This window comes from Citrus sinensis, chromosome 6, assembly GCF_022201045.2.
Source record: "Citrus sinensis cultivar Valencia sweet orange chromosome 6, DVS_A1.0, whole genome shotgun sequence".
Classification (NCBI taxonomy): domain Eukaryota; kingdom Viridiplantae; phylum Streptophyta; class Magnoliopsida; order Sapindales; family Rutaceae; genus Citrus; species Citrus sinensis.
The window spans coordinates 15,245,635-15,308,170 of NC_068561.1; the positions used below are offsets into that span (position 1 = coordinate 15,245,635).

The 62,536-nt window shown below is 36.1% G+C and overlaps 6 protein-coding genes and 1 pseudogene across 7 annotated transcripts; 5 read left to right on the plus strand and 2 right to left on the minus strand.

The window, feature by feature from the left end:
• Positions 1–7,472: 7,472 nt before the first annotated feature.
• On the plus strand, positions 7,473–9,572 carry LOC127903113 (uncharacterized). The gene is made up of 4 exons (XM_052443779.1): positions 7,473–7,671; positions 7,828–8,512; positions 8,730–8,835; positions 8,931–9,572. The coding sequence occupies exons 1-4, from the start codon at positions 7,473–7,475 to the stop codon at positions 9,570–9,572; spliced, it is 1,632 nt and encodes a 543-aa protein (XP_052299739.1).
• Positions 9,573–19,043: 9,471 nt separating this feature from the next.
• LOC127903114 (LRR receptor-like serine/threonine-protein kinase EFR) lies at positions 19,044–22,083 on the plus strand. The gene has a single exon (XM_052443780.1). The coding sequence runs from the start codon at positions 19,044–19,046 to the stop codon at positions 20,181–20,183; it is 1,140 nt and encodes a 379-aa protein (XP_052299740.1). The 3' UTR covers positions 20,184–22,083.
• Positions 22,084–24,242: 2,159 nt separating this feature from the next.
• Positions 24,243–28,007, plus strand: LOC127902997 (putative receptor-like protein kinase At3g47110). Its single transcript, XM_052443399.1, has 3 exons — positions 24,243–27,228; positions 27,312–27,745; positions 27,866–28,007. The coding sequence occupies exons 1-2, from the start codon at positions 25,695–25,697 to the stop codon at positions 27,710–27,712; spliced, it is 1,935 nt and encodes a 644-aa protein (XP_052299359.1). The 5' UTR covers positions 24,243–25,694; the 3' UTR covers positions 27,713–27,745; positions 27,866–28,007.
• LOC127902995 (LRR receptor-like serine/threonine-protein kinase EFR) lies at positions 27,777–30,967 on the minus strand. Its single transcript, XM_052443396.1, has 2 exons — positions 28,575–30,967; positions 27,777–28,305 (listed from the first exon to the last, which is right to left on the minus strand). Exons 1-2 carry the CDS (start codon positions 30,898–30,900, stop codon positions 27,926–27,928), a joined length of 2,706 nt encoding a protein of 901 aa, XP_052299356.1. The 5' UTR covers positions 30,901–30,967; the 3' UTR covers positions 27,777–27,925.
• A 15,047-nt stretch (positions 30,968–46,014) lies between these two features.
• On the plus strand, positions 46,015–49,587 carry LOC127902994 (probable LRR receptor-like serine/threonine-protein kinase At3g47570). Of its 2 annotated transcripts, XM_052443395.1 has the most exons (3): positions 46,015–48,753; positions 48,901–48,990; positions 49,087–49,587. In XM_052443395.1, the coding sequence occupies exons 1-3, from the start codon at positions 46,098–46,100 to the stop codon at positions 49,323–49,325; spliced, it is 2,985 nt and encodes a 994-aa protein (XP_052299355.1). In that variant the 5' UTR covers positions 46,015–46,097; the 3' UTR covers positions 49,326–49,587. The 2 variants fall into 2 exon arrangements, with proteins under 2 accessions (XP_052299355.1, XP_052299354.1); XM_052443394.1 differs by having other exon boundaries at positions 46,016–48,753; positions 48,901–49,587.
• Positions 49,588–52,333: 2,746 nt separating this feature from the next.
• LOC127903115 (probable LRR receptor-like serine/threonine-protein kinase At3g47570) lies at positions 52,334–53,553 on the minus strand (annotated as a pseudogene).
• A 4,380-nt stretch (positions 53,554–57,933) lies between these two features.
• On the plus strand, positions 57,934–60,646 carry LOC102616304 (putative receptor protein kinase ZmPK1). The gene has a single exon (XM_052443056.1). The coding sequence runs from the start codon at positions 58,071–58,073 to the stop codon at positions 60,486–60,488; it is 2,418 nt and encodes an 805-aa protein (XP_052299016.1). The 5' UTR covers positions 57,934–58,070; the 3' UTR covers positions 60,489–60,646.
• Positions 60,647–62,536: the final 1,890 nt, after the last annotated feature.

Consider the following 62,536-nt stretch of genomic DNA (forward strand, 5'->3'; position numbering starts at 1 on the left):
TACACAAGAACAAGACATGGGAACTTGTACCACTACCACAAGGAAGAAAAGCCATTAGAAACAAATGAGTCTACAAGATCAAACGTGATAACAATGACCAAGTGGAGCGGTATCGTGCAAGATTGGTGGTGAAATGATATGCTCAGAAAGGAGGTATTGAATTCAACGAGATATTTTCTCCGATAGTTCGACTCACGACAGTCAGAATAGTCTTGGCGATGTGTGCTACATTTGACCTACATTTAGAGCAGTTAGATGTGAAAACTACATTTTTTTATGGAGAACTTGAAGAAGAAATATATATGCTCCAACCAGAAGGTTTTAATGAAAATAGGAAAGAGAACTTAGTTTGCAGGTTGAACAAATCTTTATACTATCTCAAACAGGCGGCGATGTGTTAGTATAAGAGATTTGATTCCTTCATCATGAGCCTTGAATACAACAGACTCAGTTCAGACCATTGTGCATATTACAAGATGTTTGAAGATAATGATTTCATTATTTTACTGTTGTACGTGGATGACATATTGGTAGCATGCTCCAACAAAGATCGAGTCCAAGAATTGAAGACACAATTGGCTAGGGAGTTTGAAATGAAGAATTTGGGATCAGTAAACAAGATTTTAGGGATGGAAATTCACTGTGACAGAAATAATAGGAAGATTTGGCTTTCTCAGAAGAACTACTTAAAGAAAATTTTGCGACGCTTCATCATGCACAATTGTAAACCAATTTCTACCCCACTTCCTGTTAATTTCAAGTTATCCTCAAGTATGTGTCCTAGCAATGAAGTAGAGAGGAAGGAGATGTCTCGAGTACCGTATGCATGAGCAGCTGGAAGTTTGATGTTCGCTATGATTTGTACAAGACCAGACATTGCACAAGCAGTAGGAGCGATCAGTCGATACATGGCGAATCTTGGTGGAGAACATTGGAAAACTGTAAAGAGGATTCTAAGATATATCAGAGGGACTTTCGATGTTGCATTATGTTATGGAGGATCAGAATTTACTATCAGGGGCTATGTGAATTCAGATTTTGTAGGAGACATTGATAAAAGAAAATTCATTATTAGCTATGTGTTTACACTTGCCGGAGCAACTGTAAGCTAGGTTTCAAAACTGCAACCTGTTGTAGCCTTATCTACAATAGAAGCAGAGTACATGGCAGCTACACAAGCTTGCAAGGAACTTATTTACATACAAAGGTTATTGGAGGAACTCGGGCACAAACAACAGAAAATTCATGTGTTTTGTGACAGTCAGAGTGCCTTGCATATTGCAAGGAATCCAGTCTTTCATTATAGGACAAAGTACATAGGGGTACAATATCACTTCGTTCGTGAAGTAATGGAAGATGGAAGTGTGGATTTGTAGAAAATCCATACCAAGGAGAACCTAGCAGATGTTTTGACCAAGCCGATCAATACTAACAAGTTTATCTGGAGTAGATCCTCTTATGGCCTAACAAAAACGTAGGCAACATGACAACGGCGAAGCAGAAAGGATGGTGTGGAGATATGATTGGCTCGCAATCAAATCTCCAAGTGGGAAAATGAAAAAATATAGTATGCGGACACCACCCTTCTAGAAAGTGGGATCCTCTATTTTAAAGAAGGTAGTGCTTTCGTCTTTGACTGGAACAAAAGAAAAAAAATGGAAAAAGAAAGAAAAAATAGAAACGGGCCAAAAAGGGTAAAAAAAAAATAATAAAAATAATATATAATTGATTAATAGTGCCAAAACTTTGCTTAATAATGCCAAAACTTTCTCTATAAATAGAAACGAAGAGAATGAGCAAATTCATTCCATTGAGAGAGAAGCAATTTAGCATTTTAGAGAGAGTTTAAAGAGCTTAAAATTATAAGCTCTTATTATAGTGATTTGAGAGTTTTGGTGTATTGGGTTTTGGGTAGTGAGCTAAAATATTACAATACTTGTAACTGCTTTTCACTAGTAAAATATTTTCCTTCTGTCTTCGCCCATGGATGTAAGCTAAAAACCGAACCACGTAATTTTTTGTATCATTTTTTGTGTTTGTTCTTTATTTTCTTCCAATTTCATTTTAGCTGTAGCCCTATTTCACCCACTAATTTCCCAACAAAAAGTATCATTTTATAGAATTAAGAATACAAAGACAAAGGTGCATAAAGATTTTAAACTTATCTAGAATTATTTCAAGCTTTCAAGTTCTCAAATTAAGATTTTATGCACAATGTAACTTGAATAATGAACATATCATGCAATCTAACCCGCACAATAGAGTGCGATGAGAGGACTACACAAAATAAATATCTAAAAAGCTTTTCTTTAGAAGTCTTTAAATTCATTCGGAATAAGTTGCTGCTTGCATGTGTGTCATACCCAGCTTAGTTCAGATGCTCTAAGTCTTATGGAAAGCGTAGTGGATCATATTTTTGGTGGTATCTGTCGAAAACTCAGTTTTAATCTTTGATATCATTTCTTTTTCCGGAATAGATTGAGGTAGGTAAGTGTTGGGAAAATATGCTCTTAAAAAGCATATGTGTTTATTTAATTGTAATAAAAATTTTTTCTGATTAATAAAATAAATGAGGTATTTTATTCAAATATCTTAATTGCATTAATATTTGTATTAAAGTCCATTTAATCATATTATATGTATTTATGTGATCACCATGTGGATTCACAGAAGACATAAATACAAGTTATCTTATGATTAAATAAATTTAGTTCGCAGTTGATAAATAAAGTTGGGCACTTTATTTAGGTATAGATTGTAATAAATTCATTGAATGATTTGTCTTAATCATGTATGAATTTATTGATGTAGTATGACTACATTGAACATGATCACATATGAGATTTAATTAGCTTTGTAATAACTGTTAGACTTATTAAATCTCATAGGCGTTGATTTTACTGTAATCTTAATCGTGAGTTAATTATGATTTCATGATTGTAATTGTTATTCCATTTGAGTTACCAATGGGCATGACACATCCTTGTGGTCAAGATTACCCAGTATCTTGGTGGGAGCAATTATGAGTATTGGAGTTATGGATTAATAATATAGAATTTGTACAACACATCTCTTGATGGGTTTTCGGCACTTGATCATAGAATTCTCTGGCCGAAGTGTGTCAACATATTTAGTATGTTGAAAATGATCATTACAGAAAACCAGTAAGGATCAAGGAATAAGATGTTATTAAATTGATTGGACAGTTGAGATATTAATTTAATTAACGATGTGGTACAAATGATTGTGCAGTAAAGAAATCAATGTGGCTTGGGACAAATTATTATTCGAGCATACAATTATGGAAGTCAGTTCCAATCTTTTAGTGGAGTAGATTTTGAATAAAATAATTGGGCTAGTTTAATTACAGGCCTAATTATTGTAGCCACTATTGTATGTTCCCAAATGATCCCCGCGTTAGCTCATTTAATTGATTGCACCACTACTAGACTAATAAGTAAGATAACTAGCTATTTGGGTCAAAAACCTAAATATATCATTTAGTGGGAGGCTCCATTTAATTAACTTTTGTGTAAGGGGTCTTATGTTATTTTACAAGGTGGGTCCCCTATTGAAAAAGCAAATCACGTGGGTTTTGTTTTTTGATTATTTGAAGCCTAGGGTTTTCACTAAAGGGTGATATAAAAGGGTTATTTTTCTCTAAAGAAAAAAATAGCAGCCACTTTATACAGATCAGAGAAAAAGATTTTTCTCTCTATTGTTGAGAAAAAAATTTTCTCGTGCTAGTTGCTTTGGTAGTGATAAAGGCGCCCACACATCAAGTGCAAATCGAACCTGAGTCATAACCTGGAAGATCATTGGTGACAGTTCGTGATCTAACAAGCGTGGTGGTGACGGATCGTGATCTAACAGGAGTGGTGGTGGCGGATCATGATCTAGGAGCCTAAATCACTTCAACGGAAAAAGCCAAATCGAATTTTCAAGATACGATTTCTAGATTACAAATTCTTATATATTATATAAGAGCGATCTTCAAAAGATTTTATAAAAAAATTTAAAAACCTAATTTTTCCCCAATAGTAAGCACCTAGAATACCCAGCTTGTGATTCTTGCAATTTTTGAAGCAAGGATTAAATATTTGCCATAAACAGGCTGCTTGGCTATGGATGGAAGTCCAAGCAGAGAGAATATACTAGATTGAGGAGTTCCAGGGAGAACCCTGGTACACCTGATACAGAAGATTGTCCTGGTGTTAACGCTCAAGGGCTGGAGGATATGTCCTCTAAGATCAAGAGGTAATTTCACTACTAGAAAAATGGGCTTTACTGACACTTCGTTACTGACACTTTGCAAAAAGTGTCAGTACTTATGTACATATGCACCATTTTCCGCTTTTGACAAATAGGAATCAAAGATTAATGATACTAGGGTGTCAGTAAACTAAACATCAAAAATCACTAACACTAAAGTATCAATGATAAAAAAAATTCATAAAAATTTTGTTTTAGCTCCAACTCGAACTTGGGAGCTCTAAGATTTAAAGCTTTAATGTTTGGAGCACAGACCATCAAATCTCGATGAGTCAAAGTCATAATAATATTTAAATTATTAAAAAATGAAAATATAAATAACAATAACATAAAACACACTTGTTCTCCCCATCTAGACTATATCGACTGTCTCTATCTTGCTTTCATCGTTCACTTTCGCTTTCGTTTTTCTCTTCTCGATCTCTTCTGTTTTTCACTATCCATTTACAAATTAAATTCAATTAATTTAGATAGATAATGAAAACCTAAAACTCTGATTCGTTTTTCCATTTTCCCCAAATTGAAACACAAACCAAAACCCTAATCGCTTGTTATCGAAGGGGTTTTTCTCCAACTTAACCATCCAGTGCCTATACTAGGCAAGCAAGTAAAAGCCATCGACAAGGGGTGAAGTGGCACCATCGGTTCGGTATTCAGGTAATCTCATTCTCCCTGACAAGTTAAGTCCAGAGAAAGAACTGTAGAGGAGGTTGTCAGCTGGTAATGGCGGAATGTTTTATTTTTTTGTGCAATTTAATTATTGGGTTTGTTTTAATTTGGCTTATGAATAATATTTTTGAATTTTTATTTTTGGGTTGTTTCAGATATTCAGAAATTGAACAGTCGTGCAACCCTGGTGGGTTTTGTTTTCCAAATATATTTTTATTTATTTATTTATTCGCAACTTGAAATTTTTGTTCTTATTTTTCTATATCTTCACTCACATGCAGTCCAAAAATACAGGCATTTTAAGTGGTGCATTACTTAAACTCAAAACACTTGCTGCTGCGACTCTGTTTTTTCTGCCACATTTGAGGTCGGTTTCAAACTTTTGTGCATGTGATTTACTGTCATTGTTATTTAAAACTAAGAATGTGCATTTTTTTTAGTTTCTGAAATAAACTGTTAGCTCCGTTTCTTAACTTTGAGCAATAAGTTAGTTGATTTTGAATGTACTAAAATATGAAATTTGATTTTAGCTTTTGCCTTTGTGATTAGGAGATGATTGTTTGGGTGTTATATTGGCTGAATGACTGTGTATTTAGTGGTTACAAACTATTTACATCTCTGTTTCATGTAAAGAGAGGCAAATTTTGTTATATAATCCTACTTGTTTATTTATTCTGTTTTGGTTGGACGATTTGTAATAGAGACAATGACTATGATATGAATTAATTAAGTTCGTGGTTGTGAGTATTTTGAGATTGTATAAAGTTGATGATTTGTGTTTGATTCAATAAAGAAATGCTTGTTTTAAAGTAGTTCTGCATGTTGTATTTGAAGTTAAAAAATGATTTATAGAATCTTAAAAAATGGCTTGCAAAGTGGTATGAAGACATTATTTATTTGAACTCTTAACTTTTGTTAGTTACTTGACTTATGAATTAGTTCGACTACTTAAAAAGCCATTAGCACCCATCTTACCTATTAATCTCCTATTTAAGTTTCAAAACTTATTTTGTTTCAATTTCAGGATTTTGTCTAAATTATTATTATAATTAATGATTTATAGGGCTATTAATGATTTTCCAGAATTATAAGTTTATTATTACAACTATAATCATAATAACATTGAACTTTAAATTAATCATGCAATTTAATTAAACTTAAACTAACATTACATATGTGAACAAGTAAAATATTTGAAATGGACAGAAGTTGGATAACTTGTGATAGATAGTCTGTAGAGTATCGTTCTGGAGTTGCTGATTTCTTAGATTTTGCCTTTTTGAATGCTGAAAATCGAATGTCAATTAGATGTCCTTGCACCTTTTGTTGTAACATGGAGTTTCATACTCCTCAACAAGTGAAGGATCATTTATTTGAAAAAGGTTTTCTCCCAAGATATATTGTTTGGACTTGGCATGGTGAGACTGACTCTAAATCTACATTTACAAATTGTGAAGACCATTCACATAGTCAAAGATTTAGATGTCATGATTACAGTAATATAATTGACATGGTCGAAGATGCTTACGAGCATTGTGATAGAGATCCTAGTTCTTTTAAGGATATGCTTGAAGATGCTGAAAAGCCTTTGTACCCGGGTGCAAAACATTCAAAGTTATCTAGTTTAATGAGACTTTACAATGTGAAAGGGAACTATGGGTGGTCCGATAAAAGGTTTTCTGCTTTGTTAGAAGTCCTTGCTGATATTTTGCCAAATAATAATACTCTACCTATGTCAATGTACGAGGTTAAGAAAACAATGAAAGTGCTAGGCTTAGAGTATGAAAAAATACATGCATGTCCAAATGACTGCATTTTGTATAGGAATGAATTTGCTGATCTTGCTGAATGCCCAAATTGTGGAGCATCTAGGTATAAAAAAAAAAAAAGATAGCTCAACAAAATTTAGGAAAGGGGTTCCTAAAAAGGTATTATGGTATTTTCCACCTATTCCTAGGTTGAAAAGATTGTTTCAATCACCACAAACAGCTCAAAATTTAACATGGCATGCTAATAAAAGAATTAGAGATGGCAAACTTCGCCACCCAGCAGACTCACCAGCCTGGCAACTAATTGACAATAAGTGGCCAAAATTTGCACAAGAACCTAGAAATCTCCGTTTAGCTCTCTCAACTGATGGGGTTAACCCACATAGTACACTTAGCACTACTTATAGTTGTTGACCTGTTATATTAATAACATATAATCTTCCTCCATGGTTGTGTATGAAGAGAAAGTTTTTGATGTTGTCACTTTTGATATCTGGCCTTAAACAACCTGGAAATGATCTAGATGTATACCTAGCACCTTTGATTGAGGACTTAAAAACTCTATGGGATGTTGGTATTGATGTTTATGATTCTTATAGAAAAGAAACCTTTAATTTACAGGCTGTCTTGATGTGGACAATTAGTGACTTTCCAGCATACGGAAACCTCTCTAGTTGTACTGTTAAGGGCTATTATGCTTGACCAATTTGTGGGATAGACACTTGTGCGTGTTGGCTGCCACATAGTAGGAAAATGTCATATATGGGCCATCGCCGCTTTCTACCACTCGATCACCTATTTCGGAAACTGAAAAAGGTTTTTAATGGGAAGCAAGAGTGGAATGAGCCTCCTAAAACTTTGTATGGTGAGGAAATCTTTAATATGGTGGAAGATATAGATATTAAGTTCGGGAAAAAGAAGGCCAAAAAGCGAAAACATGATGGCGGTGGTGGTGGTGGTGGTGATGAGAACATAATTGAAAAATTGTACAAAAAAAAGTCAATCTTTTTTTAGTTAGATTATTGGAAGCATTTATTAATTCGCTATCAATTAGATGTGATGCACATTGAAAAAAATGTGTGCGAAAACATATATGGCACATTACTTCATCAACCAGGCAAAACAAAAGATGGGATTAATGCTAGAAAAGATCTTGAGTCTTTGAAGATCAGGAGAAAACTAGTTCCTGATGAAACAAACAAAAAAAACAAAGTCCTACCTCCAGCTCCTTATACTTTGAGTAAAAAAGAAAAAAAACAGTTTTGTGAAACCTTGCTGAGTGTGAAAGTCCCTGATGGGTATTCTTCCAATGTCCAAAACCTTGTTTCAATAGATGATTGTCGGCTTCAAGGCCTTAAGTCCCATGACTGTCATACTTTGATGCAACAATTTCTACCACTAGCCATTCGAAACTGTTTGCCTATAAATGTGAGAACGACCATAATCAGGATGTGCTTCTTTTTTAATACATTGTGCTGTAAAGTGGTAGATCCTAATACTCTTGACCAATTGCAAGAGGAACTTGTAATCACTTTATGCTTACTGCAGCAGTACTTCCCACCTAGCTTTTTTGACATAATGATCCATTTAACAGTCCACTTAGTTGAACAAGTTAGGTTATGTGGGCCTGTTTATCTTCGATGGATGTATCCTTTTGAGAGACAAATGAAAACTCTCAAGGATTATGTTCGTAATCGCTACCACCCTGAGGGTTGTATTGTAGAAAGTTATATTGCAGAAGAAGCACTTGCATTTTGTGCTGAATACCTCTCAAAATTGCGATGTTATTGGGCTGCCTACTGGTTGTCCAATTGATTTATCTATCGAAAAGCCTTTGGGAGGTGCAAACATAAAGGTGGTTGATGATCCTTTGTTGGCACAAGCACACCGGTGTGTTCTAATGAACACCCCTGAAATCCAAATATATATCGAGTAAGTTGTTAATTTTTCAAAAAAATATTACTATTGTATTATTAGATTAATATACTAGTTTTTAAATCTTAATATGTTTCATTGTAGGGAGCATATGCATTATTTGGCATCAAGAAACCCTTATAAGGCAAAAACAAATATGTGGTTGCAAAATGAACACATACGAACATTTTCTGGTTGGTTACAAGCAAATGTTAGAATTACTTAACTAAATACAATATAGGATATAAACTTAACAAGATTTTTCTACATGTTACTAATTACTGTACTTGTTAAATTAATTTATAGGTGGCACATGATAAAGCAAATAATGTGCCGATTGACGAAATAGTGTGCTGGTTAGCAAACAAACCACGCTCAAGCGTGGTGACCTTCTCTGGCTACGAGATAAATGGCTTCAATTTTACAACGAGGGACCGAGACTGTAATCGTGTGACCCAAAATAGTGGTGTTAGGGTTGTTGCTAACACTCTACAGATTTCAAGCTCAAAAGATAAAAGTCATCATTTTGGAGACATGACGTTTTATGGAGTCATTGATGAGATTTGGCAGCTTGATTATCTAATGGTTAAAAAAACACTTTTCAAGTGTGATTGGGTAGATGATAGAGGGGTTTGCACTGACAATTTAGGTTTCACTGTAGTTGATTTAAATCGGATTGGCTATAAATCTGATTGCTTTATTCTGGCTTGTCATGCAAAGCAAGTATTTTATGTAAAGGACCAGCTAGAGAATAATAAATCAATAGTTTGTTCAGTGACCGACAAAGCTTATAAGTTAAATGGGGAAAGATGTGAAGACGTGGATGTATTTTCTCCATTATCTAACAAACTTCCAGTATGTGAGTTGGATGAGAAAGATGATGAAGGAATTTATGACAGAAAAGATTGTGATGCTATTCCAATAGCTATTGATTTAGAAAATCAGTGAATGCATTATTGTAGTTAGTTTCCAGCACCAATTTTCAAAGTTTTCCAGTAAGTGATTTATTTACTTCATTATATGCTATTGCTCTTGTATTAACTTATTAATCTAAATGATATACTTATTTATTTTAATCATTTTCAGGATTGTAGGAGATGGCTGACGATGTTGAGTTCACTCTTCCGGAGCTCGACGGAAGACCAAGGAGAAGAAAACAAAAAAAAAAGGTTTGCAAAAACAAGAAGTTAGTCATGAAGCTGCAATTGAGTACAATTCTTATGGTGTTCCGGTTGGAAAGGGAAGAAATGATCTTAGGAGTTACATTGGAGTCATTGTACGTGAAACAATTTCAATTTTACTTGATGATTGGAGGCGTGTGCCACTGGAGATGAAGAAAACTTTGTGGGTTCATTTTCAGGTTTTGTTTTCTTGTTTCATAGTATGTTTAAAGATTTTATATAACTTCCAGATTTTTTTAAAGTTGTTGCTAATCCATGTTATTGGTTGATAGAAAAAATTCAAATTGAGCTTGAAATGCAAAAGCCAAGTATTAAAGTGGATGGGGGTTGCATCAAGAAACTTTCGTTGTGAACTGGCAACTGAATTCGTTCTACCTAACAAGGACGATCGAAAGTCACTAAGGTTGCCTCCTATTGAATATCCAAGCATTAAAAAAGAAGATTGGAAACTTTTTGTTGACAAAGTTTTGTCTGAACAATTTCAGGTGTGTTGTTTGTTAATATTACCTGATTTAATTGTTGGTAGTTACTAATAATCAGTGGTAACTTTTTGTTCTTCATATAAACTGTTTGTGCAGGAAAAAAGTAAGAAGGCAAAAGACAAAAGAGCAAAGAATGTCTACAACCATCGCTTGGGTAGCACAGGATATGGTGGCATGTTGTATAGAAAAGTAAGTGTGGTAATATAGAGTAATTACAGTAACATAAGTAATCTAATGCGTATAATATAATAGAATCAATTATTTATGTTTTATGTCACCTTGTAACAGAAAAAGGAGAATGGAGTTTCTGAGCGGGAGATTGATCGCAGTGAAGCTTGGTTAATGGCACGAGCAGACCGAGATGGCAAATATGCTTCTGATGTGACGCCAATTGCTGAGAAAATAGTAAGTCACTTGTATACTTAATTCTTATGAATTTTCTTTATAATATGTGTGTGTGGGGGTAGATATTAACGTACATATATACTGCTTTTTGTAATAATTGTATGGCAACATTTACAATTGATAGAAACTCAGTAAGATTTCATCAAAACTTATTTCTTCGCATATTAAAAGGTTAAAACTTGTTTGAGGTGTTGTCTTGTAATATTTTCTGTAGTTTCAATTTGAACTGTATATGGATTTGCTCTTTGTTAAAGATTCAAGAAGGATATTAGTTTAGTTTAGCTGATGTCTTGTACTCGTAATTGCGGATTTACAATATTTTTTTTCGTAGAATGAGCTGAAGAGTCATGTTGAACAAGGAACATTTCAATCACAAGGGTCACATGACATTCTAGGTGAAGCTCTTCAGAAGCAGCCAAATGGTAGTAGGGTGCAAGGAGTGGGGCAATTCGTCACCCCATCTATGTACTTTCATGTCCCTGATGCCACTGAGTTAGCAAGAGAAAGAAAGATGTATCAAGAGAGTTTCCAATTCATGTCTGCTCAATTAGAACGCATGAATGCAAGGTTAAATGCGTACAGCAATACTGAAGTTGGAAGTTCTAACTTTCCTAAGCCCAAAACTTCCACTGGTGTTCAGATTGACAATGATCAACTATCCCCTGAAACTCTTGGAAAAAGAAAGGTATATGGCCTGTTACATGTCATTATTTTATTTCCATTTGTATATGCATGTATTACTACTAATGGTATGTATTTTGATTATTGCAAAGGCTGATTTCCCATCGGGTAAGTCGACTCTAAAATCTGTGAAGAGTAAAATCAAGGACAGTCCCACCACAATTTCCCAAGCAACTCCTCAACAAACCCCCGAAAAAGTAGACTGTGAAATTACTTCAAAGCCCACACCGAGAAGATCTCCTCGACTAACTCCTAAAGTACTAGATAGGCAGTTCTCCTGTCATGACAAAGTACCCAACAAAGAACCACCAGTCATCAGACCAGCAGAAGTAGCCAAAAAAGAACCCAGAGTCATCATACCAGCAGAAGTAGCCAAAAAAGAACCCTGAGTCATCAGACCAGCAGAAATAGCCAAAAAAGAACCCCGAGTCATCAGACCAGCAGCAAAAGACCTCAATGTATGTGTGAAGAATACACGGGCAGCAGCACGATCAAGAAAGAATGACAGGAGTGAATATATGAACATGTTTACCATGTTCATCGAGAATTCTTTACCTCGATTGATCAGGATTCGACATGACACAGCAACCTTTGGTGAAATTTGGGAAACACACTTGGACAAAATGATTTGTGCTGAAATCATCGAGTTTAAAGAGGTCTCAAACTGCATCATTAACATATGGATCAAGTACGGTAAATCATAACTTATGTTTTAGTAAACTTGACCCTATTATTTTGTTTCCTATATTCAAACTTACTTCGTTATATATATTTGTTTCCTCTTAGACACCTGTATGAGGAGATGGAGAGCAATGGAAGTACTAAACCAGTTCAGTTTGGGCTTTTTGAGAAGCTATATCCAAGGGTCAGTTTCAAAGACAGGACTCAATACATTTCAAAACTGTTAGGCTTGGCAGAATTGGGACAAGTCATTGTATTCCCGTATAACCCTGGGTATAACCTTTTTCATTTGCTAGTAATATTCTTTAATTTGTAGATTAATCACTTTTACTTGTAATTCATGTGTGAGAACAATTTTTACTTTGTTTAGTGCCCACTGGGTGTTATTGGCAATTGATATGGTGAGACGTACAACCTATTACCTTGATCCTTTGGAAGGTAGTCCTGATGAAGAGCTAATGCAGATTGTCAATCAGTTAAGTTTGTTATTTGTATCTTTGATCATGTTATTTTATTTTATGTTTTATGCTAATTATTTGCTAACGTTAGCTATGTCTCTTAATTGTAGGGGGATTCGAATACATCAGAGTTTAAATTCTGATACAAAGGCCAATGTTCAATGGATACCTGTCAAGGTAAAAATCAGACAAACCTAACTAATTATTGTTAACGTACAGTAAAAAATTAATGTAATTTTGATCTTGTAGTGTCCGAGGCAGCGGAGCAGCTTTGAATGTGGTTACTATGTGATGAAATACATGCAAGATATCATCACAAATGTGAACGTTCTGAAAAATAATGTAAGTATTGAAAATGATTTTTACAATACTGTATCATATTGTTTTAATTTATTGTGAAATGAATAAGCTCAAACACCTGTGTGCTTCTTTACAGTTATCTTTTTATTGCGTATTGTATGCATTTTATAAACTGTGAGGGTACTTATAATGGTGACTATGTTGCATACTGTTGAATAGATTATATGAATATCCATATAGACATGAATTAGGATTTGGGATATACACAATGTACTGCATATCCCAACACAAAACAATTGTTTGGGTTGCAAAGTAGTTGTTAGTGGGGATGTGCTATGGTGTCGTTGCTTGTACTTTACTTTGATGAGGATAAGTTGTCATCCTAATTAAGGTTTTGTATCTACATCCATATTTGTATTAAATCGCGTACTGTTGGGGTTCACAAGTTGCTTCAGCTATCAAATATTATTGTTGTTGGGGTTCACAAGTTGTTTTTTTTTTTGGAATTACCATGATCAGGATGTTCAGTATTTACCTATATAATTTTGGATAAAACAGTAACATTGTTGGAGTTTATTTGTTGGCTTTAATTGTTAACACACAAATGTATTTAAATGAATGATAATTAAGTAGTTTAGTCAAGGATTTTCGGTGAATAACTTGTTGTTTTAAAATTAAAGTTCAAGGGAGTTGAGGAATACACTGTCAAGGACCTCTCGCGACTTCGTGATCAGTGGGCTACATACGTTGCCAAGTTAATTACAGCCTACAATCGCGAGATAACATACAAGTAATTTATGATTATTTTTCCTTAAAACAAATCTGTGATTTATTTTTTGTGGTGTGCTAATTGATTTTATATACTTGTAGGTGGAAAAAAAATGAAGGCATATGCGGACTCCAAAATCAGTGACTCCAAAATCAGTGACATTGTTATCTGTTTTTTCTTCTTGGCTAAATTTTCCGAAATTAATTTAGTACTTTATCGTGTATACTACTTGTTCAAAGCTTAATTTTGTACTTGAACATGTTTTTTACCCCCAAACAATGATGTATTTGAACTATTTTAATTTAACTGATGTATTTGAAATGTGTATTATGTGAATTGCATTACAAGATTTGGTATGTTTAATATATTTTGGGTTTATTTTAATTGTAAAATAAACATGAATAATGTCATTAAAAAAAATAAAACACAACCGGTATAGCACCGTTAATACTGACACTAATTATTTAAATGACGATAAGAATTTTTGATGTTATTGAGTCAGTGGATTCCTGATACTGTAGTCACATAAATCAGTGACATGTAAATAGTATCATTAAATGCTAACGCGATTGAGTCACTATCCTTGTGACTCTCTAGTGACACAAAATACTGACATAAAAATAGTACCAACTGATACTAACATCATAGTATCACTATGGTGGTGATACTATAGTGACACAAAATACTGATGCAAAAATCACTGACACCAAAGATTAGTGTCAGTGTGTTCTGGCTTGAGCATTACTGACACAATTAACAAGTGTCAGCAAAAGTAATTACTGACACTAAATTGGTGTCAGTAAAGCCCATTTTTCTATTAGTGTTTCCGGGGAATTTGAGCCTGCTAAGAAATTTGTGAAGGTCATTGAACCTGGTATTGCCTTATTTATTTTACTATTTTAAATAGATTGAAAACTATCTTGTTCTCTTATTAGCATTGCACCATGATTAATAATAGCCTGTAACAAATATTCTTTTTTAAGCCAGTAGCGACTGAGGATCTTCATAATAGTAAATTATATGTCATTATCTTTTCTGAGGTCTCATGCAGACGAAAATACTTAAGTCATAAACAAAGAGGATGATAGATTGTTAATGCACAGCTGATGCAAGATCAGATTCAATTGGACTCCAGGATGATTGATAGATGAACAATCAATCAAGAGCCATCTCAAACTAATAAGATTAAACAAAGAAACGAGATCAACCACAACAATGAAAGAAAACCAGAAAATATGAACACTCAAGAACATAGCACAAACACAAGAAATGATGATCAAGAAGAGAGGCTTACACTTTCTTTATTAGAGAATTTAACTCAAATTTACAGAGATGTTACATGGTACAAAACAAGCTAAGACTTTTCCGTAAATCTTAGTATTCGACAAGATACAAGGCCTTAAATACTACCTAATACTCAGGTTACAAAACCCAAAAATGCCAAACTTAAGCTAACCATTCTCTTCTCCCGCTAAAACGTACAAGTCAGATATTAAGCAAATAATATATCCCTTAGATTTTACAAATGAACCTTGAGAGTTCACAAATTCATCATTTACCCCCCAAAAAAATAGAATGTTAAATTAAAAAAAAATTATCTTTATTATTGGAGGGTCCTATTATTTGTGTATGATAGCGGTTTAAGGATCAGTTAGGCTCCGAATCTACATTGATATTTGTTTACGCTTAATTTTACTTAGATTTGATTTACACTTAGTTTGGGTGCTTTAGCAAGTGTCACCGAATTTGGTTAAAACTCGATTTCAGCAAATAAATTTATATTTTACGGGTAATTGGGCTAAATAAATAATTTTTTTCGAGATGTGCTATGGTTCTTATGATTTGTAGTGAGTTGAGGGAAGGTAGCCTAGTTGCTTTGCATTAGAAACTGAATGAAACAATGTTTGGATCTTGAAATCATGAAGTAACCTATAAAATAGAGATAATAGAGGTTAGAGGTGAGGTCAATGGTGGTTGATGACCATACTTTAATGTTCAAGTCAGTTTTTTTGGTGATTTAACTGATGTTAAGAGTTTAAGAACCTTAGAACCTCAACAACGACAAATATTAAAAGGTTGAAGATGAAGTTTGAGAGAGCAAGAGGGAGATGTCGGATCTCGTTAAAAATTGAACCTGTTAAGCTTAACAGGAGTGTGTTTGACAGTCCTTTTCATCATTTTAAGCACCTTGACAAATTTTTATTGATTTTTCCCTCCTCACATAGGAATATCCTCGTCACTTCTCTTGAATGGCAATTGTTGGCGCGATCAGCAAGCTCTAAGGCCAAGCTGCAAGTGGCGTTTGTTATTTGGATCTTTGTCATGTTGTGCGTATTGCTTGGATAGATTGGTTCGCTCGGTGAGGCGGCTTTAAGATGGCTGACGTGTCTCTATTTAGTTGCATACCCTTTTAAATGAGTGGTGGAGTGATAAATTATGAATTCTTCCTCCAATTGCGCTCCATCCGTCAAGTGCTTGGTTCCATGGTGATTGCTCTACGACTGAAAGTCATAATCAAAGAGAAACATCAATTGCAAGTGGAAATGGGTTACCGTCCATATAATCAATTTCACACAATGTCGTCTATTGTTTTGAGCGTTAAGGAGATTAAGGTGGAATCTGGGGCCTACTTTGAGAAGTCGTCTATCAAGTCTCCTTTTAGGACGAAAATTGGGTAACTTTTTCACACTACTATTTTTATAAGCTATCTTTCAGAGTTTGCTCTACAAAACCAAAGTGTCCACTGCATTTGGGGAGAATGACAACGACACTTCCATGAGTTTGGTAAAATGTTCGCAGAATTATCCTTTTTTTTTTTAAGAAATGATCACATTTGGACGATTTTACCATTTAACAACAGTGTCCAAATCATGTATCATTAGGTAAATCTAAATTATCACCCCAAAAAAAAAGAAAAAAAATCTCTATGATCATTTTTAAAAAACTAGAGATCTCTAAAACCATTTCGTGAAATCAAGGGTATTGTTACGTTTCCCATGGACTTCACTCATGAAAAATGTACAAAGATTAGCATACATCCTGAATCCCTAGGAGTCTTGTCTTCTCTGAAAACTTGAACATCAACAGGCTTCCACCATATCAAAATTCTAAAGCAAATTCCGTAAGCATGATATCCCACTCCCAAACTTCAATGTTTCCAAATTTTCCTTCGTTTCTCATTGTTCTCGTACCTTTCTTCTTGTGTTTTCAAACTTCCGAAAGCCTAAAGTTCTTGGCTAGGGGCTCTTCTCTATCTATTGATGACAAATCAGACGTGTTAACTTCCCCAGACAAAACATTCACGTGTGGATTTTATAGTCTTTGTTGAGATGTAATTAGTAATCTAGTAAATTGAGCAAGAAGTTTGAAGGGTTCTATGGTTTGTTTTCTACATGAATTAAAGAGTAGCATTTATGCTTGCAATATGGCTTGGGAAATCTAAAGAATGATTAATGTAATCCTCAAACCCGAGAAAGATGGAATGGAAGAAAATAAGAATGCTACTTGGGAAATTTTAGAACGCTTCATTTATGTGAGAACCTGGGATGCAAATGTAAGAGAGATTGTAACATTTTTCAATTTTTGGTTTGACATTCTGGAAGAAAACGGCTTACCGTTTCTAGAGAAAACGGAATTTCAGAGAGCATGTTTTCTGTTCTCCAGAAAAAGGCTAATCGTTTGGAGAAAACGACTAACGGTTTATTTTCAGAGAGCATGTTTTCTGTTTTACAGAAAACGGCTCACCGGTTATTTTCAAAGAGCAACTTATGTGACATTCTGGAATAAAACGACTCACCGTTATTGAGAAATCGGCTAACTGTTTTCTTCCAAAGAGCGCGTTTTCACGTCAATTGGAAAAACAGTTAGCAAGCTTGAAAATTCAATTGTGAATGGATGTAAATTTCAAACCAAAAAGAGTGTCTTTGAAGAAGTACCATTTCTAATAATTGTAATATTTCATATAAACACGTTCTTCATTAAAATAGACATATACATTGGATCAAATAGATCAAATTAATTACAGATTTCTTTGTGTTCTGGAATACAATCTTATTTGCTAGAGATTGTATTCAGGATTTGTTATATCTTGGAAGTAATTTACCATTAAAACTCTATAGCAAACGAAGATTGGTGAGGGCAAATAAAACCTTAAAAGAAAATGTGCAAACACGTCTCAAACCCTAAGAAATTCCTTTGTTCTTTGCCTCCATATCCAAAAATCTACTAACAGCAAATGTCTTTATTAGGAATTCTAGTGTTACTGATTTGTTGCACTGCTGTGCTTCGCGCCCTCCTGATTATAGTACATAGTTTCTAGAAAATGACAATTTCTTCGATCAGTGACGACATTTGATGACATTTACATGAAAAATCGTTGTAAATAGGCAATAATATTACCAGGAAAGCTCTTAAATCAATAAAAATTCGTGTTTTTTTTTCTTTATGCATAAAATTTTGATAACAAATGCATCCTTTAAACTTTTATATTTGGACCGTTGAAAATTTCTGTATTTAGAAATTAAAAAAATAAAGTTTTTTTAGATTTGATGACACGTTTGCATGACAACTGAAGAAGCGTCAATATGAATTGTGTAATATTTTATTATTATTGTTATTATCTAGCCTAACGGCAATTTATTATTTCCCCCAACTTATATAAATAGTGTTCAAAACCAGACCCCTTATTTTTAATATAAAAAATATTACTATTTGTGCTAGATAAAAGAAGATTCAATAAAATTAAATATTCATGACACCCTTGCTTATTTTCACGTAACTTAACCTAACCCAAATAGAATAAATTAAAAAATGACTTTTGTGCTTTGACTTTTGTGTTGCGACTGCATGCATCCACTAACGAGACTACTAAACAAACAAAAAAGCAATGCTCCATTTTTTTTCCCTTTAAAATAGCTTTATGGAAATTAAATTTGTCCCAATTCATATGAGCATGCGTTGAACCTGAATCTCTTTCATTCAATTTAAGAGATTTTATAAATTGAACTAACTACCCTTAAAAGATTTAAAATACATAATTTCTATCACAAGTGATATGATATAACCTTATTAATTGATAGGCGGTATAACAGTGTCAGTGCAAAATAATTAAGGAAATTAATCAACACCCTCTTCTTTTTTCATTTCTTTTTTTTGGGGGGTCAACAAAGGATCTGTAAGTGTTAAAATACGGGGCCATGAGAAAGATACGCTTCATAAAATAAACTGTTGATAATATTGCTTTAAAAAATGTCGATAAAATATATTGCCATCCGTCACTCATTAGATTAATGTCAAGCTGTCAGCAGAAAACAGCAATTATTTGAGCAGATAATTTCAACGGAGTTAATTATCTTCCAAGAAACATTCGATCATTCTATTTTTTATCGTTATTTCTCCTTTTGTTATTCTAAATAAATTGCTGAAATTGGCATTGACTTCTGAAACTCTTCAATCCTCAAACAATGGAGTATCAATTTTTGAACTCCAAATGGTTTTGGCTACACTTCCTTGAGTTCATTCATGTTTTATGGATGACTCCAGGTTTAAAATCGGCAATCATTGAAGTTGATGACAAGCTTGCTTTAATTGACTTCAAGAGTCACATAACTCAAGATCCTCTGCAAATCATGAGCTCATGGAATGATTCAATACATTTCTGCAACTGGGTTGGTGTTACATGCAGTCTCTTCAATGAAAGAGTCACAGCCTTGAAGCTGGAATCAAAACAGTTAGTTGGCTCAATTCCTCCTTCTGTAGGAAACCTTACATGTCTTAAAGTAATCAACCTGCAAGAGAACAACTTTCATGGACAAATTCCTGACGAAATAGGCCGTTTACAGCAGCTGCAGGATCTCAATTTGACTTACAATTACCTTAGTGGGAGTATTCCATCAAATTTATCTCATTGTAGAGAACTTCGAGTGTTTGATACTAGTGCCAACGGTCTCATTGGCCAGATACCTGATCGGCTTAGTTCACTGGAAAAACTTGAAATCATTCGCCTCGGACGCAACAATCTTACAGGAAATATCCCAGCTTGGATAGGGAATTTTTCTTCTTTGCATGTTCTGTGGCTTGCTCTGAATGATTTTCATGGAAACATACCAATTGAACTTGGCCAGCTTTCAGGCCTAGGAATTTTTCAACTTTATGGGAATTTTCTGTCTGGTATGATCCCTTCTTCAATTTATAATATCTCATCCATACATTATATTTCTGTGACTCAAAACCAGCTGCACGGACAGCTGCCTTCAGATGTTGGCCTAACTCTTCCAAATCTGGAAATATTTGCTGGTGGCGTTAACTACTTTACAGGAAGTATTCCTATATCATTGTCTAATGCCTCCAAGCTTCAGATTCTTGACTTTTCAGATAATGGTCTCACTGGGACAATTCCTGAAAACTTTGGAAGCTTGAAAAGTCTAGTTAGACTTAATTTTGAGATCAACAAACTTGGAAGTGGGAAGATAGGCGACTTGAAATTTCTCTCTTTCTTGGCTAATTGTACTAGTCTTGTGGTAGGCTTGATTGTTAGCTGCAGCAAGTTCTGGGAATTTCGTTTCCACTTTAGAGGGTGGAGTCCTCCAGAAATAGAAGGGTAAAGAGTAGAGACTAGAGAAATTAGAGAAATAGAGGATTTGTATTTTTGGATTCAGGGAACTCCCTTTTTTTCTTGTTCATTCATTTCCTTAAATACTCCTCCAAGAGAGCTACAGACAAAACATATTCACAGCACAAACTTTACAGCACAATATTTTCTTCAACAAACTTGACAGCACAATATTCTTTCTAACAAACTTGACAGCACAGCAAAGCATAATTGCAATAATAGTAAATAACAAATTCAGCATAATATCTTGAAGAGTATCTAAGTGCTGTAATCGGTTGCACCATCATTCCCGCACAAAATCTTGAAGCTTGAAGGGAATTTTAGGCTGTCTCTTAGGCCTAGCTTGAGCAATCGGCTGTGCAGTGGTTGTATCATTACCACCCTCATGGAAATGAGCCTTGTCCTCAAGGCTAATATGAGGAAAAGTGGCGTGGAAAGGTTCCCAATTCTCCCATGTAGCTTCATCAGGTGTCGTGTTAGACCACTGCACTAAGACTTGCTTGACCCTTTGCTTATTTGTCTTGATAGTTCGCTGGTCCAAAATGTATAGAGGTATGGAATAAGGTTCTGCAGTTGGTGGTGGGTGGGCGGGAATAACTTCAGCAGGGTTTGGACATAACTTGAGGATTGAAATGTGGAACACGGGATGGATACGAGATTCAGGTGGTAACAATAAGCGATATGCAACCTTTCCAACTCTTGCCGCTATTTGGTAAGGACCATAATACTTCTTGGCAAGCTTGTTACTTAGACGGTGAGCAAGAGAAGACTGTCGATAACGTGGAAGCTTAACATAAACCCAGTTACCAACCTCAAACTCCTTATCGCGACGATGACGATTTGCTTGGATGCGCATTCTTTCCTGTGCTCTCTGAAGGTTCAGCTTGACAGTAGCCAATAGAGCTTCTCTATCCAATAATGCAGAGTTTAAAGAATCAATAGGGGTGTCTTCGCCGGAATATCCTACAAGAGGTGGTGGGGGCCTGCCATAGACAACTTGGAATGGTGAAAATCCTGTCGAGCTGTGTGTACTGGTATTGTACCAATATTCGGCCCATGGTAAAGCTGCAGACCATCTATTTGGATAGTCTCCAGTAAATGCTCGCAAGTATGTCTCGAGACAACGGTTGACCACTTCGGTTTGCCCATCAGTTTGCGGGTGATAAGCAGTGCTAGGCCGTAACTCCGTTCCCTGCAATTTAAATAGTTCTCGCCAAAATTCACTAATGAACAGAGGATCACGATCAGTAACAATGGATCTAGGGAATCCATGAAGTCGAACGTACTCACGAACAAAATATTCAGCCAATTTCGGTGCAGTAACTCCCTCCGGCAAGGCACAAAAATGACTATACTTGGACAGTCTATCAACAATGACCCAAATAATTGTCTTACCGTTTGATTGTGGTAAAGAAGTAATGAAATCCATTGAAATGTCTTCCCAGACTCTGGATGGTATGGGCAGCGGTTGTAAAAGCCCCTTGGAACAAAAGTTTTCTGGTTTGGTTTGCTGACAAATTGAACATTCACGAACATGTTGCTGTACCTCTCGGCGCATTTGCGGCCAATAAAAATTTGCTGATAATCGAGCATAAGTCTTTTGTTCCCCAGAATGCCCGCCAATCACCGAGCCATGGAATAGGTTTAGAAGGCGTTTTCTGAGCTTCATACTGTTAGGAACAAAAATTCTACCCTGATGGTAAAGTAAGTCTTGTTGAATAGAAAAATTATTATCTGTGCAAACCCCTTTCTCAATTGACTGCAGAAGTTGTTGGGCCGTGTCGTCCAAAGCAAGGGCATCTCGAATTTCAGTTAGGAAAGTGCTAGTAGTGACTGAAATTGACATCAGATTACCTTGTGCTTCACTTGTCCATCGTGAAAGAGAATCGGGTCCACTATTTTCCACCCCGGCCTTATGCTCAATTGTAAATTCAAACCCTAACAGCTTTGTCAACCAAGTTTGCTGCTCTGGTGTCTGTATCGTTTGTGTAAGGAGTTGCTTAAGGCTTTTATGATCAGTGAATATGGTGAAAGGTCGGCCCAAGAGATATGGTCGCCATCGTCGAACTGCTGCTGTGATTGCATACATCTCACGACTATACGCAGATGCAGATTGAAGTCTTGGTGGCAACTTCTTACTGAAATAAGCTATTGGATGTCGATTTTGGGAGAGAATCGCACCCACAGCGAGACCAGAGGCATCCGTTTCCACTGCAAAGACTTTGGAAAAATCTGGTAAGGCTAAGATAGGAACTTCAGTCAGAGCACGTTTGAGACGCTCAAAAGCTAAGTCAGCTGCTTCACCCCAGTCAAATCCGTCCTTCTTAAGCAAATCAGTTAATGGGCTTGTAATTTGGGCATACCCCTTTACAAAACGTCGGTAATATCCTGTGAGTCCCAGGAAACCCCTCACAGCAGCAATTGTTTTTGGTTTAGGCCAATTTAAGACAGCTTGAATTTTGGTGGGATCAACACTCACTCCTTGGGCTGAAACAAAATGGCTGAGATACTCTAGTTTAGCTTGGCCGAAACTGCACTTGGATAACTTAGCGTACAATTGGTTTTGATGGAGCAGCTGGAGAACAATTTTGAGATGGTAAAGGTGTTCCTCATGGGATCGGCTGTAAACAAGAATGTCGTCAAAAAAAACTAGAATAAACTTACGAAGATAAGGTTTGAAAATAGAGTTCATTGTGGCTTGAAATGTGGAGGGGGCATTGGACAGCCCAAAGGGCATTACGAGAAACTCGTAATGACCTTCATGTGTTCGAAATGCAGTTTTTGGAATGTCGGGTGGGTGGATTCGAATTTGGAAATACCCACTCCGTAAATCAATCTTTGAAAAGATGATGGCCCCATGTAATTCATCTAGTAATTCATCCACTGTAGGTATTGGAAATCGATCCTTGACAGTGATGGCATTTAGAGCTCTATAATCGACACAAAATCGCCATGTCCCATCTTTTTTGCGAACCAAGAGGACGGGTGAGGAGAATGGGCTGGTGGAAGGTTGTATAATTTGATCTTGAAGCATTTCTTGAACTTGCCTCTCGATTTCATTTTTTTGGTAATGTGGGTAGCGGTATGGTTTAACATTCACAGGAGTAGATTGTGGGAGAAGAGTGATTTTGTGGTTGAGGGGTCTATTAGGTGGAAGGCCTTTTGGGATGCTAAAAACAGCTGGATATTGGCTTAGTAGTGTTAGGAAATCTTGGTGAAGAGTAGAATCCATGGATTGGTGAATATTTTGGGTCGAAGGTGGACTGCCTGGTTCGAGTTCTAAACGGAAGTACTGAGCTATTGAGGTAGTCTGTTGTAGTCTTTTTAGTTGGTGGAAGGATATAGGAATGGGGTGGGGCCGAATGTTTTGAGCTCCTTCAAGTTTAATAGGCTGCCCTTTATATGTAAATTCCATAGTTAGGGCTTTGTGATCAGTGATAATTTTCCCCAACTTCTCCAGCCATTGTACTCCTAAAACAGCATCAGCTCCACAAAAATCTAGTATATGAAAGTCAGCTTTAAATTCAACACCCTGCATCTCGAATTTAACTTTCGAACAGTGACCCTCGCTACGAATCCGTTCCCCATTGCCGACAGCTACCAAAAACGTCATTGTCTTCTCGATAGCCAAATGAAGGAAGTGAGCCAACCGCGGGTGGAGGTAATTATGTGTACTCCCAGTGTCAATTAATACTGATAAAGGTTGATTGTTAATTTTAGCACTGAGTCTGAAGGTTTGGGGACCAGTTGTTCCAATCAAAGCATGAAAAGAAATTTCGGGGCTTGGATTTGCTGTTTCTTCGGTAGACACCGTATCCTCCACCAATATTTCTTCTTCTTGAAAACTTTCTGATGGTTCCTCTGTCAACAATAACAGAAAAGGGCGAGTGCGACAACGATGACCGGGCTTGAATCGTTCGTCGCAATTGAAGCACAAGCCTTGGGCACGACGGGTTTGCATTTCGGCGGTCGTGAGACGACGAATAGGAAGGGCTGTCTTTGGTGGGTTTGATGGGTTTGGTGGTGGGAGGGGTAAAAGTGGGGGCCGTGGGTCTGGCCGTATATTTGTTTCGTTGCGTGTAGGTATGGGTATTGGTGTATTGGATGATTTCCATGAAATGGGTTTTTGGTTATAGGACAGCAATTTATCTTCAATCAATTTGGCTAAAGCAATTGCATCAGGAAGGTTAGAAGGTTTGTGAATAGCTAACTCATTCTGAATGGTTGGTTTTAAACCTGAGATGAAGCAATCTAAAATGGCATCTGGGTGAAGGTTGGTGACTCTGTTGCAGATGTTTTCAAAGGCTGATTGGTAAGCCTCTACAGAGCTTGTTTGGGTAAGTTTGAATAAAGTGGCTCTGTGATTAATATAGGAGGAAGGGCCAAACCTGCTTTCAATAGCTCGGGTGAGAGCTGCCCAAGAAGATAATTGTTGATTCTTGTGCATCCATTGGAACCAAGAGAGTGCTTGGCCAGTCATATAGAAACTGGCGATGTCAATCCGCTGCTCCTCTGGGGTTTCATAGAAAGAAAAGTATTTTTCAGCTTGAAATATCCAATCTAAGGGGTTAGATCCATCAAATGTTGATAGATCACATCGTATAGATCTTGTGCTTTGTGTGGATTGTAGTTGAGCTTGTATAGGTGGTGTGTTTTGTGGCGTAGGTGGTGCAGAGGCTGGTGGGTTTGTGGAGGACCCAATCTGAGAGGGTGCCATCATGGTAACTCTGGCAGCAAGCTCTGCTATAGAGTTTTGTAGTGCTTGCTGTGCACCTTGTAGGTTTTGTTGTGAACTTTGGTTAATCTGCTGCTGTTGTATTATGATTTGGCGTAGGTCTTCAAGGGATTTTTGGGTCGATTCTTTGAGTTGTGTAACCTGTTCTTCAAGGGCTCGATATCGTGTTTGCATACCCTCGTTTGCCAACTCTCAACGAAAGCACCAAATGGTAGGCTTGATTGTTAGCTGCAGCAAGTTCTGGGAATTTCGTTTCCACTTTAGAGGGTGGAGTCCTCCAGAAATAGAAGGGTAAAGAGTAGAGACTAGAGAAATTAGAGAAATAGAGGATTTGTATTTTTGGATTCAGGGAACTCCCTTTTTTTCTTGTTCATTCATTTCCTTAAATACTCCTCCAAGAGAGCTACAGACAAAACATATTCACAGCACAAACTTTACAGCACAATATTTTCTTCAACAAACTTGACAGCACAATATTCTTTCTAACAAACTTGACAGCACAGCAAAGCATAATTGCAATAATAGTAAATAACAAATTCAGCATAATATCTTGAAGAGTATCTAAGTGCTGTAATCGGTTGCACCATCATTCCCGCACAAAATCTTGAAGCTTGAAGGGAATTTTAGGCTGTCTCTTAGGCCTAGCTTGAGCAATCAGCTGTGCAGTGGTTGTATCATCTTGAAGTGTTAGGTCTTGCTCAAAATCGCTTCGGGGGAGAATTGCCTAGCTCCATTGCAAACCTTTCAACCCATTTGCGAATTCTTACAATGGGAGATAATCTCTTTTATGGAAACATCCCAGTTGGAATTGGAAACCTTGTTAACTTGAGCCTTTTGGGATTTGAAGGGAACAATTTAAGTGGCAGTTTCCCTGAAGTTATAGGGAAGCTCAACAAATTAGAGGGATTGGAGTTGAATGCTAACAAATTTTCAGGATTTATCCCGTCTTCCGTTGGTAACTTGACTGTATTAAGTAGGCTTTTGATGGAGGAGAATAGATTTGAAGGAAGCATCCCTTCGAGTCTTGGAAACTGCAAAAAGTTACAGGTGTTGAACTTATCAAGTAATAATCTCAACGGCACCATACCCAAAGAAGTTGTCAGCCTCTCTTCTCTTTCAATTTCTTTGGTCATGTCTCATAATTCTTTGACTGGTTCACTCCCACCTGAAGTAGGCAAGTTGACAAATCTTGTTGAATTGGACGTGTCATACAACAGGTTATCAGGTGAAATTCCAAGCAGCCTTGATAGTTGTATTAGTTTGGAGCGTCTGTATCTGGGGAATAACTCATTTAAAGGGAGAATTCCTGTATCCTTAAAAAGTTTAAGAGGTTTAGCAGAATTAGATCTTTCATGTAATAACTTGTCTGGCAAGGTTCCCCAATTTTTCAGCAAGCTTTTATCTCTCAGGCATCTCAATCTCTCTTACAATGAACTGGATGGAGAAATATCCAGGGAAGGGATTTTTGCAAATGCCAGTGCCATTTCCATTGTTGGGAATGATAAGCTCTGTGGTGGCATCCAAAAATTACAGTTACCTGAATGCTCCAGAAAAAATCCCAGAAAACGTCTTTCTCTAAAAATAGTAATCCCAGTAACTGTTTCAGTCCCAATTTTTATTCTTCTTTTGGCTGCTTTGGTTATTTACCATATAGTCAAAACTTCAAGAAGACAGTCCGCTCCTCCTTCTAATGAGTGGCAATCCGGCCTGTCTTATTTGAAGATCTCAAATGCAACTGATAACTTCTCTGAGGAAAATTTGATTGGTTCTGGCAGTTTTGGTTCTGTATACAAAGGAACTCTTGCTGATGGGGAAACTGCTGCAATTAAGGTACTAAAACTGCAACAGCAAGGAGCTTTAAAGAGCTTCATTGATGAATGCAATGCTTTGACTAGTATACGACACCGTAACATCCTCAAGATTGTATCTTCATGCTCAAGTGTTGATTATGAAGGGAATGACTTCAAAGCTTTAGTTTTTGAGTTCATGCGGAATGGAAATCTGGACCAGTGGCTGCACCCAAGTACTGATGAGTATTGTCATTTTAAGAAATTGAGTCTCATGCAGAGACTGAATATAGTGATAGATGTAGCATCAGCATTGGATTATCTCCACAACCAGTATGACACACCAATTGCACATTGTGATCTAAAGTCAAGCAATGTACTCCTTGATGAAGGTATGATAGCTCATGTTGGTGACTTTGGATTGGCAAAATTCCTCTTTGAAGAATCCAATACTCCCTCCAAAAATCAAACAATGTCAAATGGGCTCAAGGGTTCCGTTGGTTACATCCCTCCAGGTACTTCTTAAACCAAATACATCACACTTCTTTCTTGACACTATCAACTTTGATATTCTAATTACAAATTTCACAAAGTGCAGAGTACATCAACGGCCATGTTTCAATACTTGGAGATATATACAGCTATGGCATACTATTGCTGGAGATATTTACAGGAAAAAGACCAACAGATGACATGTTTAAAGATGATCTGAGCATTCACAAGTTTGTATTAATGGCCTTGCCCAGCCATGTCATGGATGTTCTTGACCTATCAATGTTGCTTGAAGAAGAAAACGATCATGAAAAACATGAGGAAGAAGATTTGTTTCCAGACATTGAATCACAAGTTGCTCAAAAGAAATTAGAAGAATGCTTGGTTTCAGTGATGAGAATTGGAGTCATGTGTTCTGCAGCTTCGCCAAGAGATCGGGTGGGCATGAAATTCGTTGTTAACAATCTGCAAGCGATTAGATCAAAAATAAGAATGCGAGAAGAATGAGAAGTCTAAAAGATTTCAACTCATCTTTTAGAAGTATGTAATTTCAAATTAGTAAAAACTTAGATCAATAAAGATGGCCTGGTTTTATTGCTGTAATTTAATGTTCATGGAACATTTTCGTGCTGACATATATATATTTCTTATTACTTGCAGTCAACTCGCTGAAACAACAGTGAAAGATAACTGCTATTTGCCTGCATCTTGAGTTGAGCATTAATTGATCCCACATCGAAGAAGAGTGCTTTTGACTTTCTGCAGATTGTTTACAACATCACTGATGTCCATCCGTTCTCTGGGGGATTCTACTGAACAAGCAACTCCAATTTTGAGTATTGTAGCCAGACTCTCTTGTACTTGGTCCTGTTTAAGTTTTTCTTCAGCTGTTCCTTCTCCTTCTTCTCCTCCAGTAACAAAGAGTGGGTCTAAAACTTCTGATATTTGTTCAGGCAATGCGTTTTTAACAAAATTGTGGAGGTCCAAACCTTCCGCAAATATGTCACTGGTAGGCCTTTTCCCTGTAAAAGTTTCCAGCAAGAGGATCCCATAGCTGTACACATCACCATATGTTGAAACCCGACTTCCCATGCCATATTCTACAATATTCAAATCGTTCATTAGTTAGAAGCAGGAGCATTTTTCAGTTTTAAGTACAGTTACTTCTCACTTGTGCTTAATTTGGCTTGTTTGTAAGCACAGGCAACGTGTTAAGAACTTATATTACCAATACACCGACCAAATTGATAGCTAATGATTACTGAGCACCTACCCAATATATAGTTATATTTTGCATCTGGGATACAATTTCCGAGAATAAAGACTTCTAAAAAACTGTTCATGAATAAAACAAGAAATCAATGATTACCTGGTGGAGCATACCCAACGGTTCCTTTCAGTCCAATTGAGCTACTTTGATTGGAACGGATAGCTTCTGGAATAAACCTTGTTAACCCAAAATCGCCCACATGTGCAGTCATGTCATTATCAAGAAGAATGTTGCTTGGCTTTAAATCACAATGAACAATTGGCTTTCCGCAGTGGCGATGAAGATATTCTAGAGCAGAAGCCACATCAATGGCAATGTTCAATCTTTGAAGAAGACTTAAAATCCTGGAGCTGTAATTCAGATCATCTGAAGTTGATTCTGGATGCAACCAGATCTCTAAACTTCCATTGTGCATGAACTCATAAACTAAAGCTTTGAAATCATTGCCTTCAAAATCGGAACTTGAACATGCAGTTATGATTTTGACAAGATTACGATGCCTAATGTTTCTTAAGACCTCGCATTCAGCCATGAAGCTCTTTAAAGCCCCACGTTGATGTAAGAACAGCACCTTCACCGCAACAACTGTTTGATCTGGATCTAGTACATAGCTTCCAGCACCAGCTAAATTGGCAGAAGAAAATCCACCGGTAGCTTTCAGGAGACTTTCGTAGGAGACATTTAGAAGCAAATCCTTCCTTGATGAAGACTCTGAACCAGTCACTGTTCTTTTCTTTCTCAATCGATTGATAATTAAAAGAGACATGACCAAAACTAGCCCCACAAGCCCAGAGAGGAGCGGAATCATAAACTTGAGCCCTTTGGATTTCTCACTTTTCTTTGACTCACTGGAAGTACATGGTGGCAACTTGAGTTCTGAGATTCCTCCACAAAGCTTTCCATTACCAGCTACCGATATGGCAGATGAATTCTTAAAGATCCCTTTATGTGGAACTTCTCCCTCTAGATTGTTGAAGGACAGATTCAACCTTCGCAGAAAGGGAAATGTATCCAAAAACTTTGGCATTTTCCCTGAAAAGTTGTTTTGCGAAAGATCAAGTTCTTCAAGACCTTTTAAAGAACTAAAGCCTGGATGGATTGGGCCACGAAAAAAATTATCGCTCAAATTTAGATACTCCAGGCCAACACAACTTGCAAGTGAGCTTGGAATTTCACCTGATAACTTATTCTCCGATAAATCTAATTGTCGAATATTTTTCAGATTTCCAACTTCCGATGGTATACGACCAGTGAAATGATTGTGCGACAAATCCAACCATCCTGATAAGGAGGATAGGCCAATAACTTCACTGGGTATAGCCCCAGAAAGATTATTATCTGACAGATCTAATTTCTGCAGTAGATGACAAGTTCCTAGAGCTGAAGGTAAGCTTCCTCGTATGGAATTTCTATGTAAATGAAGTTCTGACAGGAAAGTTAAATTCCCAAAAGATGAAGGAATTTCTCCGGAAATATTGTTTCCAAACAAGGACAATACTTGTAGCTTGGGAAGAGATCCAACAGAAATTGGAATGCTTCCTGCGAGGAGGCACACCTCAATGGCTATTAATATCAAATTTTTCAGGTTACCAATTCCCGTTGGGATGGAACCAGATATCGGATTAGCTGACATATATAAATAGCTAAGATGGGATGAAAAATTAGCAATGGAATTTGGCAATATCCCTCTTAGATTATTTTTGCTCAGGCTGACTACTTCTAAGTAAGTGCAATTGACCAAAGAATCTAGAAATCTAAGATCATTACCCTTTCTGGTTCCAAGATTATTTCTTGCAAAATTGAGCCTAGTGAGATTCCTTAATCTACCCAAATCTTCTGGTATCGAGCCCGTCAAAGAGTTATTTGCAAAATCTAGCCACTCAAGCTTACTTGCATTAGATATAGAATGGGGTATATTCCCAAAAAACTGATTACCTCCCAAGAAAAGTAAACGGATATTAGGAAGTGTGAAGCCGATGTAAGGTGGAATTTCACCAAAAAGTTGGTTTTCTGACGCGGCAAAGTAATCCATTGGAGTGATATTAAAAAGCTGGATGGGAATTGAACCTGTTAAGGAATTTACAGAGACTTGGAACATGTTTAGGTGCTTCAATTGGCCTAGCTCAATAGGAATGTTGCCATTAAGACTGTTTTCTGAAAGAGAAAGCCGTTGAAGAAATGAGAGATTTGAAAGGGACTGAGGAATAGGCCCAGTGAGATAGTTATTAGCAAGTCCAAGTCCTTTTAACTTGAACAAACCGCCCAATTCAGAAGGTATTTTACCTTCGAGCTTGTTCACGACTAAGTCGAGAATCCTGAGCTCAGAACAATGAGTGAGATTGACAGGAATCTCTCCTTGTAACATATTACGATTAAATATGATTGATCGTAGCCCAAACAAGCGGCCTATTTCATGTGGGATCATTCCCGAGAAGCTATTTTGTTGAAGATTGATAAGCCTAAGGAATGTCAAGTTCCCGATGTAAGGAGAAAGTGTAAGTTAAAGAAAAGAACGTGTTTGGTTGAAAGGAAAATTCTAAAGCGAGAGAGAAAATATTATCAGACTGAATTCATTTATTATTATTATTTTTCTGAAATGAGGAATTACAGGCTTTATATAATTGAGCCTAGAAGGTTCTTCAGCAACAAACGTATGGAAATTATCTTAACAACTGATAACAAACTATTGGCGGGAATCATTAACAACTTCTAAGAGTTGTCCTGCACGTGTAACTAACTGCTGACTCAGCTGCTGACATGGATTCATTCTCAACATGCCCCCTTAAGCTCAAGGTCTTGGACAGACATTGAGCTTAGCTCTCATATAAGCAAAATGATCAAAGCCAAGTGGCTTAGTAAGCACATCTGCCAATTGACTTGAGCTTGACACATGTTCAACAGCAAATTCCTTCTTGGCAATGTGTTCTCTCACGAAATGAATGTCCAATTCAATGTGCTTGGTTCATGAATGATACTTTGGGTTACTTGCCAGTGCCTCTGCACTTTTATTATCACAATACAGAACAGGTGTGCTGGTTAGCTGTATTCTGAGCTCCTGTAACAAGTATGAAATCCATAACACTTCTGAAGTTGTCAAGGCTAAGGCTCTATATTCTGACTCAGCTGATGACCGAGAAACAACATTTTGTTTCTTTGATGACCAGGAAACAAGATTAGACCCAAGAAAGATGCAGTAGCCTCCAACAGATCTTCTGTCATCAGGATCTGAACCCCAATATGCATCTGAGAAGGCTGTGAGAGAAAAAGACTTTAAATTGTAGAACTGAATCCCATAGGTAGCTGTACACTGAAGATATCTAAGTACCCTTTTGCAGGCCTGCCAATGAAGCACAGTGGGAGCAGCTAAAAACTGACTTAACTTGTTGACAGTAAAAGCTATATCAGGCCTTGTCAGAGTTACATACTGAAGAGATCCAATAACACTTCTGTAAAGTGAAGGATTCTCAAACAACTTCCCTTTATCTTTGTACAACTTATCAGCTACACTCATTGGAGTATTACAGCCTTTGCTGTCAAGCATGTGAGCCTTCTTTAAGATATCTCCAACATATTTTGTTTGAGATAAATGTAACCCAGCACTTGATGGAGTAACTTCTAAACCAAGGAAATAGTTGAAGTCACCCAAATCTTTAAGAGCAAACTCAGAGCCAAGAAGTGCAATAATCTTTTCTATTTGTGCACAGCTAGAACCAGTAACTAAGATGTCATCTACATAGATGAGAATGACTAAAATATCTGAACCAGTGTGCTTAAGAAATAGAGAGGTATCTGACCGAGAGGTTTGAAAGCCCCACTGCAGCAGAGAGCCTCTTAACCTGTCATACCATGCACGAGGTGCCTGCTTAAGACCATACAAAGCTTTGTTTAACTTGCAAACATAAGTTGGATGTTGAGAATCAATAAATCCTTCAGGCTGATGCATGAAAACCTCTTCAGTTAGTACATCATTCAGGAATGCGTTATTGACATCCAGCTGCCTTATGGTCCAATGGTTCATCACTGCAAGGCTCAAAATTATTCTGATGGTACAAGGCTTTACAACAGGGCTGAAAGTCTCAAAGAAGTCCACACCATAGGTTTGATGAAAACCTTTTGCAACTAATCTTGCCTTATACTTTGAAACACTTCCATCTGGGTTATACTTAACTCTAAACACCCATTTGTTTCCAACAATTTTGGTTGCCAACTCAGCTGGCACAAGAGTCCAAGTTTCATTGTTCCTCAAGGCATGTAACTCATCTGTCATTGCCATATACCATTTCTGATCTGCTAAGGCTACTTTGACACTAGTTGGTTCAACATCTTGTGTGGCTGTAAGATATGTTTTAGGCTTGAAAATTCCTGCTTTAGCTCTTGTAACCATTGGATGAGCAGAAACTATTGGCAAGGATGGTTGAGGAAGAGCTACTGAGGAGTTTTGGTTAGATATATGAGAATGAGCATTGGAAGAGAGTGGTGAAGGAGAAGTGTTTATATGTGGTAAGGAAAGAGAGTTTAGTGTTGGTGATACTGCTGGAACTGATGATGATGTTGAAGGCTGCTGTGATGAGCTACTGTCATGAAGAATACAGAATGAAGGAGAAGAAATTTGAACTGACTTTGATTCAGAATCAGAAGAGAGAAACAATTCAGAATAAGGAAATTCATGCTCATTAAATGTAACATGTATGGCAATGAACACTCTCCCTGTTTTATCTAGACATTTGTAACCCTTATGAAGAGGGCTATAACCTATAAACAAACACTTTTGAGAGTGGAAGTCAAGTTTGTGTTGATTATATGGTCTGAGTAAGGGATAGCAAGCACTACCAAACACTCTAAGGAAGTCATAATTTGGTAATTGCTGAAACAACTTTTGATAAGGTGACTGGTTGTTTAGAACTGTGGTTGGCATTCGATTAATAAGATAAGAAGCTGTGTGAAAAACTTCCCACCAGTAAGAAACAGGCATTTGAGCTTGAGCAAGAAGGGTTAACCCTGTTTCAACTATATGCCTATGCTTCCTTTCCACTACACCATTTTGATGATGTGTGTGAGGACAGCTGTGCCTAAATTGGATACCCTCTTGGCGAAGAAAAGAAATAAAGGCCTTGAACTCTCCCCCCATGTCAGATTGTAAAGCTTTGATAGGTAAACTGAACTGTTTTTCTACCAGGGTTTTGAAGTTTTTAAAGGTACCTAAAGCATCTGATTTTAGCACAAGAGGAAAGATCCAGCAGTACCTAGTGTAATCATCAACAAAAGAGATGTAATATCTATAGCCTTCCATAGAAAGTACAGAGGCTGGTCCCCAAAGATCAGTATGGATTAATTCAAGAGGATATTTTGATTTGATGTCAGTTGCTGAAAAATGAAACTGGTGTAATTTGCCAAGTTGACATGCATTACAGAATTCAAGTTTTTGCTTATTATCACCAGTAAAGGTTATACAATTGTTTCTCAAGAGAGTTTGAACAACATGCTTGCTTGGATGACCAAGCCTATTATGTAAAAGACTGACTGAAACATTGCTTGAAGCATGAAAGTTTACTGGAAAACTAGGCTTTATTTTCTCAAACAAAGGATCAACACAAACTTGCTGAGAAGAAAAAACTGACACCATTGAACTTGGTTGGAATACTGATGTATCAGAAGAAAATGACTCTCCACATGACAGTAGCTTATACAGTCCACCTTCAACAATCCCCTGAGCCAGCAGTGTTCCCTTCACTTTGTCCTTTAGAAAACAAGCATCAAAGGAGAATTCAATTGTTAAATCACTGTCAGAAAGAAGCTTAGAGATACTTATAAGATTTTTGGTAATTTTGAGAACACACAGAATATCATGAAGATGAATGCATGAACCAAAAGAGGTATACAAACATGCATTACCAATATGTGTGATTTGAAGACCTTGACCATTTCCTACAAGTAGAGAATTGGTACCAAAATAAGTCTTACCATCAGTTAAGTTCTGAGCTGAGTTGGTAAGGTGATGGGTAGCTCCACTGTCAAGGTACCAGCCTTGATCAGCAACTCCCTCAGATGTAGCCATATAAGCCGACTTTGGTCCCTGATTTGGTTGATAGCCTTGAACTGGAAAGCTTAGAGTAAAATTTCTGTTAAACCTGTCTCTACACTCAGCAGCAGTATGGTTAAACCTAAAACAAATCTGACACATAACACCTCCCTGGGCAAAGTTCTTTCTATTACCCCCAAAACCACCTCTGCCAAAACCACCAACATTAGCATTTCCATTGTTAAAGTTACCAGCAAAACCTCTATTATTAAAATTTCCACCAGTGTTAAAACCACCAGCAAAGCCTCTGCCAGCATTAAAATTCTGATTCCAGTTACCATTCCAGTTACCTCTTCCTTGACCTTGATATCCACCTTGATATCCACCTCTACCTCCAGAATTCTGATTCCAGTTACCTCCACCATTTTTGTTCCAGTTATTCTGATTATTACCATTCCCTTTCTTTTGAAAATTCCCAGTTTGAGCTACATTAGCCATAAAGTTGTTTTTAACTTCTTTACTGTCAATATTCTTACTGTTATCAAGCCTAGCCTCATGTGTCAATAGCATAGCATAGGCTTCACTCAGATCCATGGTCAACATATTTGCTTCAATGTAAACAACTACAGGATAATACGAATGATCTAATCCAGTGATAAGATGAGTGATTAGATCAATGTTGTTAAGAGGACTTCCAGCTAAAGCAAGACCATCAGAGATAGTTCTAAGTTTTGTGAAATATTCAGTCATAGACACAGATCCTTTCCTTAGATTACTAAGAAGCATTTTAAGATGAACTTTCTTAGCCATTGATTCTGATCCGAACTGTTTTTCAAGTTTCTTCCATAGCTCAAGAGAAGTTTGAGAGCTTACCACGAGACTGAGAATCTCAAGACTCATTGAGGACATGATCCAGTTGAGTAGAAGCTGATCCTGACGTTTCCATGCAACATAATCTGGATTTTCACGACCTACTTCACTTGCTTCACCAGATCTAGATCTATTAGGAAGAAATTGATCTGGACAGAGCTTAGATTCATCAATGTAATTCTCAAGACCATTTCCACGAATTGAAGAGAGAACTTGTTGTTTCCAGATTGTATAATTTGTGCGATCAAGTTTGATTGGTGTGGTAAATGTAAAGGAAGTTCCAGAAAAGATATGAGCTGAAGGATTCGAGCTTGAAGAAGCCATCACTTTGTAAACAGAGTAGGCTCTGATACCAAGTTAAAGAAAAGAACATGTTTGGTTGAAAGGAAAATTCTAAAGCGAGAGAGAAAATATTATCAGACTGAATTCATTTATTATTATTATTTTTCTGAAACGAGGAATTACAGGCTTTATATAATTGAGCCTAGAAGGTTCTTCAGCAACAAACGTATGGAAATTATCTTAACAACTGATAACAAACTATTGGCGGGAATCATTAACAACTTCTAAGAGTTGTCCTGCACGTGTAACTAACTGCTGACTCAGCTGCTGACATGGATTCATTCTCAACAGTGTACCTGTCAGATTTTGGCCACTGAGATTCAATGATATGACTCTTTGATGTTTGAGACTGCAAGTAACTCCAAGCCACAGGCAAAAGTTGACGGAATCATTCCACGTACTCAATGCTCCAAATGGATCAGCTACCTTGCTTTTGAGAGCAAGCAAAGCTTGTTTATCAGTTTCAGTTCCAAGATTGGCACAGTGGGAAAAAGAGAAATGAAATAAGAAACTCAGAAGGATGAAAGGAAGAAAAACAAGAGTGCTATTACAGGGGAAGTTTTAGTGTCCCTCATTTATAAAGCGAATTTTAACAAGTATTCAGCGTTTGGTGCAATGATCTGCCTCAGTGCCTGCTAATTTTATAAAGCTATGAGTAAGTGAGAAGGAAGTTGCTGGGAAGATCTTATATCAATAGTAAATGATTCTTGCTTTATTTCTTTCGTACGAAGCTTGGAGACAATGAGGCCTTTATTTTCTTGATAATGAGCACTTGCGTCCCTTTCAAGCTTCGTCCTTTTTCACACTAATTCAAGATTCCATCCAACCTAACAACAGTTGGTTCGATTGACATATATATTATTAAGTGCGATTCAAATAACCCGTTACATCAAATAGTCACGCAATTTATTGTCATCTTATCAAAGAAAAGATACAGACATATAGTCTTGGTGTTCTAGAAGCGGTGAAGCACAGTCCCTTTTTGGTCAATCCTTTATTATGATTGTATGAATTTTTTTATGATTAATTAAAAGAACATATATGACAATAAATGAGTAAAAAATGAACAAATAAAGCAATTGAGACTATTGAGATCTTTCACAGCTTAGGTAAAGAAGAAAATTACAATATACCCTTCTGAAAAATAAAACTATCGAAATCCACAAAACATTTAAATTTGAGAGGAGAGAATTCACAGCTTAGAAATAATCTGCCCACACTAGACAAAAATTTCCACCAACCAAATGAATGACTAGAGGGTAGTTCTTTCTGTCGGCGGAAAACGCGTTCTAAGCCTCTTGTTTATTTAGGGTACTTTCAAACTTTTATATTGAAATTTCGTGCAAGCACTCTACATTCAAACTTCCATAATCGGATTTTGAAATTTCGTTTCAAGCATTGGTTAATTATTTATTGCATGTTTTCATAAGTAAAATGCTCGAGAAATTAAAATTTCTATTAAATAATAGGTTTTGTCGATCCTTACTTGTGAAATTATAATTTGATTACTTGACATTCGCTTAATTAATAATTTTTTCTTGATTCCAATATTGTTAATTTATCAACGTTTTATTATAATAATATCATGTAAGTATGTCTTATATTGTACTCGATAATTTAAGTAGCTAGATTTACAAAAACTTATTTTAACAGCTTAATTTGTTTGCTTCTTATATTAAAAGCAAGGGTTTAAGGACTCAAGTATAAAAGAGGAGTAGGGTAATGTAACCAAAAAGTAATAAAATTAAGACACTAACACTTATTTTCTCTCCAATTATAGAGTAATGTTACACATCCCAATTTTTTTATTCCAAAAAATTATCTCAAATTATGTGGCATTCATTAATTAGTTGGTAAAATAAGACATTTAATCACTTAGATTTTATACATTTGATTCACTTAGATTTTGTAAAGAATTACTAAATACTAAATTAATAACACATCATTTAGTATAAAATTTAGGATAAAATATTTGAAATATCTATCATTACTCCGCATTACAATCTCTTTCTTTCTCTATTACTGTAGCAACTAAATTGAAACAATTTAGAATCAACATCTGACAAGTTTAATTCAAGGGCTTTATGTGTTCAAAAGAAAAAAATTAAAGAGCTTGATGATGATGATGATAATTATTATTATTAAGAAGATGAAGATCCAATGTGATGTGTGTAGCAAAAACGGAGCCAACAAGCTCGCCTCCAATGCTTCTCTCTTTTTAATCCTTCCCCTAAGCGATTTGCCGACTTTCACGTCTTAATATATTTTGGTGAGAAAATAATTCTCTTTCTAATTTTTTTGGCGTGCGTCCCCTAATTCATTAAAATGAAGTGTTAATTTTCAGAAAAGAAAATAATTTCTTGGTAAAGAAGAAGTGATTTACTGGAAAGAGATTGAATTAGAACAGGTTTGGCAGTATATAAGTGTCTTTATAAATTTATGAATTCCCTCAATCAGTTAACTGGGGTTTTTCTAGTAGAGGGATCTTAACAAAACCCTTCGGACTTCTAATTTGACCTGATGGAAGGGCCTGGGCTTAATTGACAGGTTGAGTTTTGGGCTACGCTGATTATCCAAAAGACTGGAACTTTTAACAGCCCGTTGAAATTCTCATAACACCCATTTTGAATTTAATTCCTCAAATACCTCATTTTAATTTATAAAATATTAATGCATGTATTAAATTTACAATCTTCCTATAAAATTTCAAAAAATCTTAAGTTTCTATTTATAAAATAAATACAAATCCTAAAACCTTAAATTATTTCTTCTTATTAATTGTTTCTATTTCTATAACTCTAAACTCTTATAATATTATCAGAATTTTTTATTAAAATCAAAATATAACATAAATTATGAAATGAGTTAGGTATAAAAGTTTTTGTTAAATAATAAATTATTTAAGTGTTTAATTGAATTTTCATTCAAAAAATAAGAAATGAATTAAATTATCTTTAATTTTAGCAATTTCAATTAAAAAGTAGTTTTATAAGAATTTTTGAAGGGTATCCAAAGGCCTAGTCTATCCAAAAAAGATTAATTTTTAACAACGTTGCTTTGTTTAAAAAAAAAATTTTTACCCTCAATTCTCATTAGCCTAAATTTCTCAATTATCTTCACCAAATTCTTTTTTTAAAAAAATTCCTAAATACACCTTATATAATCCTCAATGTATCCTTATTATCGTTTTTATTCCTTTTTAATATGATTATAAATTTTATTTTGAAAAGATTGACACGGTCAAATATTACTAATTGTTAAGTAAGAATAAATTTTGAATTAAACTTAATTGTTATATACTTAAAAAGTTAACGTGTCATCTAATTAAATACCAATGATTACCAAGTGTTTGGTAATAATTAATTTTTTATATCATCACTAACGAGATGATTTCATAGCACTAATGAATGACCAACATTTCGTATCTTCATCATTTGCAATATGAATATTATATCCCGATTTTGTAAGCATGTCATTCCTCCTGAAGCAAGGTTTAATTATTAAACAAAAACGTGAAAGAAAAATATTGGAGACTATTTTATGTTTTTTTGTATTTACTTTCCCTTTCATTGTCTTATTTGTTAATGTTGAAACACGGCCGGTAAGATACCATCAATGGAGTTAAATAAACGAAATTTAGTAATAAAATATCTGAATATGAAATCTGAAACAAGCAATGAGAGTTGTTAGGAAATTATTAAACATGTCATTCCTCCTGAAGCAAGGTTTAATTATTAAACAAAAACGTGAAAGAAAAATATTGGAGACTATTTTATGTTTTTTTGTATTTACTTTCCCTTTCATTGTCTTAGTTGTTAATGTTGAAACACGGCCAGTAAGATACCATCAATGGAGTTAAATAAACGAAATTTAGTAATAAAATATCTGAATATGAAATCTGAAACAAGCAATGAGAGTTGTTAGGAAATTATTAAACATGTCATTCCTCCTGAAGCAAGTTTTAATTATTAAACAAAAAAACGTGAAAGAAAAATATTGGAGACTATTTTATGTTTTTTTGTATTTACTTTCCCTTTCATTGTCTTATTTGTTAATGTTGAAACACGGCCGGTAAGATACCATCAATGGAGTTAAATAAACGAAATTTAGTAATAAAATATCTGAATATGAAATCTGAAACAAGCAATGAGAGTTGTTAGGAAATTATTAAACATGTCATTCCTCCTGAAGCAAGGTTTAATTATTAAACAAAAAACGTGAAAGAAAAATATTGGAGACTATTTTATGTTTTTTTGTATTTACTTTCCCTTTCATTGTCTTATTTGTTAATGTTGAAACACGGCCGGTAAGATACCATCAATGGAGTTAAATAAACGAAATTTAGTAATAAAATATCTGAATATGAAATCTGAAACAAGCAATGAGAGTTGTTAGGAAATTATTAAACATGTCATTCCTCCTGAAGCAAGGTTTAATTATTAAACAAAAAACGTGAAAGAAAAATATTGGAGACTATTTTATGTTTTTTTGTATTTACTTTCCCTTTCATTGTCTTATTTGTTAATGTTGAAACACGGCCGGTAAGATACCATCAATGGAGTTAAATAAACGAAATTTAGTAATAAAATATCTGAATATGAAATCTGAAACAAGCAATGAGAGTTGTTAGGAAATTGGTGGGTGAAGCAGACACGCAGCTAAAATAAAATTGGTAGAAAAATAAAGAACAAGCACAATAGAGGACACCAGAAATTACGTGGTTCGGCTTTTAGCCTACGTTCACGGGCGAAGACAGAAGGAAATATTTTACTAATGAAAAGGAGTTACAAGTATTGTAGTATTTTAGCTCACTTCCCAAAAACCCAATACAACCAAACTCTCAAATCACTAAACTCTTAAAGTCACTCTCTAAATAAAGAAAAGAACTGAAAAACTCAATGATTTACAAATGAAGGGAGTGAGCATTTTATAGCCAAAATTGGCTACTGTTCATTTAATATTTAATTATTATTATTATTATTTTATTAATTTTTTCTTTTCTTTTCCTTCTTCGGCCCGGCATCTCTTTTTCTTCTCTCTTTCTTCTTTTTCCTTACTTTCTTTGGGCGGCACCAAATTTTTCTTCTTTTGTTTTCTTTGATTCAAAGAATGCAGCAACAACCACATTCTTCTTCAAAATGGTGGGCACCACCTTCTAGAAAAGGTGATGTTATTTTCCACATTCTCCCACTTGGAGATTTGATTGAGAATCAATCAATCTCCACACCATCCTTTCTGCTTCGCCATAATCATGTTGCCTACGTTTCTGCTAGGCCACAAGAGGATCAACTCCAGATAAACTTGTCAGCATTTATCGGCTTAGTCAAAACATCTGCCAGGTTCTCCTTCGTATGAATATTTTGCAAATCCACACTTCCGTCTTCCACTACTTCTCAAACAAAGTGATACTGAACCCCTATGTGCTTTGTCCTGGAATGAAAGGCTGGATTCCTTGCAATGTGCAAGGCGCTCTGACTGTCACAAAACACAGGAATTTTCTGTTGTTTGTGCCCGAGCTCCTCCAATAACCTTTGTATCCAAATAGCTTCCTTGCAAGCTTGTGTAACTGCCATGTATTCTGCTTCTGTTGTAGATAAAGCCACAACGGTCTGCAGTTTAGAAACCCAGCTTATAGCTGCTCCCGCAAGTGTAAACACATAGCCAATAATGGATTTCCTTTTATCAAGATCTCCTGCAAAATCTGAATCCACATAGCCCCTGACAGTAAACTCTGATCCTCCACAACATAATGCAACATCTAAGGTTCCTCTGATTTATCTCAGAATCCTCTTCACAACTATCCAATGCTCTCTACCAGGATTTGCCATGGATCGACTAACTGCTCCCACTGCTTGTGCAATGTCTCGTCTTGTACATATCATAGCGAACATCAAACTTCCCACTGCTGATGCATACGGTACTCAAGACATCTCCTTCCTCTCTGCTTCATTACTAGGACACATACTTGAGAATAATTTGAAATTAACAGGAAGTGAGGTAGAAATTGACTTACAATCTTACATGTTGAAGCGCTGCAAGATTTTCTTCAAGTAATTCTTCTGTGAAAGCCAAATCTTCCTGTTATTTCTGTCTCGGTGAATTTGTATCCCTAGAATCTTGTTTACTGGTCCCAAGTCCTTCATTTCAAACTCCCTAGCCAATTGTGCATTTAATTCTTGGATTCGATCTTTGTTGGGGCCTGCTACCAACATATCATCCACATACAATAGCAAAATAATGAAATCATTATCTTCAAACCTCTTGTAATATATACAATGGTCTGAACTGAGTCTGTTGTATTCAAGGCTCATAATGAAGGAATCAAATCTCTTATACCAACACCTCGGTGCTTGTTTGAGACCATATAGAGATTTGTTCAACCTACAAACCAAGTTCTCCTTTCCTGTTTCTGCAAAACCTTCTGGTTGGAGCATATATATTTCTTCTTCAAGTTCTCCATGAAGAAATGCAGTTTTCACATCTAATTGCTCAAGATGTAAGTCAAATGTAGCACACATTGCCAAGACTACTCTGACTGTTGTGAGTCGAACTACCGGAGAAAATATCTCGTTAAAGTCATTACCTTCTTTCTGAGCATATCCTTTCACCACCAATCTCGCACGATACCGCTCCATTTGGTCATTGCCATCACGTTTGAACTTGTAGACCCATTTGTTTCTAATGGCTTTTCTTCAACGTGGTAGTGGTACATGCTCCCATGTCTTGTTCTTGTGTAGAGCTTCAATTTCTTCATGTAACATCTGAGCTGTTTAAAGGTTCATGGAAAGTTGAAGGCTCTCCATCCTCTGTTAGAAGACAGTATGCAACGTTGATCTCTGTGACATACTCCGAGTGCCACGTTGGCGGTCGTCTCTCACGAGTTGACCGACGAGCTTCTGGAGCCTCGGACTCGATTGGTTCTTGTTCCTCGTGCTCTGGTGCTGCTTCAGAAGAATCTGAATCTTCTGGATTATTTTCGACAATACCGGCACAATCTCTGACTTTTCTTTTATAGTGCCATCACCTCCATCTTTCATTTACAGTTGATCTTCTACAAAAATAACATCTCTGCTTATGACGATTTTGTGGGCAGTGGGGTCCCACAGACGATACCCCTTTACTCCATCAGCATATCCCAAGAAAATACATCTTCTAGATTTTGCATCCAGTTTTGTTCTTTCTTGGGCATTGTACATCACGTACATAAGACATCCAAATACATGTAGGTAGGAATAATTAGCTGGCTTTCCAGTCCATATCTCCATCGCTGTCCTCAGCCCAATAACTGTAGATGGCGATCGATTTACTATATAACAGGCAGTTTTGGCTGCTTCTGCCCAGAATGAATTGGGTAGACCAGCAGCCCTCAACATAGCTCTTATTCTTTCTTTAAGAGTTCTGGTCATCCGCTCCGCCACTCTGTTTTGTTGAGGAGTGTATGCAACCGTGAACTGCCTCTGAATACCTTCTTGCTTACAGAAAGTAAGAAACTCGCCGTCTGTATACTCTCCACCATATCCGTCATCAAGCACTTGATCTTTTTAGCAGATTCAAGTTCCACCCGCGTTTTGTATTCTTTAAACACTAGAAATACATCTGACTTTTTCTTAATTAGATACACCCAACATCTTCTGGAATAATCATCAATGAAAGTTACTATGTACTTTGCACCTCCCATGGATATATCCGGTGATTCCCAAACATCAGAATGAATCAAGTTTAGAATGCATTTACTTCTAGCAATAGATCTACTGAATTTTAATCTATGCTGCTTACTTGTAACACAATGCTCGTAAAATGGTAAACTTACCGATTTGAGCCCCGCAAGCAATTTTCACTCAGAGAAAATCTTCAAGCCTTGTTCTGACATGTGGCCAAGTTTGAGATGCCACATCATCGTTGATTCTTCTCCATTTGACACAACACAAGCATCAGCCTCCTGTAGTGTTTCTCCTTTAAGCATGAATAAATTAGCACCGATCTTTTCTGGCTTCATCAATACAAGTGCACTTTTAACGATCTTCATTATTCCATTCTCCATATGAGTTTTGTACCCATGACTATCCATTTATCCCAAAGACAATAGATTTTTCTTCAAGCCGTTGACATGTCGTACTTCCCCAATTGTGCGAATTGTACCATCAAACGTTTTTATTTTAATAGTACCAATACCAGCGATCTCCAAGGCATGATCATCTCCCATATATACAGATCCTCCTGAGATAGGTTTATATATGTGGAACCATTCTCTCCTAGAGGTCATGTGCCAGGTAGCTCCTGAGTCTATAAGCCAGACATCAGAAAGTCATTTTTTGCCTTCTGAAACAGTTGTTGCTTCGCTGTAGAGAATTTCACCACCATCTGAGGTACTTGCTACACACCCCTGAGCATTTGATGACTTAGGTTCTTTACGCTCTCTTCTCTTCTGATTACTCCAACACTCCTTTTTTACGTGCCCTTTCTTACCACAGTTGTAGCATTTAACATTCTTCTTACTTCTGGATTTTGATCTACCATGATTTTGACTCCCACTGGGGCCACGTTCCTCTGATCTCCCTCTCGTCAGCGATAGCGCCTCCGCTTGCTGCGAATTTACTTGTCTGTTTTTCTTATTTTTCCGCCTACTCTCCTCATTTAATATGGAGACTGCAACATCGTCAAAAACTAGATTGTCCACTGGATTATTGTTCGTCAGGTTGATGATGAGTTGATCATACGAATCTGGTAGACTTTGAAGTAGAAGCTCTGCACGTTCATTTTCCTCTATATTATGACCCAACATTGTGAGTTGTGAAAATAGAGTCTTCAAGGTGTTGATTTGACCGGTCACCATTGTAGATTCCGCCATTCGAAGAGTATAAAGTCTCCACTTTAAGAAGATTTTGTTGTGTAGTGACTTGGCCTCGTACAATTTTGTAAGAGTATCTCATATTTCCTTCACTGTGTTTTTCTCTGCCACATTAGATAATACTCCATCTGCAAGTGCCAAGTGTAGATCAAAAATAGCGTTGCCATCTATCTCGTTCCACTTGTCATCAGTTATCTCCATGGGCTTTTCTTCAATTGCTGCTAAGCAATTATTTTTCCTCAATATAGCTTTTATCTTTATTTTCTACAACGAAAAATTATTTCCGTTAAATTTCTCAATTTCATTCTTTGCCGTCATTTTGTTGATAAATACCGCACACAAGATAGTGTACCACCTTGAATAGTTGTAAGTATGTGTGAGAATGCACACCAGGAAAGTTCCCAGGAAAGACTGGAGGGGTCACAATGGTCCCACTTAAAATCCAGACTCCTTAAGCTCTTATCACCTTTGTGATAGAACTTTCCTAGACATGTACAAAACCACACAGTTGTTTTACTCACACCACTATTCCCTGCTTTGCACCGTAAAATTCTTAGATAGCTCCCACCGTTTCTTGTGAATACTACCGTATACGTGAATACGTGAACAGTACCATATACGTGAACAGTACCACGTATACGTGAATAGTACTATATACGTAAATAGTACCCCTTACGTGAACAATACCCAATTCCAAAAATACAACAAATAGCTCTGATACCACTGTTAGGAAATTGGTGAGTAAAGCAGACACGCAGCTAAAATAAAATTGGTAGAAAAATAAAGAACAAGCACAATAGAAGACACTAGAAATTACGTGGTTCGACTTTTAGCGTACGTCCACGGTGAAAAGGAGTTACAAGTATTGTAATATTTTAGCTCACTTTCCAAAAACTCAATACAACCAAACTCTTAAATCACTAGACTCTTAAAATCACTCTCTAAATAAAGAAAAAAACTGAAAAACTCAATGATTTATAAATAAAGGGAGCGAGCATTTTATAGCCAAAATTAGCTACTATTTATTTAATATTTAATTATTATTATTATTATTTTATTAATTTGTTTTTCTTTTCCTTCGTCGACCCGACATCTCTTTTTCTTCTCTCTTTCTTCTTTTTCCTTACTTTTTTTGGGCGGCACCAAATTTTTCTTCTTTTGTTTTCTTTGAGTCAAAGAATGCAGCAACAACCGCATTCTTCTTCAAAATGGTGGGCACCACCTTCTAGAAAAGGTGATGCTATTTTCCACAGGAGTTGGCAGCCCACTGGATAGGTTACATGATCCGTAACTTAGCCAACTCCTAAAATATCTTACTTAACGTCAATTGGACTTAATTATGGTCCCAGAATATTTAACTGCCCAGTTTAATGTCAACAAAATAAATCAGGTAGTTGGACAGATAGATAATAACAATGGAGTTAATTATGATCCCAGAACATTTAATGACTCAGGTATTATTTTCGCCCTTTATTAGTCTAAAAGGACAAATTGCTCCAATTTGCATTGCCTTTCGAATCACTTTATTCCAAAAAGTGAATCCATGGAGCATCGGGTTTTGAACTCCAAATGGTTTGTCCTCGTTCATGTTTTATGGCTAGCTCCAAGCTTAGAATCAGCAACCATTGAAGCGGACAAGCTTGCTTTACTTGACTTCAAGAATCATATAACTCAAGATCCTCTGCAAATCATGAGTTCATGGAATGATTCTGTCCATTTCTGCAACTGGGTTGGTGTTACGTGCAGTCCCTCTAATGGAAGAGTCACAGTCCTAAAGCTGGTATCAAAACAGTTGGTTGGCTCAATTCCTGCCTCTATAGGAAACCTTACATATCTTACAGGGATCAACCTATTCCAGAACAGCTTTCATGGCCAAATTCCTGAAGAAATAGGACGTCTGCAACAGCTGCAGGATCTCAATTTAACTTACAATTACCTTAGTGGGAAAATTCCAACAAATTTATCTCACTGTACAGAACTTAGATCATTTGAAGCTAGTGTCAACGATTTCGTTGGCCAGATTCCCAACCAGCTTAGTTCATTAACAAAACTAGAAATCATCGGCCTTGGAGGCAGCAATCTTACAGGAAATGTCCCAGCTTGGATAGGGAATTTTTCTTCTCTGAAGGCTCTGTCGCTGGCTTGGAATAATTTACGTGGGAGCATACCAAATGAACTTGGCCAGCTTTCAGGCCTAGGATTTTTCACACTTTATGGGAATTTTATATCTGGTATCATCCCTTCTTCCATTTATAATATCTCATCTATATACTATTTCTCTGTGACTCAAAACCAGCTGCATGGGCAGTTGCCTACAGACGTTGGCCTCACTCTTCCTAATCTGAAAATATTTGCTGGTGCTGTTAACTATTTCACAGGAAGTATTCCTGTGTCATTGTCAAATGCTTCTAATCTTCAGGTTCTTGATTTTGCTGAAAATGGTCTCACTGGGACCATTCCTGGAAACTTTGGGAGCTTGAAAGATCTAGTTAGACTAAACTTTGATCAAAATGAACTTGGAAGCAGAGAAATAGGTGACTTGAATTTTCTCAAATTCTTGGCTAATTGTACTAGTCTTGAAGTGTTAGGTCTTGCCCGAAATAGTTTTGGGGGAGAGATGCCGATCTCCATAGCAAACCTTTCAACCCATTTGCGAAGGCTCACAATGGGAGAAAATCTGATGCATGGAAACATCCCTGTTGGGATCGGAAACCTTGTTAACTTGAACCTTCTTGGATTAGAAGGTAACAACTTAAGTGGTAGTGTTCCTGAAGTTATAGGGAGGCTCAACAAATTAGAAGGATTGGGGTTGAACGTTAACAAGTTTTCAGGATTAATCCCATCTTCCCTTGGTAACTTAACTATACTAACTAGGCTTTGGATGGAGGAGAATAGATTGGAAGGAAGCATCCCTCCAAGTCTTGGAAACTGCCAGAAGTTGCTGGTGCTGAACTTATCAAGTAATGATCTCAATGGCACCATACCCAAAGAAGTTGTGAGCCTCTCTTCTCTTTCAATTTCTTTGGTCATGTCTCATAATTCTTTGACTGGTTCACTCCCACCTGAAGTGGGCAAGTTGACAAATCTTGTGGAATTGGACGTGTCATACAACAAGTTATCAGGTGAAATTCCAAGCAGCCTTGATAGTTGTAGTAGTTTGGAGCGTCTGTATCTGGAGAATAACTCATTTAAAGGGACAATTCCTATATCCTTAAAAAGCTTAAGAGGTTTAGCTGAATTAGATCTTTCATGTAACAACTTGTCTGGCAAGGTTCCTGGATTTTTCGGCAAGCTTTTATCTCTCAGGCATCTTAATCTCTCTTACAACGATCTGGATGGTGAAATATCCAGGGAAGGGATCTTTGCAAATGCAAGTGCTGTTTCCATTGTCGGGAATGATAAGCTCTGTGGAGGCATCCAAGAACTACATTTATCTGAATGCTCCAGAAAAAATCCCAGGAAACATCTACCCGTAAGAGTAGTAATCCCAGTAACTATTGCAGTCATAATTGTTATTGTTTTCTTGACTTCATTGGTTATTTATTGTATGGTAAAACCCTCAGGGAGACAATCCCCTCCTCCTCCTCATGAGCGGCAATCAGGCATGTCTTACTCAGATATCTCAAAATCAACTGATAATTTCTCAAAAGAAAATTTGATTGGTACTGGCAGTTTTGGTTCTGTATACAAAGGAACTCTTGGTGACGGAACAATTGTTGCGATAAAGGTACTAAAACTTCAACAGCAAGGAGCTTTAAAGAGCTTCATTGATGAATGCAATGCTTTGAAAAGTACACGACATCGTAACATTCTCAGGGTCATAACTGCTTGCTCGAGTGTTGATCTTGAAGGGAATGATTTCAAAGCTTTAGTTTTTGAGTTCATGTCGAATGGAAATCTGGACCAGTGGCTGCATCCAAGTCCTGCTGAGCATTATCAGTTCAAGAAATTGAGTGTCATTCAGAGACTGAATATAGCAATTGATGTTGCTTCTGCATTGGATTATCTTCATCACCATTGTGACACACCAATTGCGCATTGTGATCTAAAACCAAGCAATGTACTCCTTGATAAAGATATGACAGCTCATGTTGGTGATTTTGGATTGGCAAAATTCCTCTTCGAGATATCAGACAATCCCTCTAAAAATCAAACTGTATCAATTGGGCTCAAGGGTTCTATTGGTTACATCCCTCCAGGTATTATTGTCAACTTGACGATTCAGATTCTCAATCACGCTTTGTTAACAAATCAATCATCTTCTGATTGAATTCAACTAAAACGTACATAACATACACTTCTGTCCCTAAATTCTAAGCCTAACAACAAATTTTACAAATCTGCAGAGCACATGAATGGCCAGGTTTCCATACTCGGAGATATATATAGCTATGGCATACTTTTGCTGGAGATGTTTACAGGAAAAAGACCCACAGGTGACATGTTTAAAGATGATTTTAGCATACACATGTTTGTGTCAATGGCGTTACCTGACCATGTCATGGACATTCTTGATCCGTCAATGCCATTAGATGAAGAAAATGATGAGGAACAAATTGAAGAAGTCATAGAAGAGAAAGAAATGATGATTCACATTGACCTTGAAGTTAACACAAAAAATAAATTAGAAGAATGCTTTGTTTCAGTGTTGAGAATCGGCCTCATGTGTTCTACAACTTCTCCAAGAGAGAGGATTGCTATGAACGTTGTTGTTAACAATCTAAAGACAATTAGAAACTGTTTTCTGGAGTTCAAAAAGAGGAATGCATGAAGAGTGAGATAAGTGACAAATCTACAAGGTTTTATCTCCTCTTTAAGACATCTGTAATTTCAAAATAAAGATAAATTTCGTGGCTTATTGCAGCAACTTTATGTTCATGAAACATGGTTATTTTCCAAGCTTATATAGAGATAATTTTTATTTTGCCTGCTTGTAATACCCGTGTTTTTTATTATTATTTATTTGTTTGTTTATTTATTTATTAAGTACCTTATTTTAAAAAGGTTTCCTTAATAGGTAAGGATTTTAAAAAGGCTTGGCCTATAAAAACCTCCTCTACGTTATTTTGTTTTTCAAAACCCTAGAGCCTAATAAAGAAAAGAATACAGCAGCTGCATAAGAGTGAATTCATATTTTTGAATAAGAAAAGTGGAAGATTTTGATTGTATTCCTATTTTCCATTAAAGGAGTTCTTGAGCTTGGATTTTGTCTTGAAGGTAGGAAAGAATTTATAAACCTTTAAACTGTTGATTTTGAATGTGGTTTTTATGTAATTGATTGATTGATTCTGTATGTGTTGTATTTATAAAATCGTTATAAAATCGTGAAAAGTATGATCATGTATTGATTTACGTGTGTTTGAGTGGAAGTAGTGCTGTTATGATATCTTGGAAACTGTGAACAGTATAGATTGAACTTCATATGACTGCTGTTTTAGTCGAGTTTCATCATAAAACTTTACAAATTACTAAACTACACATCTTTATCTTTCTATCCGTATATTTATTGTTCAAAAACTCGTTTTATATAACTTGTTTTGATTTTTCGAATTTGGAACACTGATGCTGGAAATTTTCGATTTTCAGCAGTAATTCACAGTTCTAGAATTTATTTCATAACCCAAACGACTTCTGAAAATTCTGAGAATTTTTATTACTGCACATATATATTTCTAGTTTCTTTATTTTTAATTTCGTAATTTTTGGATTTATATAAAAATCACTAAAAATCATGGAATTGGGCCGCCGCAATCCTAGAAACTGTTTTCCAGAATTGCGACGGCTGATATTTAGGTTGGTTTGTGCTAGTTTTTCATCAGTAAATGTTTTTTAAATTTTATTTCTAATTTCTTTTTGTTTCCTCTAATTTTCAAAACTGAAATCGCTATTTTTGAGTATGTATAACTAAAGTTATGAATTTTTGAATCAGCCGTTCTCTGTATATATCGTCACTGGACAGTTTTGATGTTTTTGGTGGAAAATCAGTTTTCAGAGATAATTATTAACTTTAATTAATATTATTAAATTTTGTATTGGATACCAACATGTTTACAATAGATTTTTGTGATATTTTTGATTTTCCGACATGTTTATAGCTTGATAGAAATCAGCTCTTGTATGATGGTCTAGTATAATTAATGAATTGATGTGCTTAAGTAAGAGTACATGATTTAAGGATTTTTGGGCTTTCCTTTCTAGGTTAGAATTGAATAAGATATTGATAAGAATTTTGTCTTGATAATTATAGGCCAAGAGTGAGCTCATGTAATTGGGGTTATTGTTGATTGTATTGGATCGAAGTAAATGAATTCATGCATAATGTTTATTATAAGTATATATGTAAATATTTATTAATAGAACAATGTTCTTCAAATGGATTGGCAAGTTATGGATTTGAAGCTATTTTAAAATATTTTTCTTAAATTAGTTTTAAATAAATACTTGTTTTTTTTATAAAATGTTTTCCTTAAAACTATTTGTAAAGCTTTGCCAATTCAATGTTTTATATAAGTGTTTTATCGAAATATGATTGAATAATTGATATTGAAAACTAGAAATTGTTTTAAGATTTTGACTCATTGTCCGTAGTTACCGTTATTAATATTATTGAACAACCAGCTGTATTGTGCGCACCTATTGACAATTATTGCGGGGTACAGTACCCTGATTGAGCTATTGGCCGGGTCACCGGGAGTACAGGTGATATATTGAATTATTGACCACGTCACCAGGGGTACAAGTGACACTATGTGGCATGAGCAAACTAAATAAAAGAAATGTTTTATTGATAAAAGATTTCTTACGCGATTATTTATTGAAAATGATTTTTGACGTTATGACTTAACTGATTATGAGTTACATATGATTATAAAATAATTATTGTTTTCTTGACTTATAGTACTTCATAATAATGATTATATATTTTTTTCATATTAGTAACCTTATGCATGAGTTTGCTTACCGAGTTGACGGTTCACCCCTCGTCTCCAATATTTTGCAGATTGATTTTAGAGATGTGGGCTTTTGGTCTAGCGGAGAAGATTTGTTAGTTGAAAACTTTAGCATTTTCTAGATGAATTAATTGTAGTTACTTTGACTATTGCTTAGAGTTGGGTTTTATTTTGGAGGATTACTTATTTATTTATTATTTTGGAGAATTTGCTTTGTTTATGGACAACATTGACTTTATTTGTGATTAATTATAAGATTAGTGTTATAAGGTTTCATTCCAAATTCCTCTTAGTTTTCTGGGATGAATTTGGGGTGTTACACTGCTGCTGGAGATGAGCTTTTAATTAATACCACATTTAAGAAGAGTGCTTTGGACTTTTTACAGATTATTTACAACCTCACTGATGTCCATTCGCTCTCTGGGGGATTCTACTGAACGAGCAACTCCAATTTAAAGGATTGCAATCAAACTCTCTCGTATTTGACCCTTTTTTATGTTTTCTTCAGCCGTTTCTTCTCCTTCTTGTACCCCTCCAACAAGAAATAGTGGGTCTAAGACTTGTAATATTTGATCTGGCAATGCCATTTTAACAAAATTGTGAAGATCCAATCCCTCTGTAAACATGTCACTGGTGGGTCTTTTCCCTGTAAAAATCTCCAGCAAGAGTATCCCGTATTCTGCACCATTCAAATTCTATAGTGCTTACATTTTGAGTACAATCACTTCTCACTTGTGCTTCAGCTAATTTTAGAAACACAATAAAATGTTTGATTAACACTTCGGCCTTACTTCTGAATTTTTATGGTTTTATTCTGCAGCTATTGACATTAAAAGTTAAAAAAAGAAAAAAAATTCATATTACCTGGTGTAGCATACCCGACAGTTCCTTTCAGTCCAACCGAGCTACATTGATTCGAACTCATGACTTCTGGAATAAATCTTGTTAATCCAAAATCACCCATGTGTGCAGTCATGTCATTGTCGAGAAGAACGTTGCTTGGCTTTAAATCGCAATGAACAATTGGCTTTTTGCAGTGGTGATGAAGATATTCCAAAGCAGATGCCACGTCAATGGCAATGTTCAACCTTCGAAGAAAGCTTAAAATCCTGGGGCTTTAATTCAGATCATCTGAAGCTGATTCTGGGTGCAACCAGCTCTCTAAACTTCCATGGTGCATGAACTCATAGACTAAAGCTCTGAAATAATTGCCTTGAAAATCGGAAGTTGAACATGCAGTTATGATTTTGACAAGATTACGATGCCTAATGTTTCTTAAGGCCTGACATTCAGCCATGAAGCTCTTTAAAGCGCCACGTTGATGTAAGAACAACACCTTCACCGCAATAAATGTTTGATCTAGATCAAGTATTCCTTTGTAGACTCAGCCGAAGCTTCCAGTACCAATTAAATTGGCAGAAGAAAAGCCACCAGTAGCTTTCACGAGACTTTCGTAGGAGACATTTAGAAGCAAATCCTTTCTTGATGAAGACTCCGAACTAGTCACTGTTCTTTGCCTTCTCAATCTATTGATAATTAGAAGAGACATGACCAAAATTAGTCCCACAAGTCCAGAGAGGAGCAGAATCATCAACTTGAACCCTTTTGATTTCTCCCTTTTCTTTAACTCACTGGGAGTACATGGAGGCAATTTAAGTTCTGAGATGCCTCCACAAAGCTTTTCATTACCAGCTTCCGATATGGCAGATGCATTCTTAAAGATCATTTTTCTTGGCACATCTCCGTCTAGATTGTTGTAGGACAGATTCAACTTTGCAAAAATGGAAATGTATCCAAAAACTTTGGGATTTTGCCTGAAAAGTTGTTTTGAGAAAGATCTAGGCCTTCAAGACCTTTCAAAGAACTCAAACGAGGATGGATAGGCCCGTGAAAGGAATTAATGCTCAAGTTCAAGTACTCCAGGCCAGTGAGCTTGGAATTTCGCCTGATAACTCGTTCTTCGATAAGTCTAGATGTGGAATGCTTTTCGGATTGCCTACAGCCAATGGTATAGGACCAGTTAAATGATTGTGCGACAAGTCCAACCATCTTGATAATGAAGATAGACCAATAACCTCACTGGGTATTGCCCCAGAAAGATTGTTATTTGAGAGATCTAAACTCTACAGTTGGTGACAACTTCCTAGAGCTGAAGGTACGCTTCCTCGTATGGAGTTTCCGCATAAATTGAGTTCTGTCAGGAAAGTGAAATTCCCAAGAGATGAAGGAATTTCTCTAGAAATATTGTTTTCAAACAAAGACAGTACTTGTAGTTTCAGAAGATATCCAACAGAAATTGGTATGTTTCTTATGAGGATAAATTTTTCAATGGCTATTATGATCAAATTTTTCAGGTTCCCAATTTCTGTTGGGATGGAACCAGATATAGGATTAGCTGACATATATAAATAGCGAAGATGAGATGAAAAATTAGCAAGGGAATTCGGCAATGTCCCACTTAGACTATTTACACTTAGGCTGACTACTTCTAAGTAAGTGCAATTGACCAAAGAATCTAGAAATCTAAGGTCATTACCCTTTCTAGTTCCAAGATTATTTCTTGCAAAATTGAGCTAAGTCAGATTCCTTAATCTACCCAAATCTTCTGGTATCAAGCCCGTCAAAGAGTTATTTGCAAAATCTAGCCACTCAAGCTTACTTGCATTAGATATAGAATGGGGTATATTCCCAAAAAACTGATTACCTGCCAATAAAAGTATACGGACATTAGGAAGTGTGAAGCCAATGTGAGGTGGAAGTTCGCCAACGAGTTGGTTTTCTGACACATGAAAGTATTCCATTGAAGTGATGTTCAAAAGTTGTATAGGAATTGAGCCTGTTAAGGAATATACGGAGACTTGGAACATGTTTAGGTGCTTCAATTAGCTAAACTCAATAGGAATGTTGCCATTAAGACTGTTTTCTGAAAGAGAAAGCTGTTTAAGAAATGAAAGATTTGCAAGTGACAGGAATAGGCCCAGTGAAATAGTTATTAGCAAGTCCAAGACCTTTAAACTTGAGCAAACTACCCAATTCAGAAGGTATATTACCTTCAAGCTTGTTCAAGATAAGTCGAGAGTCCTAAGTTCTGAACAATGAGTAAGATTTACAGGAATTTGTCCTTGTAATGCATTACTATTAAATATGATGTGACGTAGCCGAAACAAGCGGCCTATTTCATGTGGGATATTGCTAGAGAAATTGTTTTGTTGAAGGTTGATAAGCCTAAGGAATGTCAAGTTTCCTATGTAAGGAGAAGCGGTTCCTGTCAGATTTTGGCCACTCAGATTCAATAATATGACTCTTTGATATTTGAGACTGCAAGTAACTCCAAGCCACTGGCAAAAGTTGACAGAATCATTCCATGTACTCAAAGCTCCGAATGGATCATCATCTACCTTGCTTTTGAAAGCAAGCAAAGCTTGTTTATCGGGTTCACTTTCAAGATTGGCACAATAGGAAAAAGAGAAGTGAAATGGGAAACTTAGAAGGATGAAAAGTAACACAGGGGTGTTTGAAATATTTGGTATTCAAGTTATACCAAGTGCAGTTCAAGTTCTTACATTAATCAAGTGAGCGGAATTTCTGTGCAGATGGGGCATATTTGGGAATTAAACTATAATGCATGAGATCGAATTAATTTTTGAACCATACATCATTGGAAAGATATTTCTGTTAGCTTTTCAATGAATTTTACTAATCTAAATTTGGAGCTTTCTACATTAAGTTATGATCAGTTAAGTGCAGGCTATTCAGTTTTGAGTCTTAAGAATATTTCTGGACTTGGACTTTTTTTTAATGCTCTTTGTTGTGTTTTAAGTATACCAATGTTTTATTAATGTCTAGCTTTAATGTCAAAGTCAAGTCATTTGAAGGGTTTCTTTGTAGTATATCTATGATTGGAGGATTGTTCCAAGAAAGTTATTTAAGCTTATGTAGTTGTAACCAAAGCATAGAGATTAATTTTGGGGATTTGATGAACTTTGAGTTATTATCAAACTCTGTATCTCTTTGGTGGATTCCATTGAGTGGTGAGTATTTTAAGCCCTGTATCCTTAGCTTAATAACTTGAGGTGGTGACTTTTTTTTTCTGTATCCTTTTATTGTTTGCTGTAGTGGTGAGCTTGTGATTTCTTGGGTATGTGACGTTATGTTTTCTCATCTATTGTGTCCGGTGTCAAATTTGGTATCAGAGCTTTGGGTTCTGAAAATTTATGGCTCAACGACGTCGGCGTAATATAAGAGTTGCAGAGCCTCCTGTTCGTGAGAGGGACTTGGGTGATATAGAAAGGGATGATCTCAGAAGACAAGTTGAACAACTTTAACAACGATTATAACACCTTGAAGGAACTCGAGAAGTTGCTCCTAATGGTAGTTCAGAAGAAGAAGGCTCAATCAATGACGGGGTAGATTATAATCCCTTCCATCAGGAACAAAGCTCCAGGCGTGGACGTCGGCATGGTTGACCGATGTACGTAAAAATCATATGTTTGCTCTCTCTTACTCTATATCTATAACGTCCAAATTTCCCTTTCTTATTTTTTATTTTAATGGAATTTTTAAATGACATTATTGCCCTTATAAATAGAGATTATTTTGGGGTAATTTTCGAAAAAGGGTTATTTTCCCAAATTCAATAGGGTTTCTTAAGACTCTTCATATTTTTCCCCTTCCATAACCCTAAACCCATGACGTTTCTTCTTTGCTACTGCTCATTACGCTCTTACACAAATCCTAGAATCAAGCCTTTGTTTAGGAGAGAATCAAAGCGATTGGTAAGTTTACTCCCCTTATTCCCACAAGATTTCCAATTACTTTATCTAGGGTTTATATTGACATGATTTTAAATTGTTATAGATCATAATGCGTGATTTAGAATGTGCTTAGTGTTTTGATTTATTATGAGTTTAGTTAATCAATCATTGACGTATTAAGCACACAAGATAATTCTGGACAGTATGAGTATCTCGAATTTAAACATATATTTTCTGAACGAGTTTCTTCATGAAATTTATATTTCTGAAACTACACATGTAGGGCTTCTTGAATAAATTTTATTTTATTAAATTCGTCTTCGTTTTCAATTTTATATGTATTTTCGAATTAGAAACCACTGCACTGGAAAACTGTGATTCCAGAATTGTGATCGGATTCACAAGATTATTTGTACCACCAAATGAATTCGAAAAATTATGAAATTTTATATGGAAGTTAATATATGTGTTTAGTATTCCCAATTTTAATTTCATAATTATCTGATTAGTATTTTATTTTATAAAAGTCTCAGAATCCATTCTGTTTGGTTAAGGTACTATGAAAACAGTTTCGGATTGTTCAAGTAATAAATAGTTTTGAAAATGTTTTCGGTATTGGATCCTCTTGAACGTTTTACATGGGGTACTCATGGATGTCCAGAATAGTTATATAGAATATTATGTCATTCTGAATTTTAGATTAAGAGTTAAAATTCTGAGAATCAGACTTGTACGGGTATGAATTAGAAAATCAAATTCTTAGAAGGATTGATTTTTAATATTGCATGTGTAAAGGATTGATTTTTAATATCTCCAATCCCAGTTGGTTTAGTCAAAACTATCAGCGCTATGTCAAAATGCCACAGCCCTCCCATAAGCACCCTTTTCTTTTCTTCTTCAGATGCAAATTTGAAGAGAAAAATGTTATCCCCCAAGCTTTCAATTTTTACCTCCTTAATTGGTCTCCAAGCAATTTGCATTGCTGCCATCAAGCCCTCCCTGTTTATGCTTCGTGAAATTAACACCTTACCCATTAAACGGTTTGCAGTTACTTCTTCACCTTTTATCTTCATTCTCCCCATGAATGTTACAATGTCTGCCTCTTCTACTTTTAAAACGACTGCCTACACTTGTGAATTAATTCCTCAGTATCCATAGTTTACAGTGTTTCCAGTAATAAATTGTCTCACCAACCTTCTAGGATCCGTATATAAATACAAGACGTAGGAATTATCAGCCCAAATTTCATCGAAAAACTGTAAAGAAAATTGTAAGGAAGCACCCAACTAAACTTTGCTTCACGAAACTAAAGTGGCCACTTGTATTTGGGGAGAATGAGAGTAGTATTCCTGTCAATAGACAAAATGATTCCGAAAATCTCAATAATTTTTTGAAATGATCGCATAAAATCTTTAGGATTATCCTTCAGCAAAAGTGACCAAATTTTGTTTCATTTAGGCTTAAAAAAAAAAATCTGAAAGGTCATTTACGAAAACGATTGGTCATTATGACCAAGTAGTCAAACCATAAGAGTTATCTCACTGTGACCACATTTATTCAAACAATAATCACGGGCTGCTACAACCACTCCTTGACATGAGAAATGCAACCAGATCAGGACCATGACTATAAGATTTCTGGTGTACATTACCATTGATTCGACTATTCAAAAATCAGCTAAGAATGAAATAAATCCTGAATTCTTTCTAATCTCTTCTTCGACCTCTGCAAACTTGAAAGCCAACAATCTTTTCATAAATCAAAAATTCTAAACCAAATTCTGTTAGCATCATATACCACTCCCAGGCTTCAATGTTTCCAAATTTTCCATCACTTCTCATTGTTCTCATAGCTTTTTTCTTCTGCTTTCAAACTTCAGAAAGCCAAAACCTCTTGCTTAGGGGCTCTTCTCTATCTGTTGAAGATAATACAGGCGTGTTGACTTCCCCAGACAAAACATTCAGTTGTGGCTTCTATGGCCTGGGTGGAAATGCTTATTTGTTCTCAATCTGGTTCACGCACTCTAGAGACAGAACTGTTGTTTGGACAGCTAACCGTGACAGACCAGTCAACGGCCAGGGCTCCAGAGCTTCTCTGCGGAGAAATGGCGCCATGGTCTTAACTGATGTTGATGGCAGAGTCATTTGGATGACTAACACAACCTCTACTGGTGCTGATCGAGCAGAGCTTCTGGATACTGGAAATCTTGTTCTCAAGGACAGACATGGTAAAATCCTATGGCAAAGCTTTGATTTTCCTACTGATACACTCCTTCCTAATCAAGTATTTAGAAAGAGCACTAAGCTGATTTCTGGAGTAGGAAACGGAACTTATGCGTCAGGGTATTTTAGTTTATATTTTGATAATGATAATGTATTGAGGTTGATGTATGATGGGCCTGAAATTTCAAGTGTGTACTGGCCAGATCCTGATCTTAATGTGTTCCAAAATGGAAGAACAAATTATAACAGTAGCAGAATAGCTGTTTTTGATGATTTTGGCAGTTTCTCATCAAGTGATGAGTTGAAATTCAGTGCTATAGACATGGGTTTCGGGATCAAAAGAAGGTTGACAATGGATTATGATGGAAACCTCAGGCTTTACAGTCTTAACAATGTGACAGGATTATGGATGATTTCTTGGCAAGCTCTTATGCGGACCTGTAAAGTGCATGGTGTCTGTGGTAAAAATGGGATTTGCACTTATAAGCCAGAGCCAAAGTGCTCATGTCCACCCGGGTATGAGGCAACTGAGCCGGGGGATTGGAGCAAAGGTTGCAAGCCTAAGTTTAATAGAACTGCTTTATCAAGCTTGACAGACGTGAAATTCATCAAGGTTCCAAAAGTAGATTTCTATGGTTTTGACCTCAACTTCAGTGAACATGTATCAAAAGAGGCTTGTATGAAATTGTGCTTGGATGACTTTCGGTGTTCAGGATTTAGCTATAGGCTGACAGGTGAAAGGGTTTGCTTTACAAAAAGTGAGCTGTTTAATGGCTACAAGGCTCCAAATTTTCCAGGAGACATGTATCTAAAATTGCCAGTGACAGTGGAGGCATTAGAACCAGCTATTTTAAATGGCACCAATCCTGCATGCCAGTCCAATAAATCTGATATATTGGTTGGATCTCCATCTATGTACTACAGAAATACTAAGAGAGTGAAATGGAGTTATTTTTACTGGTTTGCACTGGCAATTGGTGCAATAGAAGTTCTCTTCATTGTTTCAGGTTGGTGGCTGCTCTTTAGAAGACAAGGTATACCATCCTCTCTGGAAGACGGATATCGAGCATTATCAAGTCAATTCAGGAGATTTAGTTATGCTGAACTCAAAAAAGCAACAAACAGTTTCAAGGAAGAGCTTGGCAAAGGGGGCTCGGGGGCTGTGTATAAGGGCGTTTTGGCCGATGAAAGGGCAGTGGCTGTGAAGAGACTAGGAGATTTACATCAAGGAGAAGAAGTGTTTTGGGCAGAAGTGAGTACAATTGGAAAAATCTATCACATGAACCTTGTGAGAATGTGGGGATTCTGTACAGAAGGCATGCACAGACTCTTAGTTTATGAGTATGTTGAAAACCAATCGCTGGACAAGCATCTATTCTCTTCAAATTTTCTTGGATGGAAAGAGAGGTTTAAAGTTGCCTTGGGGACGGCTAAGGGTCTAGCTTATCTTCACCATGAGTGTCTGGAATGGGTTATCCACTGTGACGTAAAGCCTGAAAATATACTTCTGGATAGCGAATTTGAGCCTAAGATTGCTGACTTTGGTCTAGCCAAGTTGTCTCAGAGGGGCAGCAATAGTTCTCAATTCTCACGAATTCGAGGAACAAAAGGTTACATGGCTCCAGAGTGGGCTTCAAATCTTCCCATCACTTCCAAAGTCGATGTCTTTAGTTATGGAGTTGTGATACTTGAAATGTTAAAAGGAATTCGGCTTTCAAACTGGGTTGTAGAAGATAGTGAAGGGCAAGAAGCAGAGCTGACAGGGTTCATCAGGGAAGTGAAAGAGAAAATTCTATGTGGAGAGGAAGCACGGATAGAGGAAATAGTGGATCCAAGATTGAAAGGACACTTTAACAAGAACCAGGCTGCAACGTTGTTTCGAATTGGGATATCTTGTGTGGATGAAGATCGAAACAAAAGACCAACAATGGATTCAGTTGTCCAGACTCTGTTAGGATGTGAAGCTGAATCTGAAGTCCCAGTACAAACAATCCCTGATTGCGTCTAAGTATTTTTTTTTTTTTTCTAGCTATATATTCCGTATTTTCTGTGCTCTCACGACTAGGACACAATGTTTATTACGTAAAATCAACCGATGGTATTTGCACGCGTAATGTATGAATTAATAAGAGAATAAATAGTATGAGACTTCACTAGCATTCCTGATTCAAACATTTTTTTTTTTTGGTGGGGTATTGGATGATGAAATATCATCAACTGAAGAGATACATGTAGTTAATTGCCAAGTCCTCTTCCGCAGGCAATTTGTCTTTCTTGATACACTATAGATATGCAGCAAAACCCTGGAACTGTTGTCCATTGAATTTTTGAAATCCAAAAAAGAAGAGAAAATTTGTAGTAGAGTAACAAAATACAGAGGCAAAGGCAAATTGATCTTCTAAAAAATCTGCTTGCTTGTTGCTTGGCTTCGAAGGAGCCGGATTTTCAGTGAAGGAGCCGGATTTCACCATTCAGATAGAGAGAAATTGACTGTCAACAGGGAGAGGTCATTGCAAAAATCTACTGTTGAAGATTTAAACAGTTCTTTCATAAATTAGTTGGTTAATAGATTTCGATCAATCACCAATTTATCAATTCAAATTATAGATAAACTGAAGCCTCCAAATCTGAATAGAGAGACATGTGGCACTAATAAGAACGCGAAGCTGAATCTGAATTCCACATGACAAACAATCACTGATTGCATCTAAGCTCTGAGCTTATTTTTTGTGCTTTCATTACTTGAACAGTTTAAATTGTAAAATCAACTCATGGCATTTCCACATGTGATATTTGAATTACTAGCAGAATGCTTAGTATGTGCCTTCACTACTCAAAGTATTTATTCCTCGTCTAATTGTTTGATTGGTGTCCAAATTTTCGAATACTTGCACAAGAACAGCAACCGCTGGTCTCATTTTCGACATTTGTTATACCCTTTCAGAACAATTTAAAAGGCCTTGTTTGACAGACCGTAGCAAGTTGTATCTAAAAGGCAGTCAATCACAATAACGAGCTCACAGAGCTAATGGGATCTCATCATTAGCTTGGTTTCTCTATTAAATTAGAAGGAACAAAGTTCATTTTGTTGCATGACAGAAACCGTATAGCTACTTAGACTTCAATGATCAACATTAGGTAAAAGATTGATGTTGATCCTTATTCTTGGGGAAATTTATATCTATTTTATAGATGTAGGCTAATTATTAAAAACCTAATTAATTAAACTAAATTATTTTCTGGAAATAATTTTCACATAGTTCAAAGAACAATCCCACCCCAGATATTAAGTAATTCACTGAGTATAAGAAGATTACAATCTATTAGCTTCTTACATAATTTCAAATTCCCTCTTACTGTTACCACAGCTTTAGTTGAATCTACTATACTACTTAATTAGCACCACTCATCTTTTATCTACAACCTTAATGTGAAATTCATTCTTCTGCAAATAGACCAATCAATAAATGATGTCTAATAGTAGACTAAGATGAATACAAAACATGAAAATAAAAATTCCATGAATAGTTTTGACAAGTACAGTTCAAGCAATACTATTTAGTGATAATATACACCCAACACTGTTCATGCTCGCTAAAATTTTATTTCTCAGCTTGTGGCGGACTAATATTCAATGTGTAGAATACATCCTTTTTTTATAGAAAATGGTGATACCAATAATCATAATAGAGTACATATTCCTTTTCAATTCTATTTTATTTTCAAAATAAAATCCTTGTCCTAAATAATCATCCTAAAATAAAATCCCTATATCCTAAAAAAAAAAACTAAACTAAGAAGTCTCCTAATTAACGTAGACTTCAATTAGAAAATTACAATTCAAAATGTACAAATCCTAAATTGTCACAAGATGTCAACTTATATAAGACTACAGTCTTTCCCTTTGGTATCCTTGTGGTAAAAAGTTTTAACGAACATAGTCTTTAAAGCATATCATGGCGTTGGAGCAAAAATTTACACATAAATAAATTAAAGAACTAACCAAAACATAAACACTAGAGCACTTCAGTCCAAAAATAAATAAACATGGCATGA

Excerpts from the sequence above, each read along its gene's own strand:
- LOC127903113 (XM_052443779.1), top strand. The coding sequence starts at position 7,473 with ATGGGCCATCGCCGCTTTCTACCACTCGATCACCTATTTCGGAAACTG. Across the intron at positions 8,513-8,729 it reads TGTTATTGGGCTGCCTACTG|GGAGCATATGCATTATTTGG; the intron begins GTTGTCCAATTG and ends GTTTCATTGTAG. Across the intron at positions 8,836-8,930 it reads CTGGTTGGTTACAAGCAAAT|GTGGCACATGATAAAGCAAA; the intron begins GTTAGAATTACT and ends ATTAATTTATAG.
- LOC127903114 (XM_052443780.1), top strand. The coding sequence starts at position 19,044 with ATGGAGTATCAATTTTTGAACTCCAAATGGTTTTGGCTACACTTCCTT.
- LOC127902997 (XM_052443399.1), top strand. The coding sequence starts at position 25,695 with ATGGGAGATAATCTCTTTTATGGAAACATCCCAGTTGGAATTGGAAAC. Across the intron at positions 27,229-27,311 it reads CGTTGGTTACATCCCTCCAG|AGTACATCAACGGCCATGTT; the intron begins GTACTTCTTAAA and ends CACAAAGTGCAG.
- LOC127902995 (XM_052443396.1), bottom strand. The coding sequence starts at position 30,900 with ATGATCCCACATGAAATAGGCCGCTTGTTTGGGCTACGATCAATCATA. Across the intron at positions 28,306-28,574 it reads CGTTGGGTATGCTCCACCAG|AATATGGCATGGGAAGTCGG; the intron begins GTAATCATTGAT and ends TGAATATTGTAG.
- LOC127902994 (XM_052443394.1), top strand. The coding sequence starts at position 46,098 with ATGGAGCATCGGGTTTTGAACTCCAAATGGTTTGTCCTCGTTCATGTT. Across the intron at positions 48,754-48,900 it reads TATTGGTTACATCCCTCCAG|AGCACATGAATGGCCAGGTT; the intron begins GTATTATTGTCA and ends ACAAATCTGCAG.
- LOC102616304 (XM_052443056.1), top strand. The coding sequence starts at position 58,071 with ATGTTTCCAAATTTTCCATCACTTCTCATTGTTCTCATAGCTTTTTTC.